This window comes from Callorhinus ursinus, unplaced genomic scaffold (assembly GCF_003265705.2).
Source record: "Callorhinus ursinus isolate GAN/ISIS: 27379988/994484 unplaced genomic scaffold, GSC_fseal_2.0 scaffold65, whole genome shotgun sequence".
NCBI lineage: Eukaryota > Metazoa > Chordata > Mammalia > Carnivora > Otariidae > Callorhinus > Callorhinus ursinus.
This window is the reverse complement of record NW_027397127.1, coordinates 2,607,428-2,679,516: the sequence shown is the minus strand read 5'-3', so window position 1 is coordinate 2,679,516 and position 72,089 is coordinate 2,607,428. Positions and strand designations below refer to the sequence as shown.

The following is a 72,089-nucleotide window of genomic DNA, read 5'->3' as shown; positions in this document are numbered from 1 at the left end:
TCAGAGTATAGGGATAGAGTTTACATACCTCAATATCATAAAAGCCATCTATGAAAAACCCACAGCGAATATCATTCTCAATGGGGAAAAACTGAGAGCTTTCCCCCTGAGGACAGGAACGCGGCAGGGATGTCCACTATCACCACTGCTATTCAACATAGTATTAGAAGTCCTAGCCACAGCAATCAGACAACAAAAAGAAATAAAAGTCATCCAAATTGGCAAAGAAGAAGTCAAACTCTCACTGTTTGCAGATGATATGATATTTTATGTGGAAAACCCAAAAGACTCCACCCCAAAACTGCTAGAACTCATATAAGAATTCAGAAAAGTGGCAGGATATAAAATCAATGCACAGAAATCAATGGCATTCCTATACACCAACAACAGAACAGAAGAAAGAGAAATTAAGGAGTCGATCCCATTTACAATTGCTCCCCAAACCATAAGATACCTAGGAATAAATCTAAGCAAAGATGCAAAGAATCTGTTCTCAGAAAACTATAAAATACTCGTGAAAGAAATTGAGGAGGACACAAAGAAATGGAAAAACGTTCCATGCTCATGGATTGGAAGAACAAATATTGTGAAGATGTCAATGCTACCTAGAGCAATCTACACATTTAATGCAATCCCCATCAAAATACCATCCACTTTTTTCAAAGAAATGGAACAAATAATCCTAAAATTTGTATGGAACCAGAAAAGACCCCGAATAGCCAGAGGAATGTTGAAAAAGAAAAGCAAAGCTGGTGGCATCACCTTTCCAGACGTTAAGTTCTATTACAAAGCTGTCATCATCAAGACAGTATGGTAGTGGCACAAAAACAGAATGGATGGAACAGAATAGAGAGCCCAGAAATGGACCCTCAACTCTATGGTCAAGTAATCTTCGACAAAGCAGGGAAGAATGTCCAAAGGAAAGAAGACAGTCTCTTCAACAAATGGTGTTGGGAAAATTGGACAGCCACATGCAGAAGAATGAAACTGGACCATTTCCTTACACCACACACAAAAATAGACTCAAAACGGGTGAAAGACCTAAATGTGAGACAGGAATCCATCAAATCCTAAAGGAGATCACAGGCAGCAACCTCTTCGACCTCAGCCGCAGCAACTTCTTCCTAGAAACATCGCCAAAGGCAAGGGAAGCAAGGGCAAAAATGAACTATTGGGACTTCATCATTATCTTTTGCACAGCAAAAGAAACAGTCAGCAAAACCAGAAGACAACTGACAGAATGGGAGAAGATATTTGCAAATGACACATCAGATAAAGGGCTAGTATCCAAAATCTATAAAGAACCTCTTAAACTCAACACCCAAAGAACAAATGATCCAATCAAGAAATGGGCAGAAGACATGAACAGACATTTTTCCAAAGAAGACATCCAAATGGCCAACAGACACACGAGAAAGTGCTCAACATCACTCGGCATCAGGGAAATCCAAATCAGAACCTCAATGAGATACCACCTCACACCAGTCAGAGTGGCTAAAATGAACAAGTCAGGGAACGACAGATGTTGGCGGGGATGCGGAGAAAGGGGAACCCTCCTGTACTGTTGGTGGGATTGCAAGCTGGTGCAGCCACTCTGGAAAACAGTATGGAGGTTCCTCAAAGAGTTGAAAATAAAGCTACCATATGATCCAGCAATTGCATTACTGGGTATTTACCCCAAAGATACAAGTGTAGGGATCCGAAGGGGTATGTGCACCCCGATGTTTATAGCAGCAATGTCCACAATAGCCAAACTATGGAAAGAGCCAAGATATCCATCGACAGATGAATGGATAAAAAAGAAGTGTGGATTAAATGGATAAAAAAAAGGATGGATAAAAAAAGAAGTGTATACACACACACACACACACACACACACACACACACACACACACAATGGAATATTATGCAGCCATCAAAAAGAATGAAATCTTGCCTTTTGCAATGACGTGGATGGAACTGGAGGGTATTATGCTGAGCGAAATAAGTCAATCAGAGAATGACATGTATCATATGATCTCACTGATATGAGGAGTTCTTAATCTCAGGAAACAAACTGAGGGTTGCTGGAGTGGTGGGGGGTGGGAGGGATGGGGTGGCTGGGTGATAAACATCGGGGAGGGTATGTGCTATGGTGAGCGCTGTGAAGTGTGCAAGACTGTTGAATCACAGATCTGTACCTCTGAAGCAAATAATACATTATATGTTAAAAGAAAAAGAAGACGAAGATAGCAGGAAGGGTAAAATGAAGGGGGGAAATCGGAGGGGGAGACGAACCATGAGAGACTATGGACTCTGAGAAACAAACTGAGGGTTCTAGAGGGGAGGGGGGCGGGAGGATGGGTTAGCCTGGTGATGGGTATTAAAGAGGGCACGTTCTGCATGGAGCACTGGGTGTTATATGCAAACAATGAATCATGGAATACTACATCAAAAACTCATGATGTAATGTATGGTGATTAATATAACATAAGAAAAAAACTAATGATGTAATGTATGGTGATTAACATAACATAATAAAAGAAGAACTAATGTGAATGTAATGTTTACAAAACAGACATTTAATAAAAAGGAATTACTTAATAATCTAATAGGAAATCTGAGATTTAATAAATCACAGTCTAAAGAGATACAGAGAAATTTCATTATTCAAAATTCATATAGTGATTTCCTCAAGTAGAGGAAAGAAGTGAACCAATTGTCCTGAGAGGGAACATGTATTACTTGGTTTGTTTTGAAACTCATGAATGCTTCCCCAAGACATAGAATTTAAGTTGAATGAAAAGTACCGTGGACCTGGAAAAGGATTTTTTTCTCTCAGTGAAGGTAAAATTACCCTGTAAGAAGGTGAGCTGAAACCCTGAAATTTCCATACCCCACCCTGCCAGCAAAGGAAAACAGCAGAAGTAATTTCACATATATGATTCTGGAACTGGTATCCACTGAGTTAATCCTTTCCAGGCTCCTCAGTTTCTTCCCTTCCTTTACCTGGATTAATGCAGTAACTTCTTACTCAGACTTGGGGACTCTCATCATTTCCATGTGTGTGTTCTCTAGGTCACAGCATATCGGCTCCTAAATTCTTCTGGCAGACTATAAAGACCACCATCATCTGACTCCAACTTGCTGCTTTGTAAATGCCACCCCTCCCAACACTCGCGTGTGCATGTGTGCGTGTGCGTGCGCACACACACACACACACACACACACGCCCTCTTTTACTTACATAGGCTTCTCCACTACCACTCCCCTTCTTCCATGCTGGTGCCAACTGCTATGCTCATTTCCACTCCTGTGCTTTTGCTTACGCTGTAGCCTCAATCTGGAGCACTTTCCACTCTTTCCGTAAACTGAAATCTTGCATTTATTTTAAGACCTAGCTTAAAGCCAAACTTTCCTGTGAAATCCAGCTCATTGTGATATTTTCTTTCCTCACGGTTCCCTGGTTCTCTCATGTATATTTAATGCATACATTTTATTGTCCATCTTAAACTCTGTCTTCTCCATGATAAAGCTTTCTACTCCTTTGAAACCCTTCAGAATGCATATGGGGGTGGGCAAACCATAGATACTTAATGAAGCCTTGCTGAGGGAATCTTAACATTCTCGACTCTTTCCCATAGGATATAGTGAAGGAGGGCTGAGAGACATAGCTCTGCTACTCCCATCCCCCTCAACACCAGTATAATCAGAGTGGTTTTCCTTCTATCTATTTAGAGTAAGATTATATTTGCAAGAAAGTGTTATGATTTTTTAAAGTATGAAAGCCATCAATATGGATCATTAATTCAACACTTAATACATACTTATAATGTGGCCAGCACTGGGCTAAACGTTCCTATGGGAAGCTAGAAAAGGGTTAGAGTTATAAAGAATTCTACACACCAAGGATTTGAAAGTGTAGAGACAGTGGGGAAGGGTTTTCTGGAACTCAGAGTAACTATTCCCCTAGTGTGTGACCCACTGAAGATGCAGGTGTTGGCTCTCCTTTGCTGTTCTCTGAGGGAGGGGCACAAAGAGGAAGGCATCCCTTCCCTAATGCATTTTGCCAGCCCCTCTCTCATTGCCCAGTCCCTTGCCAGTCTTGTCACATCAGAATGATAGAGACCTCAGTTTCTCAGAACTCTAAATCAGACCAGACATATTATGGTTTGGGGTTGATTGTTTTTTGTTTTAAGTACCAGGCTCCCCTGTGGGCACTGGCATCTGCATCTGCTTACATAGCAGGCTGCCTACCTGAAATCTTCCTCCTGACCCTCTAGGTCTACTGGGAGACTGAGCTGGCATCAGGAAACCTCTTTTCCCATAATTCATTTCTGCAATACTGAATGCTAAGCACCTGAAGCAAAGTGTCCTGCTGCTACCACCACCAGGCAAAACTGAATCATGTGCAGACACCAACGCCCCAGGCTGCTGGCTAAGAATAAGATAAGCTCAAAATAACCATCACTATCCCCAGTGGACCTTGTTGCCTGCCAGCCCTCTCTTTACCAGTGCCTATGATTGGCTGAAGAACCAGGTAGACAACTACTTCCCGAGCCCTAAAATAACACTGACAACAGAAATAAATCTCCTGCCTGGGTTAGAGGCTCATCAAAGCCAAAGGAAGAGATGTTCAATCATTCTGCCACTTACTCAGATGTACTCAGAATTTCTAGTATGGGCTTCAGGGGCTTCTTGACCTCCTCAGTTCAGGTGGGTAGTGTGTGTATTTGCATAGTGGAAGTTGGGAGCAGGTTAGGAGAAGGAACTAGACTTAGCATCAGGGGAGAACCAGGAAGTCGGTGTCTGTGAGCTCAAAATTCCATTCTTGTACCCAGGCCCCTGGTCTCTATGAGCAGACCTGTGTTGAAGCTATCTGAATGGACAGTTATAGCCAAGATATGCCTAGTAAATGAAAAGCAAAGGGAGCTAAAGATGGGAACTCCTCTCTGACAATGAGAAATCAGACTACTCCACACACCTCCTCCAGAGCTGGGGACACCTTTTCTAAGAGTGAACACAAAGCAGGAGGAGAAGGCAGTAGTGTTTCCTAAACTGAACTCACCTGTTGAGCAATCTGATAGCCAAGAGATTCAGGAGCCCCTACTCATCACTCTCATGGTTCACCTCAACTTTGACCTCGGAAGAGGCATTTTCCTCTCACCTAGCACCTAATGGTGGTACCATAGGATGAATTGTGTTCTTGACTCTACCCAGCCAAAAGGCAGAAGGTGCTGATTCTTTAGGGACTAGAAGTCTTATCAAGAGCAAGAAGTGGGTTCATAAGACTGCAGACCTTAATGATCTGAAATGACCTGTAATATCAAAACTGGGGACTCTTAATAGGGACAGGAAGCAAAGCAGTGGAGCATTAGTGTTTTGAAAAATATGCCAAGGTTATTATGAGCCTCACCTTGAGCTTCATATCCATGCATTAGCAAGTTATTCTTATTAATTTCCTAATTCACTGAAGAGACAAAAATGCCCCAGATAAGTAACGTGACCTACAAAAGGTCATCTAGCTGAAAATGATGCCAGAACCTGCCTGTATTCTCCAGTGCTGATACACCCACCACTGTTAGCCCACGTAAACCTTTCAGGATGAGAGTAAGTGACTTTAGGGCAATCCTCATCCAGCATTGAGAACCAGGGCTTGAGGCTTAAGAACAATCTTCCTTCACATGTGTGTTAATCTGCTAGGGTTACCATCACAAAATACCACAAACTAGGTGGCTTAAACAATAAAAATTTATTTTTTTATACTTCTGGAGGCTGGAAGTCCAAGATCAAGGTGTCAGCAGAATTGGTTTCTTCTGATGCCTCTCTCTTTAGCAGGCAGATGACCACCATCTTTTCATGTCCTTACATGGCCTTTTCCTCTGTGCACACACCTCCTGGTGTCTCTTCTTGTTATTATAAGGTCACTAGTCCTTTTGGGTTAGCTCCCCACCCTTATGACCTCATTTATCCTTAATTACATCTCTAAAGGCCCTTCTCCAAGTATAGTCACATTGGGAGTCAAGGCTTCAACAGATGAATTTTAGGGGGACACAATTCAGTTCATAACAATATGAGAACTCTGTGACAACTGGGCATAAGAATGTTCATCTGTACCTCATCCTGCATCCATGAAATTATATTTCAATCATCCTTCCTAACCACATGCTGCAAAGAAACTTTCTCTGCACCTTGGAAACCATGACTGTTGCTTTTACTAAGTCACATTACTTCCACTCTTCTCCTCTAGCCCCATAACATCCTGTCCCCTCAGTTTTTCTGCATGATCCTGGGACTGCCTGTTTTTTTCATATATGGGTTCTCTGCTCTATGGCAACCTTATTAAGTTCTTAAGGGCAGGGACCAAATCCTCTGTTTCCTTTGAAGACCTAGAACAGACAGCAAATATCTGGGCACACAGTGGGCACTTGTACTACAACCACTTTGTACCCTGTTTAGTGACATGACATGAAATGACAGTAAATGTCATTGCACTCCAGAAATGTTGACTGTGTGACTGCCGAGGGACAGGAACAGGGTCACCTCATCCTCCTTTCTGCCCCCTATTTTAGTCTTTTCCAAACACCACCATGGAAAAGGTCTTGCTCTCCACTTCTGTTAGACTGTTCTATTTTCTACCCTTACACTCTAGGCAGTGAGAAACTCAAATAAGAATAAAGGGCATTTATCTCACTCTGAGAGGCTGAGGTTTTTTCTGCCACTTCTCTGAGGCTCTCACTCTCCCAGCCAAACAGCTCAATAGGAAGAAAATGAAATTAGAAATTGGGCCCAAGGGAAGGGAAGAAAGGAGGAAGAAAAGGAAGAGATGGAGGCGGGAGGGAAAGTAAGCCAACATTACAGTCGCCACTGCTGCCCTCCCTGCTGAGAACAGGAAGGGAACTTCATTTTGCAAAGCACCTGTAAATATAGGCTTTCTCTGGACAAAGACTCTAATGAGAACCAAAGGAGGAGTGAGCCCGTTTCCATTCTCATGATCACGTTAAAAGTGCAACTTCATCATCTGGCTCATCAGCCCAAGAACCAGGGCAGCAAGTGCCTAGTGGTTTATTTTTATCCCTGATATCATCTCCCTGGTCCCAGAGGAAGCCCAGCCTGGCTTATTTAAGACCACACGATGTTGCTGTTAAGCTCGTGTGTGCCTGAGGGACCCTTCCTATCTGTTGTACAGGAAGAGAGAACCTAAGCTGAACCCCTTGGCTCTCTCGCCCTTGTTTTCCAACCAGCAGTTTAATAGTAGCAGTGAGCCAAAGAAGCAGCTCAATGACACTCCAAGTGCAATGAACACATTGAGCAATTGCACCTGGCCCAGTGAGCTTACTTGTCACCAGCTAACAGTTCTGGAGTATGCACTGGATGGAAGACTGCATTACGGATAGTGTGCCTTTTCCATAGAGATGACATGATCCACACTTCAGGAGTCCCACAGTCTTGGGACAAGATGAATTCAGTAATATATTAGTTTTTTATTGCTGCCTAACGAATTACTATGAACTTTTGTGGCTTAAAATAACACCCATTTATTAGTTCATAGTTCTGTAGGCCAAAAGTACAGCACGATGTGACTGGAATCTCTGTTTAGGGTCTTACAAGCCTGAAAATAAGTTGTCAGCTGAGCTGCATTCACATCTGAAAGCCTAGGACTCTCTTCCAAGTTCATGTGGTTATGGCAGAATTCAACTTCTTGCAGTTATAGGACTAAGGTCTGGGGACCTCTTCTTGCTGACTATCGTCAGGCACACACTCTGCTCCCAGTGGCCACTTGTATTCTTTCTGACATGGTCCCCTCCATATTTTAATCTGCAATAGGACTTCACATCATTCTCATGCTTTGAATCTGACTTCCCCGTCTGCCTTATCTTTCTGCCACCAGCCAGAAAAAGTTTTCTGTCTCGGAGAGCTCATACGGCTAGATTATGCCCACTGAGATAATCTCCCTCTCTAAAGGTCAACTGTGCCATATAACATAATATAATCATAGCAGTGATCATCATATCAGGGGGCACAACCTGGTCAGGAAGGGGGGATGTATTTTAGAATTCCTCCTACAACAGCAATAAAAGGACACTTGTATATGTGTGTGTACCCGCATATACTCTTTACCCCTCCTTCTTCCCCATGCACAGGTTTGCAGAGCTGTGAGTCCATAAATCAGTACACATCCAAGAGCTAGCAATACTCAGACTTTTCCCCAACCTCTCCTTTTCTTGTCATGATTCTGGAAACAAAACAGAACCTACTATTCCCATCATTTCAGGTACCTGTGTAATCTTTGGGTTTCTACCACAAAGAGTGACTGAATTTACAGTTGTGGTAGAACACCACTTTGAGAAAGAATTGTCCCTCATGGCTGGCCAGAAGAATGGAAACCAATTTTTGTTGGTTTTATAAAAGTGCTCAATAGTGTATAGCAGTGAAGGGTAGCCATTTACATTTCATAACGGAAACTTAAATGTCTTTGAGTTGCTGATTTTTAAAATACTTAAATTTATCTGAATGTTCATGATTGTTTTATCATTTAGAAATAAAATGGGTTTCTGACTGCTGTCACATCTGATAGTCTAAAATATAAATTAAGAGAGAAGATAGTGCATGAGTGAAGACACGAAAGCAGGATACATTTCAGTTAGTGGTGCAGCTGGATATCAGGTTCAGTAGAGGTTAATGTCCATGCATTGCTATGATTTACAGAAGGAAAGAGATATGCATTATTCTTCAGAACCCAATAGGGATGAAAAATAGATATGATTATATCTGAATGGTAGTATGCCGGCCATACAAATAATAAAAGTCCTTGAAACTTAAGATGTATGAAGATTCTAGCTTTTTTCTTTCTAAAAGCAACCAGGGAAAGATAAATTATAGAGGATGGTCCCCATATAAACCTCCACTCTGTATCTGAGTTTGCTCCATACTTATAATATAGATATATGCCATTTATATTCATATGGATTCCTTTGAGCTTCCCAGCTACCCTGTACACAGAATGGCTATGCAAGAAAAGGGAGAAGAAAAACCGTTCCCTCTCCCAGTTTGCTAATTGAAAACAACCTTAGTCTGGCAATAGTTTAGAGTAAGAAAAGACTATTTTTTTTTGTTAATGAGTTAATGTCCTACACTACCCCTGACTGAGACCTAAAAGTATGGTGTGGAGATGTGCTGGTCCTGGCTGCTAGAGCAGGAGTGTGAAAGAATCACATCTGATAGTGGGGATGTGTCAGGCGAGCGTGATAACCACTACACTACAGAAACTAATAGTGGGGGATGTGTAGTGTCAGAGGGAAAGCTTGCATAACAATGAGAAAGGTCATTTTTCCTAGGTTGTATGCCAAAGAGTTTGGAGTTTGGTTCTGGATCCTGGAATGCTACTGAGTCAGAATTTTGTATAAATAATGAGAGCACGTCCGACCTAGAAGAAGAGATGAAGTGTATAAAGTTCAGTCAAAAAGGACTTTGCATTTTGGGGGAGTGAGGGAGCTGAGACAGAGATGTGGCACTATATTAGGGGTATAGAAATATAAGGAATTTTAATGAACCAACAAAAACTTTAAAAACACAATTTATATTTCAATCTATAATAATTGGAGAGAAGCACCACAAAAATTGAGGGAGGGACTGGGACTCCAGGAGCAAGGCTCTCAGAGAAGAAGAAACCCCTAGAACACAAGCAGGGAGAAATAGCTTGCAACAGCAACTACAAGGCTGCTTTTTTGAGGTCACCCCGACCACTCATTTATCATTGGCAGATCTTATGATATTTTTTTCAGATACGGAAGACAACTCAGAGTGGTTAAAAGACTCACCCAAAGTCATATAGTTAATTAGTAGCAGGAGCCAGGGCTAGATTCCATGTGTCTTGACCCTTTTGGCAGCTTTCATTTTTAGGCTCCTGACCTTGAGTATGTCATTGTACGATGTTATTGAGCATGACAAGGATTGAGGAAGCAGAAATTAGAAAATAGGGAAAGACACCCCTTTGTGACATTTATCATAAGCACTAAATAAGGATAATCAGTGACCAAAATCATTGGTGATTTATTGAGCTAGTTAAGTAATGGATGCAATCTAAAGATTCTTTTTTTTTAAGGATTTTATTTATTTATTTGAGAGAGAGAGAATGGGAAAGAGAGAGAGCATGAGGAGGGGGGAGGATCAGAAGGAGAAGCAGACTCCCTGCTGAGCAGGGAGCCCAATGTGGGACTCGATCCTGGGACTCCAGGATCATGACCTGAGCTGAAGGCAGTCGCTTAACTGACTGAGACACCCAGGCACCCGCAATCTAAAGATTCTTAAATACACACACACACACACACACACACACACACACACACACACACTGGTAATAATGTGAAGTGATGGATATGTTAATTAACTTGATAGTGGTAATAATTTCATAATGTATATGTATATTAAATCACCACATTGTACACCTTAAAATGTTGTATTATCTAAATATATACAATACTTGTTTGTCAATCAAATCTCAATAAAACTGGAAACAAAGATTCATAAAAACATGGATATTTATTGGTACAGATGTATGAATTTTACAAAGAATTAATCTTGCTGAATTGATGAAATAAAACAGTTTGCTGTACAGAACTGACAATCTTAGAGGAGGCTTTTGCAGGCTGAAGACAGGTATGTTCACTTGTGTTACTTCTTGGTGAACATGGTATTGCAATCTAGCTGACTGCACATTTTAAATGACCAAGAGTGCATCTAGTTTCTAGAAGCAAAAAATGTGGACTCAGAAGGTTGTGAGACGTTAGCCATTCTGAGAGCTTAAGGAAGGGGCATAAGGAGGAGAAAAAAAGCACCAAAGGCTTGGCCACTATAGCTTGATCATATAATTATCTAAGTGTTAACCTACTTTCCTAAACTCCCTTGCAGTCAGGTTGGGGCCATGTAGCTAATTCTGACCAATGGACTAAACAGAAGTCATGTGTACCACTTTTAGGCCCAAGGGATTAAGAGCTAGTGTTTCTTCTCCATCTTTCTCTTCTCCTCTTATGATCTCAGAAGCTATATGTTGAGATGGTGATGTCACAAAATGGGTGGAACCTGAATCCTGAGACACTGCTTGGAGGAAAATCCCCACCAACTTGCATTAGACCTGGTGAAATAAACTTTTGCTGTGTTGAGATACTGGAATTTTTGTCTTCTGAGGCAATTAGTGATTACTAGTCCTAATGCAATCCTGCCCTCATAAGAATATCCAAATCAGTCAGTCTTTTGCGTGATTTCCATATTTCTCCCACACATGTCACTAAATACATTTTTACTTGTATGAGAAGTATAAAGCTTTTGGTCATTTAAAATTGTATTAATTCTACAGAAATTTGTTTTGTAACACTTTGTTGGAAGGGACCTCTTCCATAAAACTATGTAGCTAAAGCTTAGATATTTTCTAGGATTCCCATCAAGAATACTAGGTAATGGTACGGGGAATACATTCAGAAGGCAACCATAAATGTTCTAGAACTGTATTATAGTGATGGTTGCAGAACTCTATAAATGTAATAAGAATCGATGAATTGTATACTTAAAACAGGTGAATTTTGTGATGTTTAAATTAGACTTTAATAAGGTTGTTTAAAAAAAGAGGTCAAATAAGTATAGGTATTTGCACAAACCATTGCAAGTATTTGCACACCCATTATAATCATTCCAGAATTCACTTCAAAGAGTCCAAAGCACATGTCCAAGAAATAAGATATGAGCAAAACAGTGTAGCCTTATAATCAGAAGAGCTAAGGATAATATTCACAGGCCCAGGAAGAAGTCAGGCCAATAGCACCTGTTTAGTGAGTTTGGGGTTGGTTTCTCTTGGCAGGTCTACAACAGTTAAAGAGATGATAGGACATAAAACAGCTAGCAGTAGTCTTCAGAACATGGAACACTTGGAAACCCTAATAGAAGAAACATGCCTCACAGATTTCCAACCTCTCACCCACATTATAAGTAACCGACCGTAGAGAGTTGGTTCCTGCTGAGAAAGAGAATGATGAACTAGAAGCAGTTTTGAACAAGACCATCCCTAAAATGGAGGAGCAAGTAACCCAAGGTTGCCTTTGGAATTTGTCCCTTTGCTTCTTTTCCCAAGCTTGTACTCAAGACCCTCATGTTCCCCATCTTCCCAGGAATGGAGGAAAACAAGATATCACATAAAGCTAATGATGCAAAACTGTTGGCAGCATATTTCCAATGAAGTTTATAAGAGGCAGCTGGAATGGACAAGACATAAACCAAAAGAGTAGTTCTATATGGTAAAATTTAATATATAAATGGCAGGCTGGTGTAGAAGATATTATTTTATTAAAGGAACCTTCCAAATACTCTTGAACTTATACCACACAAGCAACTGCCTATTTTGTAGTAGAGGTGGTGGTGGTGGTGGTGGTGGTGGTGGTGGTGGTGGTGGTGGTAGTAGTGATAGGAAAACAGCTAATATTTACTGAACATTTACTATGTGTCATGTCCTGTGTTTAGTGTTTAATGTCTTTATATCATTTAATACCCTCAAACAACCTATAAAGTGAGTATTACTGTCCCCAGCCCAGAGATGAGGAAACTATGACATGGAGTGGTTAACAACTTAGGATTGTACAGCTAAGAAGAAGTGGAACCTACACCTTGAGTGCTACATACATTATTGAGATAGTTAACAGAGAAACTGCAGATTCAGAATAGAACAAGACAGAAGACTGACATAACCAAGTACCTAGATGATAGGCTCAACACTGTGCTCACAGACCTACGCTCCTTTAACCCTCAATATAAGTTCGCAAGGCCAGTAGTATTGTCCCTACTTATGGATGTGTAAACAACTCTATTTTTTCAACAAGTGTTTATTGAGCTCCTATTGTGTGCTAGGCAATATACTGGATGCTTGGGTCACAGCAGTCAACAAGTAAGAAAAGTTAGTTGCTTTTGTGGAATTTACATTTTAGTGGGAGGTAGAGGGGAACAATTAACTAACACAGGCTACGAGGGAAAATGAAGCAGAATATAGGAAAATAAGGATTCCTTGTTCGCTTCCTGAAAAATAACCACTCTTTTAAATTTAGTGCTTATTATTCCTGTTTTTATTACACATACACACATATTACATATATACATAGACTTGGTGATATGTATATGTGCATATGTGTTTATATAATGTATGTGTGTGTGTATATATATATGTTACGCTATATATATATATGTATATACATAAACAACATTATACCTTTCAGTTTTTGCTGTGTATCAAATCTAGTATCATACAACAACAAGCTTGCTTCTCTTGCTCCCCTGGTCTGTTGTACCAGCTGGGGCGGCTTTTCTCTGTGCATTTGCACTCTGAGGCTGATATTGAAGGGGTAGTCTCAGGGTACATGATGTGTTCTCACAAGATGGAGAGAGAGAGAGCAAACTCTCTGGTATCTCTTCTTATAAGGGCACTAATCCTATCATGAGTGCCCTACCCTCATTACCTCATCAAAACCTAATTACTTCCCAAAGGTCCACCTCCAAATACAGTCACATTCTCAGTTAGAGCTTCAGCATATGAATCTGGGGGAGGGGGGGACACAATTCAGTCTATAGCAATCCTCTATTCCTCTATAGCAATTCCTCTATTCTGTTCCATCAGTCTATTTGTTGATCCCTGTGTCAATATTATACTTATCAATCACTATAGCTTTGCATGAAGTCTTGATATCTGAATCCAAATGTGAAAATCAACAAGTTACACTAAAAAAAAAAAAAAAAAAACCAGATGGAATATTTATTGGAACTGCATGGAATTTACAGATTCATTTAGAAAGAACTGACACACTGAGATATCAAGTTTTTTTTAATTCATGAAACATATTTATCTCTCCTTTTAGTCTTTTCCTGTGCCCTTCAGTAATGTTTTGTAACTTCCTCTGCATCTTTTGTTAGATTTAGTCTTAACTACATTATATTTTTGGTTGCTGTTGTGGACTGAAATATTTTTCATTGACTTTTTACTGACTTAAATTAGAATGTTTCTAAAAATTCATTATTTGGTATGATTTTTGTTGAAGGCTGGATATCTGTTATCAGGTTAGGATATCCTCCTTTTAGTCCCAGTTTGCTAATATCTTTTTATCATTAATGTCTTAGGATGGTACCAGTAAATATAGGAGAAATGAACAGATAGGGAATGTTGTCTGTAGGTATAACTGATAGAACTTGCACCTGGATTGGAGGTAGGCACCAAGGGAAGAAAAGGGCTCGGAGATTACTTCCAAATTTTTGGCAGGAGCAATGGTTAGAGAAGGGATAAAGAAAACTAGGAATTTTCTTTTGCATAGGTTAGATTTGAGCAACCTAACCATGTTTAAGTCATCATCATATAGATAAGACCATCTGGGGAGATTCTGCATCTTGAAAGGAGCAACGTGCCCTAGAGCATTTACAAAGTAAGAGATAGAACAGAGGCAGGAGAGCCAAAAAAGGATGAGAAGGGCCACCAAAGGAGGTGGGGTGGGGGGGTAACCAAATAAGTATGGTGCCACTTACTAAGATGGTGATAATTACAAAAAGCAGGTTTAAGGAGGAAGATTTGGATCTTGGTTGTGGATATGTATAATTTGCAAAGCCTATTAGACATCCAAGTAGATATGTGGAGTATGTAGTTGGACTTATGAGCCTGGAATTCATGGGAGAAGTTTGGCCTAGAAGATACTAATTGGGGAGCTGTCAATATTTAAGTCAGTTGTTTTCAACCATGGCTGCACATTACAATCACATAGTGGCTTACAAAATTTATGCATGCACAGGCCCTACCCTAGACCACTTAAATTAGAACCTCTGAAAGTGGGCCGGGGCAATAGCAAAGGTTTAACTTTCCACCTGACTCCAGTTTGCAATCAGAGCTGAGGACCACTGGTATAGATCAGAGCCTTTCAAATTTTAATGCACCCGGGAATCTAGTTAAAATGCAGATTATGATTCAGTGGGTCTGGGGTGGGGCCCGAGATTCTAAATTTCTCAGGCACTCCTATGTTTTTGAACGGTAACTCACACTCTGAGTAGCAAGGGTAGGGATATTTAAAGCCATGAGATTAGATGAACTCATCAAGGGAGTGGGTGTAGACAGAGAAAAGGTGCAAGAACAGTTACTGTTTTTCTCTCTCAATGGTTGGGTAATTGGTACAAGCACAGACCAGGAAGATTACTAAATTTAAGCAGGATTAAGGCTTTGTGGGACAAATATATGAAAGGCGCAAAAGAATGGAACATTTATTCAAGAGGTGGTTACATTAATGAACTAGGACTCTAGATTGGGTAAGCAAGATGGGATCAAAGAGTTGATAGAGTGGAGATATTAAGAACATAAACTGAAAGGATAAGAGGTGTTGGTCAGGAATGGGAGGCTTAAAATCAAGATTTCGGTGCTGGTGACTTTCTTGCTGATTTCAAGAGTGGGAGCCGCAGAGATTAAGTAAAAGAAAATATACTTGGAGGCGAGGAAGCCAAAGAACTTGGAGGCCAAGAAGTTGACACAGAAGTTCACATGAACGTTGAAATTTCCAAAAGGATGGCAGACAAGAAGTAAGCCACGTGCTGAAGTACTCAATTGAATGAAGTACCAAATGAAAATGGGATGGGATAGTCTAGTGGCCCCCAGAGACTGTGACTCAGTTAAACTGGGGTGGGACCTAGGCATCAAACTTTTTTCAAAGTTTCTCAGAGGATTCTAATGTGAGCCAGAATTACAAATCACTGTGTTAGAATAATCAGTGTGAAGTGAAAGGTATGGAGCTGCTGAATGGTACATACCTACCATAGCTCCTGGGAATGTGAAGGCCAAAGCAAATAGGAGATGCTGTCTTAGAAAGTTCGGTAAACAAAGAGAAGTTAAGTAATTTGCCCAAGGAGACACAGCTTGGAAATGTTTGGGCTGGGACTCAAACCTCCATCTGCCTGACTCCAAAGCCTAGACAGTCTTCATTCTACCATGTTGTCTAGGGGTCAGTATTTTAGCTCAGAAGATACAAAGAGATGTTTTGGAAAGAAGTGCAAAATTGCAAAATTCCCCAAATGAGATTCTTTTTTTAAGATTTTATCTATTTATTTGACGGGGTGGGGGAGGGAGCGATATTGAGCACAAGCAGGGGGAGCGGCAGGCAGAGGGAGAAAGAGAAGCAGACTCCCCATTGAGCAGGAAGCCAGACGTGGGCCTTGATCCCAGGACTCTGGGATCATGATTTAAGGCGAAGGCAGACGTTTAACTGACTAAGGCACCCAGGCACCCCCACCAAATGAGATTCTAATAGGCCACAGTGGGAAGGGGCAAATATTCCCAACATTCCAATATTTACCTCTTTATCTATCCCCCTTTTATTCCCCTTGACCTTCCTACCAGCTTTGTTTCCTTTTCTGTAGTTGCCACCATCTCTCCAGTAAGTGGAGGCACTACATGAAAAGGAGCCAACATTGTGGGCTGCCCTCATGGATGCCAGCTGGCCTCAATGCCCCCTTTTCCCAAGTACTGTTCTCTGGGGCCTCCTTCCTAGAGAGGGAGGAAGGAACAAGATACGGTGCTGCAGTCAAAACCAAGCATTTTGTCTCCCCCTACTTCTGCCTCCTGACATATCAGCAGCGCTGTATAATGAAAATCTAAATCATTTGTGTGCACACATAGCAAATGTTTATTTCGCTGTTAGCTTTGAGGGCTCAGTGGGGGTTTGATGCATTCAGAGAAGAGATCAACCCTGGGAGAGCCTAATCTCATAAGTAGACAAAATGAAAATTGAAGCTGAAAAGACACATCTCTACATCTGAAAGAGAGGCCAGTAATAAGTATCTTAAGCTCAGGAAATGCTTTTAAACCAAGGACATGGAGCGGAGATGACTCCTTGAAAGGGTCCTGCTTCCTGTCAGCTAAGAAAGCTTTACTGGGCCCGGTAAGAGATTGATTGTGCGTTCTAGAAATAGCACACCTTTCCCCTCAAACCACCAAGTGGGATCCTTCCATCTTTTACAAAATGCATTCACTAATTTTCTTGGAACTGCCCCCCCCCCTCGCCCCCGCCGCCAACAGGCTGCCTTGGGACCAAACACCACCCTGAAGTTTCTCCACATTACTACCTCTGCCAAAAGTGAAAGCCAGACTGAAGAAAGTGTCTTTGTCACACTTGAAGGGGCCAGGCTCTCCCTCTCAGTGCACCTTGTTTGACAGTTTATGAAGCCTGTGCCTCTCAGCAGCTGCCCCACCCCCTCCTCTTCCTAGGGTTTCCCCTCATCCAGCAAAACCCCCATATTGCCACTAATTCTTGCAGAAACCGGAAACCTCTTACCCAGAGGTCAGAGCCTTTCCATCTTCGTTTCCTTTCCATCTTGGCAAGGCAGGGTATCAGTGCCTGGCAGTCACGAGTAGCTGCAAGGGAACGGAAGCAGCTACTCCCTTGGGACCAGGGATAATGAGGGACAACATTAGGGAGAGGACATCGTCTAAGACACACCTGAGTGACTTAACACTTGCAGTATACCAAGGGCCACCCCAGGTGTAGAAACTATAACCTTATAGACAAGAAGGCATGTGAATTGGGCAGTTACTGCCAATCTGTCATTCTTTCCTGAAAGAATGTCCTGCTAAATGAGCTCTTATGAAATACCCAGCGGATTGTGAGCTTGTCCAGGTGACTAGCCTCCCTCCTGTCACCCCTCCAAGAAGATCTATGTGTTTCCAGGAGTCGTAAAGGACCCATGGTTCGTCACTCCATCTGTGTACACAGGTGGGGAGCATGTCAGCCAGCCAGGCATGGGACAAACCACTGTCTCTAAGGTCCTCACTTGACTCATTTGACCCTCCACTTGAACCATGGGCTCTACTTCCTCTCTGTTCAACAGCAGCCAGAGGAGGCGGGCTTAGCTTTCAAGAGACTACTCCAGGCCAGGGGGGGGGGGGGGGGGGGAAACAGGCTAGTCAGACATCTACGCAAAAACATGGCTTAACAGCAAAGAAACCAGACACAGGCAGAAAGGAATTTAAATTCAAATTGAACAAGGGGCTGGACCCCTCTGTTAGTATAAGCCCCTGAAGGCCTGGTTTCCTCACAGGAAAAAAAAAAAATCCTTTTAAATCCTATCTCCTTTCCCTGGAAAAAGAGAGGAAACATTCCAACTAACTAGTACCTTATACAAGGTGACAGTCATTTAAAATGGTTCTTAAAATGGAATTAACTCCTTCCTGCTCAGTCCCCTCTTTAGGGTGTAACTACTTCCCAGTGTGTTCAGGTGTCTGGGCCATGTTGGGCAGCAAATTAAGGCTTCCTGGAGAGCAATGTGTAAGGGAATGACAGTGTCAAGGGCCAAGTACACTCACTGAGCTGTTATTTTCCGTTTGCCCCTCACACCCCCCAAGGTTATTTCTCTGCCCTTCTCTGCCATGTTCTGTGCCAAAGCTGACCTCCGTGGACTGTAGCAACAGGCTTCCTTACCAGCTGGCATCTGGCTGGGTCTGGATAATGGTGGACACTGGCAGGAGATCAGAGTGGCAAGAGAGTGAGACATGCAGATTTTCTGCCCCTGTCTCCCTCCCGGCTGTGTTGCATTTAAGCAGAGTCCACATTGTGCTACCTAAAGCCATAGCTCTTTAGGCAGCTCCCCCGCTTGCACCCGTATAGCTCTTGCTGGGTTCCAATAACACACTTTCTTCCCCTTGCCCTTTCAGGCTTATAGGTGATAACAGCTCCCCGTTGTTCATAGTATCTGTTTGTCTCACCAGCACTGGCAGGTTCCTTTAATCCTACACATACCACCATAAACGGTCCCTGCATTAAGCTCATCTCAGCTAAGTATACCTTACTGAATATGCCATCTGTTTCTTGCCAAGACCTTGGCTTAAAGATTCATACCACTCACACAAATTCCATCCCACAGAATTTCAGGAGGTTCCCTATCCTGAGAAGAGAGATCACCTGATCTGTCTTTTCTAAGGAGAGTAGTCTGCCTTTTCTCAAATGCTTGACATACTCTCCGTATCTTGGGGTTTCCTAAATTAAAGTTGCCTTATTATTTCTACATAATAAAAACGAGGCTTGAGCTGGTTCCATTTTTGTTTTACCTGTTCTTAGTCATCTTTCTTACAATTGCAAACCCAAGTACACGTCTTCCCTTCCAATGAGATGTGTTCAACTTGCCTTACCTTAAACACGTAATCCAGTTCCACGAGGAAGATAATTCTTGACATGAATTCAGTCATCAGTTCCTCACTATGTTATTCCTCTTGTATTCCCCATCTTGGTAATAAGAACCACCCATATCCCAAAGTGGTCATCCCCAAACTTTCACTCACCCTCAACTACACATATCCATTAGACTAAGTACTGTGGGACCTAATCTAATTCCTAAATAGCTTCTTTCAAATTCATCCATCTGCTCGAGCCCCACAGTTACTACGTTAGTCAGGACTGGATCGTTTTACACTTGGTTTTACTGAAATATCTCTCATTTCTCCCTATTCTCTTTCATTCTCCTCACTGTTGTCAAACTGATTTTTGAAAAAACACAAATATGTTCATGTCACTTCCCTTTCGGGGTGATCCTTTAGGATAAAATCCAAACTCTTTATCCTGGTGTAGAAAGCCTCATGGAATCTGGGTAGTATCTCCCTTTTCAGCTTCATTTTTACCACCTCCCTTTTTACAACCCTATTCATTGCTTTCATGATGGTGCCATACTCTTTCATGTCTTCGTGCTCCTGCTCCTTCTTCTAGTACACTCTTGCCTTTGCTGACTAATTGCCCCTACTCAGTTCTCAGACTTATCTTAGGCATCATCTTTTCTATGAAGTTTTCTCATGCATCCCTTTACCCCAAGTTGGTTTAATAGCCTCTCTGCGTGATCCTTTAGGCCCCTCTTCTTCACTTACTAGCACTTAACACACTGGCAATTATTTATCTACATGTCTGTCAACGCCCACCACTCTCTCTTTGAGGGTAAGCGTTTCTTCTTCCTTTTATCCACAGCAGTTAGCACAGAATGTGGCATATAGTAGGATACCCAAGGGATGTGTCCTGAATGAGTGACTAGACGAATGAATGAGCTCATGAAGTATATGCTTGAATTCACTTACCTACATAAGGTCAATATCAGGACCCTGACCCTTCTTGAAATGGCATGTAACTAATGAGGCCAGTTTTGGCCATTTCTCCCCTTCTAGGTAGGGCTGTACCCAAACCACTCTGGAGCGATTAAGAATAGAAACAGATGAGCTGGCCTTTTGAGTCACAGGCTCTCCCTAATCCCTAAAGCGATAGTTATGGAACAATAGAGCTGGCCTGAATTAATTGGGGTGGGGGAGACAAATTCTGTCCCCGGGAGACACCAAGTTCTTCTACACCATCCATCAGACTTGAGCACAGATGGGATGGAGGCCAGCCCTAAAAATACATCAGCCCTAGGTGACACCAAAGCTGTGTTCTCTCATGTCTAATTCTCCCCAGATGGAGGGGAAAGCATTTGATGAGCAGTCTTTGAAACAGGCAGAGAAACTTGTATCATGCTAGGAATGGCTATAGGGGCAAAAGACCACTGTGAATTTCCTAGTCAATAAAAATGAACTCTACTAGAAATTTTAATAAGGAGCCAGCAGAAACAACCTTGTCATCATCATTGTGAATTCATGTTTATTGAATGTACAAGAAATGCTAGTCTCTGCTCAGAACTTTGGATGAACACCATTTCTGTATCTATAAGGGACTAGGGAATACTTGCCACTATTTTGATGCCAGTCACCCAGCCAAAACACAAAATGAACTCTTACGACTATTCTAAGGCATAATAAGGAAGGGGTCTTAGACTATATGCAGTCATCCTTGATTAATATTTTCCCCATTGGGAGTCACCCTCCCCACAAGCTTCCACACAACTGGAAAGGAAGAGAAGCAGGAGAAAATAGGAAGAGTCAAGGTATAGTCCTGAGAAAGTCACAAAATTTTGAGCAATGGCACTCCATAGATGTTTGGAGATGGCAATAAATATCAGGGGGAGGGCCATATGCATGGAGTGGTAGGAACCAGCCCTGTCCGTCTCCTGGTCCTTCCTTGCACATGTGTTCTTACACAACATTTAAGTGATAGACAGGAGCTGTAGATCTCTGAAGATCTGCTTGATTGTGAAGTTACGTTTCAGGTGAGGTCTTCTCCTTACTTTGCACAAAGGAACACTTTGGGACTTGAGGGCTAGTGGGTACTCACCAGCTGGGTAAATGTTTGAGAGAATCATTGCTCTTGATGAATTTTGTAAATAGCCACTGACCCAATGGCTTAAGGGAAAGTGAAAATGAATGACTGGTGATTTAAAAAGCATGCAAACATGAGGCTACACTAGTAGCAGGCGGGTAGCAAGTGGCCTAGTCTTAGTGCCTCTTTTCAAGGCCCTCTTCCCTTCTCTTTCCCACCCTCTCCAATCTTCTGCCAAAACTCAAGGTTTGAGGCAGTGGTCAAGCTCCATGGTGTAAGAATTGGTGTTCCTCATGATGCTCTCCGCCAACATGACAGGCTTGGGGTTTCTTCCAGCAAAGCAAGAGAGCCAGGTGCAGATCAACATGGCTGCAGCTGCTCCACCTCCAGCACAGTAATAGGCCCAGCCAAGCCGACAGGTACCTGTAGAAATAGGGACAGAGACATGAGGGTTGGTTTGCCTTCTCACACGTTCTCCTTGGGGTGTTACACAACATGTAATGTGATACATTACAATCACATTAATGTAATGTGATTACAGTAATCACAGTTAATGTAAATGTGTGAGTGCAACTGGGCTTCCTGTTTCCTCCTTTCCTCTTTTGCTGATGGCTGGTATTTGCTTTAGCAAGAAGTTATAGAATTTTATTCTGTTACAGTAGGAACCTGGGGGTGGTGTGGGTGGTAGCGGTGGTGATGCTGCTAATGAAACTGATGACAAGAACAACTTGATCAAGTGTCAAGAACTATGCTAAACTCCTTACACATACATCCCATTGATCATTACAATAACTATGTGAGATATGCCCTCTTATTATCCCTGTTTTATATAAGATGAGGTAACTGAGGCACAGGTTAAATTAATTGTGAAAAATCACACAGCTAGACAGCAATAGAGTCAGGATATAAACCCTGGCTAATCTTGACTCTAAAGCTCTACCTTTTTCTCCACACAGATGTGCTGCCATGCATGGACTATTTCCAAAGAACTGTATTCTGCATCATCAGGAGATTTGACAGGCACAAAAACAAATAAAAATCCCTTGCCCCTTGCTACATGCCTTTATCTTAACCTACCCTTTCAGTATCCAGGGAAGAAATATGCACTGGAATCAAGGCCAAGCTTGTAAGGCGGCAGTTTCAATTTAAAGGGTAATAGGAAAGGTCACCTGCTCAAAAACATCCACTCCACCACCTGCCTTTCTATCAGAGGTAGATTCTGTCCTTTGAAGTATTTATGTTTTCTCAGAGAATTTTCCCTCAGAAAATGTCAATGCCCAAAGAAAGGAGAGCTATTAATTTTTAAGGGAACAGAGTAACAACTAATTGTTAAAATCAAGTGCCTAAGCAAACAAGACTCCAGAAATTGGAGTAGATGTCAGTGGTAGAAAATTGTAGAGAGGCCCCAAGAAAAGAGGTAGGCAGTGACCTTCACCTACCTCACAGTCTTGCAGAAAGCTAGTCTTGACTATAGTTGGTCAGCTGGAGATGTCAAGACTGATCTTGATAATTTACTTTTTAATAACCAATTGTCTTTGTTCACATGGTGCTCAGTGAACCTTAATTTTCCTTCTTTTAGCTGACTATTTGGCATGTCATATAAAGAGTATAACATGGCCCCAATTTAGGCTGCTTTGCTCCTCCATTCAGGCCAACCTAATTTATCCCAAATTTCTCACCTCAGAAATAGTGTTCCTACCACCACCAAATTATTATTCATACTGTTTCTCCTGCCAGAAACAGCTTCTTCCCTCTTATTCACCAATTCATATCTTCCTCAGAACACTATCCAGAACTTCCAGGAAGCTTTTCCAGATTAATCCCAGTAGGCTCAAGTCATCTCAACCAAGTAGCCCTCCAGGAGTTTGTCTATATATCCCTTACATGAGTGTACCTGTTGGACAAAATTTTGGGAGGAAAATTTGCATATGACATATTTTTATTTGCCCTTTACCCCCTTCCAGACTGTTGGCTCAACAGTGCAGATGTATTTGTTTTTTTCTTGATAATACCTCCCATGCTCTGTCAACAGTGGGTGCTCACTATGCATGTTTTAGCCTAACAATACTCCAAATATGGGTATACTTGCATTTTTAATCTTCAACATACAAATCTATGGCTTAAATTTTTTGTTAAAGTTATAAAAGCAGCTGCAGTATTATTCTATTTGTTTCTGGAATGTGCTACAGTCCTTCCCACCGTAAGGCCTATGCATATTCTGTTGCTTAAAATGCTTACTGCATATGCACATGTATACAAATATTTCCCACCACTCTCTTTGCCTAGTCAATATTCAGTCATTCTTCGAAGCTCAGCCCAATCATTAATTCCTTAGCGAAGCCTTCTCTGACCTCCGTAATTCAAATTCCTTCATCAAAGGCCCTTATTAGCACTGTGTATATTTCCTTCTATACTTAAATGAAAGAGTGAATCCCTTATCCCCTGCCATGACAAATGTCAAATTTTAGTTCTTCAGCAGAGATAGTACTTTACCAATAGATGGAGGCAGTCATATAACTACTCGAAATCCCATGGCCCCACCAAAAATTATACTGAGAGCCAGACTACAGTAGATATGGAAACAATGCAATCCTTAGATGGAGTGAATTTGAAAGAGAAAATAATTCAACTGTCTATAAAGTGGCCTCAACATGAAAAATAATGGCGGGACTCTGGAAAGAGTAAACTGAAGAATACCATATTGAGGCAAGCAGCCAATAAATTTGTAACCTCCCCCCAACTTGTCACACCTCCTTTTAGACATACACACATACTCACTAAAAGTAGGAGGTTTTATATAATGCTTTGGGTTTCGCAAGGTGAAAACTCTAGAGATGGGCAAACCTTCAACTTCTGCCATCCTTAGGAGGAAGGTTGAAGGTTTTATTGTACTCAGTTCACAGACAGGAATGTGAGGCTTAGTTGATAGCCCTAGGAACTCTCTCAGAAGCAGAGAGGTAGAGGCAGGGATCTAGACCATCTCTTTACTCTCAGTCTGGTACTCTGTCCTCTCTACTGGTTTCCTCATCCTCCCAAAAGTCATTTTTTTTTCTCTTACAGGACCCTTGACCTATAAGCCCTAAAGAGGGGGCTCCTAAGTTAATTTGTAATAGATTCACCTGAGCTACTCCCATAGCCCCTCTAACCAAAATCTCCTGTGCTCACATGGTAGAGTAGACAAGAGCCAGCTCTGGGGTAGACCCACTGTCAGGCAACTTCCTCCTCTCTGGCATGCTCCCAATCTAGTCTAGACAAGGCATCAGAAGTCTTATTCTATTTCTTCAGTTGCTTGTCAGGTCACCTCCCCCCCCCCCCCGCCATTAGAGTAGCAGGGATATTTTTATTAGATACATGCACCCTGGGACTAGGGAAAGACTTGTTTCTGTAAATGAAAGGAATAAATGCATAGCATGGCGTTACCCCAAAGCCCTAGGCAGGAAGAAAGCTGACAGACTGGGCAGCTCCAGAGTGAAGAGCTGGCTAGAAGGGCTTCAATAAACTTTATCGAAGTCATGTCAAAACCAGGTATCACAGGGTTAGGAGCCAGCACCAAAGTGCTCCCATGGCCGCACCAAAGTGCTCCCATGGCCACACCAAATGCAATCAGAGTTTCCTCTCACAGAGACTCCTATTAGGCCACTGAACAGCACCTAAGCTCCAGGCTGCTGCCATACGGGGAGCCAAGGAGAAATAGAGGAAACATATCTTCTATCCAACCCTTTCCCCACAATCCTACCTGTTATTTGCTTGAGGGAATAGAGAGGTTGCATCAGTAGCATTGCAAAAGGGGAGAAAAAAAGCAAACCTTTCAAGAACTACATCTTCAAGTTGAGAGCTGCTGTCAGTATTCACCTACTCCACAGAAAGCTTGGACACTGGTCTGATGGCCTACAGAGGAATTTGTGTTTTCTATGGAAGGGTGCAAAATAGGGAACAGTAACCACCCTTTATCTCCAATCACGTTTTAGTGAAGTCCCATTGACCATCACCAATCCTTAAATCTTACTCCCTAAAGCACTGTTGATTCTTCTATTCATCTAACAAATATTTATTAAGTACCTTCCATGTGCCACACATTTTGAATATACCATCTCATTTGATTCTCACAACAGCCATGATTATTTTCATAATAATCATATTTTCAGCTGAGAAAACAGAGTCTCAGAAAGAAAAATTACTCTGCCGACGTACAAGTGTCAGAGTTTAGATGTGAGTACCAAGACTGAAAGTCCATGGTCACCTATTTCAACCATGCCAGGAGAGTGGAGCCAAGGATACAAGTTACTATGGTCCAAGACTTATGGAAAAGTGTGCCTTCAACTAATCACTTCAGCTTTCTGGGTCTCGGTTTCCTTTTCTTTGAGTGAAGGGAATTTTGCTGGACAGATTTTTTTTTTTTAAGATTTTATTTATTTACTTGAGAGAGAGCAAGAAAGAGAGAGAGAGAACACAGAGGGAGAGGGAGAAGCAGACTCCACACTGAGTGGGGAGCCCAATGTGGGGCTCGATCCCAGGACCCTGAGATCAGGACCTGAGCCAAAGGCAGATGCTTAACTGACCTAGCCACCCAGGTGCCCCATTGCTGGACATATTTTTAAAATCCCCTTCCAACTCAAAATTTCCATTCTACTATGAACACGATAAATGCTTTAAGAGACATATAATGGAAATACTACAGGAACATCTAGGAAAAGAATTATTTGTATCTGGGAGAATTCAGGATCACGTAGTGTTTTACAGAGAAGATAGCATTTCAACTTGACTTTAGCAGTGGGAAGTGGGCATTCTAGGCAGTCGGAGTGGTTGGTGTGAGCAAAGTTATGTAAGTGATAAATTTGACCACATGTTTCAGAAACAGTACTCCATTCAGAGTTGCTTCAGATAAGGAGCTCTAGTTGGCAAATAATAAGCTGAATATAGACCAGGAGGACCCATGAAATCTGGCATCTTTCCCACAAGCAATGGGGAACAATGGAAATTTTCTGACTAGAGGATGACATGATAGAAGAAGGTTTCTCAGGCTTGGCACTATAGATATTTTGGGCCAAAAAAAAAAATCTTTGGTGTATGGGGGTGAGGTGAGGTGGAGTGGGAGGGTTGTCTTGTGTATTGTAGCACCCTGGCTCCTACCTACTAGATGTCTGCAACTTATCCACCCCCCACCCCGAGTTGTGGAAACTGAAAATATCAACAGACATTGTCAAGCATCCCTGGGAGTGGGGGTGGAGTGGATTGCTTCCCATTAAGAATGACTGAGTTAGAGGTATAGTTTGGGAAGATTAACTTAAAATCTCTATATAAAAGGGATTGGAGGCAGTTGTATACTGTAGTAAGAGACCAGTTAACCAGAGGGCAAGGATGCTGGTACACACCCAACAATGCATAAAACAGCCTCCCTCAACAACAACAAAAAAATGATCTGGCCAAAAATGTCAGTATTTTTGAGGTTAAGCAACCCTCATCTAGGCAAACACGATATATTTACACTTTGAATTACCTCCAAAATGAATCTTGATAACTGAACAATTAGGCCAACAGAATGGAATCTTTTTCCTTAAGAACAGCTGTGCATGCTTTCCTATTGACCTGGGAAGATGACTGGAACTGGGGCATGGTCAGCTTTGAGCATTCTAGTATGTTAGCCCAGGGGAAGCTGGGGAAGGTCAAGGAAAGATATCTCACAAGGTATGCAGGAGGAAGCACTGATTCCCTGGGAGTCAGGAGACAGGAGTCTTTGAAGAAATCTCTTAACCCCACAGGACTTCAGTTCTCTCACCTTTAAAATCAGAGAAAGTAGTTAAGTACCCATCTGAAGACAGAGCAGTAAAGACCAGATGAGTTCTTGAGGTCCCTTTCAGAAATAACCAGGCTCACTGCTGCTTCACCTTTCAGATTAACTGCACCAATTCTGAGCCTCCATGCTAGAATTGTTCTCGTGTCCTCAGAAAATAATGCAGTGAGCTGACATCACAGCTGGGGATTGTCTTTACATGCATGCATAGGTATCTGTGAAGAGAAAGACTGGGTGGTAGGATAGGAGGAGAAAAGAAGTCCTAACTGCAAATTAGCTTTATGCAAAAGTTTCTAGAGGAGCCCTAAGAGAAGCCTGTTCTTTTTTGTGCTCTTCTGTATAATTTCTAACACTCTATCTGTGAGTCATTCTAGTCCAGTGTTGAATTTGCTATGACAAGATCCCTCATAAAAGTTATTAAATCATCACTCAGCAGTGGGCCTGACATTTAAATCAAGACATGTTGCTTTTATTCCAAGTTGCAAATCAAATTGGTTTGGAGTTTGACTCTATTTTCTTTGATTCAGCATTAAGTTAGATTATTACATCTCTGCTGTTTAGAGAACAAATTGTCACTGGCTGCTACTTAAACTGAACCCCCTCCATAGAGCCCAAGTCCTATGTCCTTAGGGACATGGTATCTGGCCTACTGTAAATGGATCATTATGAACTACTGGGAGGAGTAAGCCACAGGCTGATGCTTTTGGTGGGGTCTAGTATTCGTGTGGGCATCAGGATTGGGAATCAGAGTAGGAAAGAGTCTAACAGAGAGGCTCTCTTTGCAGAGGGCATGCTCAGAATGCCAGCTTAGAAGCCAACACTGCTAGGGCGCCTGGGTGGCTCAGTTGGTTAAGCAACTGCCTTTGGCTCAGGTCATGATCCTGGAGTCCCAGGATCGGGCTCCCTGCTCAGCAGGGAGTCTGCTTCTCCCTCTGACCTTCTTCCCTCTTATGCTCTCTCTCCACCATTCTCTCTGTCTCTCAATAAATAAATAAAAATCTTAAAAAAAAAAAGGAGCCAACACTGCTAGAGAACTAATTCAAAGAAAGACAGTTTGACCATTTCTTATAAGACTAAAGATACTTATACCATATGATCCAGCAATCATGCTCTTTAGTATTTACCCAAAGGAGTTGAAAACTTATGTCCACACAAAAACCTGCACAACGATGTTTATAGCAACTTTATTCATAATTGCTAAAACTTGGAATCAACCAATATATCCTTCAATAGGTGAATGGATAAATTAACTATGGGCACAAGACAATGGAATATTATTAAACACTAAAAAGAAGTGAGCTATCAAGCCACAAAAGACAAGAAGGAAACTTAAATATGTATTACTAAGTGAAAAGCCAATCTGAAAAGGCTATATCTATATCTACCTATCTATCATCATCTATCTATATATTCCAACTATATGACATCTGAAAACAGAAAAAACTATGGAGATTGTAAAAGGATCAATGGTTGCCATGAGTTGGTAGGTTTTGGGAGGGATGAATAGGCAGGGCATGGAGGGTTGGTAGAGCAGTGAAAATACTCTGCAGGATAGTATAATGGTGGATACATGTCAATATATATGTGTGCAAATGTATAGAAGGTGCAGCACCAAGAGTGAACCATAATGGAAACTATGGACTTTAGGTGACTATGGTGTGTCAATATAGGTTCATCAACTGTGACAAGTGTACCACACTCTGGTGAAGGATGTTGATAGTGGGAGAGGCTATGCATGTGTGGGGACAGGGAGCATATGGAAAATCTCTGCACCTTCCCCTCAATTTTGCTATGAATCTTAAATTTCTTTTTTAAAGTCTTCATTTAAAAAGAGTGAGGTAAGTCTGTCTTTTGGGTTTCTCAAGTCTTCCCTTTTAGAAAAATCATCTGATGGAAATCTAGGGTCCCGAAAGTTTGGAGGAAGAGACAGGGAAGCAAGGACATAGCAAGTACATAATGACCACTAACAGTTCCAACACTGACTAGCGCTAGATGCAATGAAATGGAATCTTCAGATATATGAAGTTTTGATTTGACACAAATTTTTGCAAAAATCTAGTTCTGGGATCTAATACTCCAGGAAAAGGCATGCTTGTGACCCAGGATCAGAGGTAAGGAGCCCTGGACTTGTGGTAAGAAAGAGGCTAATGGAGGGGTTAAGAACTGTGAAGTAGCTTGGAGTTTGGGGTAGGATAACAAGGGATAAAGCTGTTTAACAATGTAAACAGCTCCAGGGTGTGGACTGGGGACTGTATTCCTACAAAGATGACATCCAAATTCTAGGAACTCATGGAGTCAGGATTTGGGGAGGTGGTTCAGGTAGAATGCAAGGGAACGATATTGACATCTGTTTTATCATCTAATATACTCCAATAACCGGGGAACTTGAGAGACACTGCTCTAGCCTTACAGACAAAATAAAGGAAAAAGTGACCCCAAGGATGGAGGAGGACCTGCAATGGGAACCAACATATTGCCCTCAACCTCACCTTCCAGAGCAGACAGAACAGATATGCAGAGATGTCTGTCTAGGAGCCACCTGGGGGAGCGGGGGCGGGGGGAGAGTCCTTCACAGCCTTCATCATATCAGACCAGGCTGCCTGCACTGGCCCTGAGAGCAATCACCTCAGTTACAGAGAGATACGTAAGTTCCTTTGGAATTCTCTGGAGGGAAAGGGGAAGAACTAGAGAGAGAGCAAAGAAAAGAAAGAGTCTAAAGGAGAGTCAATGGGATAGGTGGAAGAGGAAGAGAAGAGAGGCAGGGAGAGTTTGTTTAGAAAACAGTATAAGATTAGAACACTAGAAAACCTGGTACATAGGGACTGAGTGGATAAGCTGAGGGCTTCAACAGACCTATTCCTAATAAAGGTGGGGGCTTTGCAGAGCAGACCCAGCTCAGGAAGATCAGCTGCTCCTCCCATCACTGTAGCAACATCTGAGCTTATGAAACCAGGGCGGCAACCCACCTCCCAAACTGCTGTTTGGTGTGTGTGATGGGGGGAAGGATAGGGTTGATATTTGCTTATTCAACATATTTTTGCCACGGGGACTTGCATTTTGTGTTAAGCAGGCAGCAAGGGTTTGGAAGAAGCTGGTGGTCCCATCTGTTCAGAGAGATACTGCTAACCATAGGGTCTCCATAGGTATAGCAGCATAAAAACATTTTCATTGCAGCCAAGCTAAATGAGGAGAAACCTTCTCTGCTAGGTTCAGCCCAGGTGAGTAATTGTAAAAAATAAAGCAAAGCCATGAATTTAAGGGCAATTGCCAAACACCCTATCCATCCCCCACCCCACTATAGCCCCAGTAAAAAGATAGCCAAAGCCATGAGAAGAGCTTTCTTCTCACTCTCCAGGCTGGGCATGAGTCTCAGCAGGAACCCAGACTGGAGGTCCAGAACCTATTGAAGATTCCAGAAGCCTGTTAGGCTCCCTTGCCAGAGAAAAAGGCAAAACAAAAAATCCTTTGAAAACTTCAGCTATTCAGGTAAACATGTTTTTGTTAGTAGCCACTATTTCTAGCCACTTGCTAGAAAGTGAGGGTAGCACTCAGTAAAGAGTCAAATCCTCATGGTGAGAGAGATGACCTGATAGGGTTGATTTTTTTTTTTCTCTGATACTTCTGCCAAAAAAATTGAGTCCTTCCATTGAAATCTTCCCCGGCCCTATTAAGCATTTGCTTCTGACCCATCCCTGTATATGCTGCCAACCAGTCTTTCCTATTTATGTTATTTCCTGCATAGCTATCCTGAGTTTTAGCTACTCTGATGATCTTTTTCTTCAATGGGGGATAAAGGGGAGGAATTAAGTCTCAGGTCAACTTAAATTGTGCTTCTGGGTCTTTCTCAAGATTGCCCCCCCCTTTCCCTGAATAAACCTTCTTGTCACTCTGTGTTGTTCTTTATATAGCCCATCAAACTACACTTGAAGTGGCATTTCAGAAGAGCTTTGGGAATTGCTATAGACTGAATGTTTGTGTCCCCCAAAACTCATATGTTAAATCCTAATGCCCATTGTGATGGTATTTGGAGGTAGAGCCTTTGGGAGGTGATTAAGTCATGAGGGCGGAGCCTTAATAAATGGGATTAGTACCCTTATAGAAGAGACCCCAATGATCTCCCTTGCCCCCTTCTGCCATGTAAGGGTACAGCGAGGAGACTGCCACATATAAATCAGGAAGAAAGAATTCACCAGATGCTTAATCTGCTGGCACCCTGATCTTGGACTTCTTAGCCTCCAGAACTGTGAGAAAAATATTTCTGTTGTTTATAAGCCATCTGGTCTTTGGCATCTCTCACAGCAGTGCAAATGAACTAAGACAGGTACTCTCCCCAAAGGACTAGTCAAAAACCAAGTACTGGACCTGCTTGACTCCGCATGAGCTCTGTAAGATACTTGGCCTCTAAGAAATTGGCCCCTCTCCTCTAGCATCTGCTCAATAGATTTCTGATTGCATCCACTTGAACTTTTTCAGCTAATAAAGTCACTGTGGTAAGCTCTTTAAATATGTTGTTCTCGCATAGGTAAGATCAACAAACTAGATTGAGTGAAAGGGAGCCAGAGGCAGAAGTGGAACAAGTTAACAGACTATTTAGTGTGACAAGTGCTACGACATAGAGCAATACAACGATATAGATGAGGGACAGCAAGTGCAGTTCAAAGTGGGCAGGGAGTTTTCAAGAAAAAGTAGGGAGTTACCTAGCTGAGGAAGGGGAGAAGGGTATTCCTAACTATGGGAAGAACACATGCAAGGTTGCCAAGGTTTGAAGGAACATGGTATTTCAGGGTGGCTGAGCAGGAGGAGGAGCTTGAGTGTTGATGGAAGTGATGGCCAAGGTCCCTATAGGCCATGCTTAAGGAATCTTTATCCTGCAGGCAATGGGGAACTATTGTTAAAGAATGGGGATAACATCAGATTTGCATTTTTGAAATATCACTTTAGCCATAGAATGTGAGACAGATCAAGAGAGTGGTGTGCAGTATCTTTAGGAATATGGAGAGAGTCACGGATTGTTTTCTATAATACAGATGAAAATTGATACTAAGAGAAAGAAGATAGGTTCTGGAGTTCTCATGTGCCTTAGCAGTATTTATTCCTTCTGATGTTATCATTATGGTTTGGGATTGATATTATTATGTTGTATTTGATAGACATCTATATATGTATACATATATATATATATATATAATGTCTCCTCAAAGCTTCTTGAAGACTATGTACAGTGTCTCATTCAGTATCTCATATACAGTAAGTGTCTATCATATGCTTACTGAGTGACTGTTATATACTTTTCTTTCTGACTGGGCTAATTGGCTTTATTGGGGAAAGCCAGGGTTACAATGGATTTAAGAGTTGGCATTGAGGCCCTTCTTCTTGCCAAAGGTGGGCACAACATTGAAAAAGTGCCGGTTGTACTGCATCCACCACTTAGCTGGGCAGGTCTTCTGTTTCTCCTGTTTGGCCACCTTGGGAGTCTGCCCTCTTACTTTCCCAACATGGGCCAGGGAACCATGGACTTCACCTCCAAGCGTGCGGCCGGCTACTTCCAGGGCGATCAGAGCCGGACTGACCCAGAGTAGCCTCATCCTCTAGGGGTGTGCCTGCCAGGATCAAGACTTGATTTTCTGGGGCAATGCCCTCCAGCAAGACTGAACGGCAGCCAATGCAGCCTCTACCAAAAAGATGGAGTCCAGAAAGAGGAAGGAGCCATGGCACACACATCCTCACCACCTGCAGTGTGCCACATCACTGCTCTACTGTTATATACTTTTGACAGGATCTTCAAATACTTATGAATGCTAGAATGCCTGACCTAGAAAGCCTACAAAGCTCAGGGCTCAGAAGCACGTGCACCCTCATTCCAGCTGTTGACATAGCCCCATAACTGCAAGGCTAGGTTTGAACATCAGTTCTTTCTATCCATGCTCCACTGGCCAATAGATATAGAACTTAAAGGCTCTCCTTGGGCCCAGTATCTCTGGGTAACAACCAATGCCCCAATAATACCACCCAGTATGTGTATAGGACTTTACAATTTATAAGGCACTTTTTCTATCCATTATTTCATTTAATCCTCTTGTGTTTGTTTTATTCATTCATCAAGTCCCAGCTAGAGGCAGGAATGTCTTTATAGAGAAAGCCATTGAGCAGACAGATAAGTATTTAATCAAGTTTGCCACTTAGCCAGAGAGTAGAGACCGGGCCAGGCCCATGTGTGCTCAGGAACTCATGTGGTGCCTGAACAGGGTCCTAAATGAGGATGACAGAGAATAGTGTTTGTAACCATGACCTGTCATTTACAAACTGAACCTGTGGGCAAGTCATTTAACATTTCTGAGTTTCAGCTCTCCCATGGGCACAGTGGAAGTGACACCACAGAGCAGCTGTGAAGGTCAAATGATATGATACATATAAAGCCCTCAGAACGGCACCTAGAATGATCAGTTCTTCTGGGCCCCTTCTCTCAGCCTAACATTTTTCAACTGGTCCACTAGTTTCCACAAATGTCTGGAGAAAGCTTTAATGTACATATTTCTAGGCCCTGCTCCAGATCTATAGAATTGTGATCTCTGGGGAGAGGGCCCAGATGATTACAATGCACAGTCCAGTGGGGAACCACCCGAATGAGACCATATTATTAGCTCAAACTCGTCCAACTTGTAGATGAAAAGTCAAACTTGATTTAAGAACCTACAGTGGGGCAGGGGGAGCCTGGGTGGCTCAGTTGTTTAAATGACCAGCTGTTGGTTTCAGCTCAGGTCGTGATCTCAGGGTCCTGAGATCTAGCCGGCATTGGACTCTGCACTCAGCACAGAGTCTGCTTAGGACTCTCTGTCCCTCTGCCCCTGCCTTCTATGCTCTCTCTCTCTCAAATAAATAAATAAATCTTAAAAAAAAAAACCCAACAACCTACAATATGCTTGATGCAATGCTATGGGATTTCTCTTGAAAGACATATTTGTATGCAATTCCTCCCAACTCACCTGGGTGGGACTTGGTAAAGATGGTTTGAAAAAGTCATGCAACACAGCGGATGGACACATATGTCCACCCCTAATATGTAACTCTAACTTTGCCAGAGAATTGCCCCGAGAATGTGCAAGAACTGTCCCTGGTTTTCCCTCTGGTTCCTGCTTATATAATAAGTGAAAATAAATCTCACTTATTAAATAACCTGGGTCAGTCTAACCTATAAGAATAACAATAACAATAATGGCAGTTCTTGTTGACATTTATTGAGTTCAGGCCCTGTACTAAGTTTTAGGTACGTCACTTCATTCCATCCTCACAAGAGCCCCATGAAATGGGCACTACAGTACTAACACCTCTATTTAAAACTGGTTTCTGTTTTTAAACAAAGGCTTAGGATACTGTATCATTCCAGAGTAGCCAGGGAAAGACACTAAAAGTGAGGGGAACAAAGAAGACTGTTACTGAGGTTTATAGAAGGAAATTTGAGTGGAGGAAACGGAAGCAAGGAAATAAAGCATGAATCAGATTCTTTGACCTGAGGACCAGAGGCGGGACTGAGAAAGCAGCAAACAGAATGAATTCACCTGACTTTACCGCCATCTCGTGGTGGTCTGATGATCAGACAACCAGTTCACAATTCTGCCTTCACTGTTTCAGTCAGGGAGCCTGCTAGACCCTCTGCAAGGCGCTAAGCAGGGAAATAAGGCCAAGTAAAACAGAGAACCCGCCCTTTGAGGTCTTTTTCTAAGTCCTCTGGAGTCACCAGGCTGGAAGTCTAGGGATCGACTATTGCAGGGTAAACACCCTTTTTTTCATGCAGGCTATTTTCAGGAAAGGCAGAAATGTTTATACGCACCATCATTTTTTTTTTTCTATTCAAAATGAAAATAGCTTAGCATCCCATGGGATGTATCGAGTCTCATTACTTGATGTTCTTCACTATTCTTAAAAAAGATGGTCAGTGAGAAAACTGGCACTGAAGTTTAGTCGCTAAAATTATAGGGAGGAGAAATCTAACAGTAGATACGCTTTCTCATCTTCTACCCCTTACACCTTTAGGGCATTGTTTTCATAAAGCACATTTACATGCACTTTGTAATTTCATGGCCAAAACAATCCCTAAAGGTAGATAAAATAATCCTCACTGTAGTCTCCGGGAGCTAGGTTTAAGGAAGTGAAATGCCCGTGAGAAATCTTTAAAAAGCCAAAGTGGTCCAAAACAGAGAGTAAAAGGGTGGTTACCAGGGGCTGGAGGGGCGGGGGGAGATAGGACAGATGTTGTTTAAAGGTACAAACTTGCAACAAGTAGTCAATAAGCCTTAGAGGTCTAATGCACAGTACAGTGAATATAGATAGTAACATTGTATTATAATCGTCAAACTTGCTAAGAGACTAGAACTTAATTATTCTAACCTCTACAAAGAAATAATGATGTAATAAGATAGAGGTGCTAAATATCACTACAATGGCAATCATATTACCATATAGAAATCTATCATTTTAACATGTTGTATACCTTAAATTTACACAATGTTATAGGTCAAATATATTTCAATAAAAAGCACAAAAATATAAGGGGCTGAAATAACTTGGCTCCCTATGGTGACACAGTAAGATGGCAACAGCCACCTTGCAATTTGTTCATTCCACTCAGTGCAACCTTTAGAGAGTGCAAAGTGTGTACCAGGCACCAGGGATATGCTGTTGAATTACATTGCTCCCTGACTCACTGTTTCCTGCCTGATCCAGCTTAGTTAGCCCAGCTTCTCCGGGTGGAAACTCCTCTTTGTGTGAAGCAGGAGGGCAACTGAAAAACCTTAAGCAACACCTGAGTCATGAGTTTTCCAGAAGGACAGGCTCCACAGAGCATTCTATCTGTTGCTGCCCAATGAATGAGGTGCTTTTCCCAATCCCCTGGGTCAATCCTTGGCCCTCAATCCCATGGGTGAGTGATACTAAAAGGTTCCTCTCCTTTAGGATGGCTGCCTTAAGTAGACTGGTTTATCCTTCTGTTTTTTTTTTTTTTAATTTTTGTTTATTTACTTGAGAAAGAGAGAAAGAGAGACAGATTGCACATGAGTGGGACGGGGAGGGGCAGAGGAAAATGGAAAAGCAGACTCCCCGCTGAGCAGGGAGTCCTATGACCTTGGGCTAATTCCCAGGACCCTGAGATCATGACCTGAGCTGAAGGCAGACGCTTAACCATCTGAGCCACCCAGGCGCCCCTATCCTTCTGTTTTTTTAAGAACACAATAGATAAATATGAAATTTGATCAAAGGCCTCACCACAAAGGTAGGTCACAGCAGGGATCTAGGTAGGTGCCTGGGGCCTCTGGTTGCTCATCAGTCTAATTCAATGTTCTCTCTATTAAAACAGGGAAACCAAGGCTCAGGGTGGGGAAGTGACATGCCCAAGCAAATTTCGGAAAATTAAAACACAGCTGTCCTGATACCCAGGCCAGAACTGTTTCCACCACACTCTGCTGCCCCTCTATGGATATGAGAATGTATTAAGCTGCCTCATTGTGCTCTGGTGAGCACAAGAAAACAGACCGTCCACAAAGAAGGAAACTGATAGAGAGGAAAGGTAACAGGAAATGCCTGGAAACTAAACCCATAAAGTCCAAACCCCGAGTCACCATAAAAGGCTTTGAACTGGCAAGAATGAGAGGAAATGATGAGAGAGCAAAGGAAATGGGGCCTCTGAGAGAGGAAACACAGGGAGCACACACAAGGCCTTTGGGTAGCCCCTGTTGCAGGCCTTTGTCAAGTGGAGTGGGTCTCTCCCTCCTTCCCAGTAGCCAAGCCTGGGGCATCCTCCCTAAGGAGGCTCTTGAGAACTGGGCCGACCACCTACTAACACATGTTACATTTAGTGCAGCCTATTGCGCTAAATGCTTTGTACGCATCTATTACCTCACTTAATCTTCTCAATAACTTATGGGGAAAACTACTTTTATCAATCCCCATTAGTGGAGACACAGTGAGGTTAAATAGCATGCTCCCAAATGCACAACCAGTAAGAGGCAAGGCTCAGATTTGAATGCAGATCTTTCTACTATTAACCTGTGTTTTTGAGCTATATATCATGCTATTTATATCATGCTATAAATAATGGCTCCTTGCTGTAATAGGTCCTTTTTCTGAAAACTACTGAAAAGTACTGGGAACATTTCCATTTCAACAATTGGTATTATTATAATGATGATGATACCAGACAACACCTATTGACTGGTGACTGTATACCAAACCCTGTACTAGGTGTTTTGCATGTGTGATCTCATTTAATCCTTACAACGACCCCAGGAGGTAGCAATAAGCTCCCACATGCTGAAAAACTGGCCCAAGGTCACAGAGCTAAGGATGCTGCTGTGCTAAAGCCCACTCTTACCACTAGGCAATCTTCCCTTGGGTTTCTTCCCTGGCTCCCACTGTTGTTGATGCCAATTAGAGGCTTGATGAAGGACAACGAGAGGAGGAGTGAAATGCATTAATTTAATATTGGACTGAGGATTCATTTGTGTGGGATCAAGTTGTTGAAATCTCTATGTGATGGCCAGAGTTTAATTAACAACCATCAAAACACCTTTCTCAGCTTAAATCTTTCATTTACTTAATCGAATTAAGGTGTGGGAAAGTTTGCACTTAACAGGGCTGTTGCTAAGCGCCTTTGTCTGATTTTCCCCTTCTTACTGAATGAGTGATTCATTCAACAAACAGGTATGGGATTGCCATTGAGCGGCACCTACAATATGCCTGTCAGGAAGCTAGTCCCAAGTCCCTTGTTGTGGGCCTTGAAAAGGTCACCTGCCCCTATTGGGTCTCACTAACTATAAATAAGCCCACTGATTAATCTGCGAGGTCCCTCATTTTGTAGGTTTCAGTGCAAGCTCCTGACTAGGGCTTAGGGTTTTTTTTTTCCCTGTTTTAAATATTTGATTGTTATTTTCTTATTTATTTGTTATTGAGCTATAATTAACATATAATGTTATATTCATTTCAGGTGTACAACATAATGATTCAATATTTGCACATATTGTGAAATAATCATCACAGTAAGTCTAGTTAACATCCATCACCATACATAGTTACAATATTTTTCTAATGATAACTTTAAAAATCTACTCTTAGCAACTTTCAAATATATAATACAGTATTATTAACTATAGTCACCATGCTGTACATTAGATCCCCAAGACTTACTAATTTTATAATTGGAAATTTGAACCTTTTGACCCTCTTCACCCATTTCACCCACCCCCACCCCCTGCCTCTGGCAATAACCAATTAGTTCTCTGTATCCATGACTTTGGTTGGTTGGTTGGTTGGTTGGTTTGGTTGGCTTTATAGATCATACAGTATTTGTCTTTATCTGACTTATTTCACAGAGCAGAATGCCCTCAAGGTCCATCCAGGTTGTTGCAAATGTCGAGATTTCCTTCTTTTTTTATCCTTGAATAATATTTCATTGTATACATATTCCATATTTTCTTTATCCATTCATCCATCAATGGATACATAGTTTGCTTCCATATCTTGGTTACTGTAAATAATGCTGCAATCAACAGGGGAGTGAATATATCTTTTGGAGATAGTGTTTTCATTGCCTTCAGGTAAATACCAAGAAATGAAATTCCTGGATCATATAGTTTTTAATTTTTTGAAGAACTTCCACACTGTTTTCCACAGTGGCTGTACCAATTTACACTCCCACCAACAATGCACAAGAGTTCCCTTTTTTCCACATCCTCACCAACACTTGTTATTTTTTGTCTTTGTGATAGTAGCCATTCTAACAAGTGTGAGGGTATATCTCATTGTGATTTTGATGTGCATTTCCCTGGTGATTAGTGGTGTTGAGCACCTTTTCATGTACCTGTTGGCTGTCTGTATGTCTTCCTTGAAAAAATGCCTATTTAGATCCTCTGCCCATTTTTTAAATTGGATTGTTTGGGGGGGATTGCTATTGAGTTGTATATGTTCTTTATACACTTTGGAGATTAACCCCTTATCAGATATGTGATTTGCATATATTTTTTCCTATTTGGTAGGTTGCCTTTGCATTTTGTTGATGGTTTCCTTTGCTATGCAGAAGCTTTTTAGTTTTACATAGACCCACTTGTTTATTTTTGATTGTGTTGCCTTTGCTTTTCGTGTCAAATCCAAAAAATGATTGGCAAGACCAATGTAAAGGAGCTTACTTCCATACTTCCTATGTGTTCTTCTAGGAGGTTTTTGGTTTCAGGTCTTATGTTTAAGTCTTTAATCCATTTTGAGTAAATTTTTGTGTATGGTGTAAGATAGTGGCCCAGCTTCATTCTTTTGCATAGGATTGTTCAGTTTTCCAAACACCATTTATTGAAGAGAATTTTCCTTATTTTGTTTTAAAGATTTTATTTATTTTTGAGAGAGAGAGAGAGGTCGAGCAGAGGAGCAGAGGGAGAGGAAGAAGCAGACTCCCTGCTGAGCAGGGAGCCCAATGCGGGGCTCGATCCCAGGACCCTGAGATCATGACCTGAGCTGAAGGCAGATGCTTAACTGACTGAGCCACCCAGGTGCCCCTTGAAGAGAATTCCCTTTTCCCATTGTATAGTCTCAGTTCCTTTGTCATAAATTAATTGACATATTTGTGTGGGTTTATTTCTGAGCTCTCTAGTCCATTCCATTAATCTGTGTGTCTGCTTTTATGTCAATACCATACTGTTTTGACTACTGTAGACTTGTATTATAGCTTGAAATCAGAAAACATGATACCTCCAGCTTTGTTCTTCTTTCTCAAGACTGTTTTGGCTATTCGGGGGTCTCTTATGGTTTCATACAAGTTAATTTCTTCTTTAAATGGCAAAAAAGAAGAAAGGGAGTCAATTCCTTAAACTGCTCAATTGATGACTCTGGCAGGTGAGAGCCAGGTAAGGTATGTTTCCAGGGTGTTAGAACAGGCACTGAGGGAGGATAGGGACAACAGGGCACCTGGAAGATAGACTGGGAGACGTGAGAGAAGATCCTAGAAACAGAAAAGGCAGTGGGAGGAAGGTGGTCATGTAACCCAACCAACACGAGTTCACTCCTTAGTAAGTCAGAAACTACACTAGGTTGAGTTGTTGCACAAAGTAAACTTTATTTGCAGCAAATAAGGAGGTCACGGGCAATAGCTTCCAAAGCCATGCGTCCCCAAGCAAGGTTGGATGGGTTCCTTTTATTTAGGGTGAGGATGAATATTTAGATAGGGAAGTCTTGTCATTGTATGTAGAGGCAGGCATAAGGTCACAATGTGCCTTAAGGAACCATGCCTATACATACCGTTGTATGCTATATAAATGAGGCTGAGCCTCCAGCTTGGGTGGAGATTTTAGCATTATAATAAAGGTAGTCATCAGTCATTCTAGAGGTCATTTCATGGTCCATCTGTGCAGACTTGAGTGGGGGCTTAAGTTAAAACTTGTCTGGATAGTCTGGGCAGGCTGCAGGTCTTGTCAGGGCAGTCACTACTGCTTGAGGGGCAGTTTCACTTTCCATTTGCCTGAGTTAAGAGAAGCTGGAAAGAAGAGCTTAAGGAAAAATGTGGGACAAAGGTCAGTGAGTACAAGCAGGTGGGCAGTGAAGGCAAGGTCTTGGGGTCTAGCTGGTGATAGTCAAACTTTTGGGGTGCCAGAGTTTGGGGATTCCTTATACAACTGTGTTTTTGTCTGGAGAGCCTTGTCTTCTCCAATGCCCTCTGATCTTCTATTTTCCCTTTTTTGCCCCACCCAATCTCTTTCTTTCAAGAAGAGAGACTAAAGTAAGTAGGACTGTAAGGAGTAGATATGCTAGAAGACCAGAGAGTGGCCCTAGGAAGATTGTATATGATCTTAGAGCATATGAAACAAAAACTTTTGTATATCTTTCTCCTATGATCAAGTTTAGCAAGACGATCTAGGTGTCTTTATTAATGCAAGTCAAATCTAGAGGCACTTTAAAATTTCCTACACACGTCCATTCCACTTACAACCTCTTCCAGAATCCCATCAGTTTCAGCTGCCACCTTCTGTATTTGTACCCTGATTATACTAAAAGATCAACAGGGGACTTAGGCTGAGGGTGGAAGTGAAGGAGACAAGATGCAATACTAGGTACTTTCCACGATGTTTCAGACATTTGTTTTTGAAAACAATAGAGCTAAAGCATATCTTGAGAAATTCTCAAATGACTCAAGGCATACCCTCACCAGTGGAGAGGGGAAAAAAAAATCATTGTAGTCACACACAGAACAGTGAATTAGGAGATAAGCTCCATTCACGGTTCTGCCTTTCACTTGCTGTATGGCCTTACACAAATTACTTTACCTATTCCTACCTCCGGGTTTCCTCATTATAAAATGGGCATATTACCATCTGCTGTCCATGCACTTTTGAAAATCAGATTAGATAATATTCATGAGAACATCTTGCAAATGTGATCCATTGATAGGAGGTACAGTCCTTACCTTAGAATTAAGTGCTACTGTGTAGTTTTATAAGCTAGCTTGAAAACAGCTATGTCCCATTTAGCTTCTTGAAATTTTCAGTGGGGCTTCTTTGGGTGATAGGCCATTGGGTATGAAGGAATTCCCTAGTAGTTTTGTGGGTCTAAGAGGATTTTGAAAATCACAGTGAAGCTAAAATACATGTATTTGGAAACCAGCTGAAATGAAGTCTCCATTCAAGGGTCCTCTTCATTGTACCCTCATATTCTCAAGGACTTTGCTTTTCTGCATCAATCTGTCTCACTACAGAATCATTATCATCATGACTCAAGTATTTGGCCAATTTAGAAAAAGCCTCTCTTAATCCTACATTCTCCTCCAGCTACTGCTCAGTTTCTCTGCTTTCCCTTGTAGCAAAACTTTTTGAAAGAATTGCTTATACATGCTGCTTTCATTTGCTTCAACTCAAAATTACTCCAGTATCTATAACTGCAAAACTGCTCCTCTAGGTCACCTTTGTCTGGCAGACTCCAGTGGTCACTTCTCTATCCTCATCTAGCAACTTCAATCAGTATTAAACACAATTGCCTGGTTGTGACCCTGAATTCTTATTTTTCTTTTATATGTCTCTCTGGGTATTCTTTCTGAGTCTCCTTAGTAGTCTCTTTCTTCTCTGTAGAGGAGCATAACAGTTTAAGAACACAGATTCTCAAGCCGTGCTTTCCAATATGGTAGCCACTAGTCACATTGTAGCTATTACATTTAAATTAATAAAATTAAATAAATTAAATTTAATTAATTAACAAGATTAAATATTTATTAAATTAAATTAAGCATTCAGTCCCATCAACCTAACATTTCAATTGTTCAACAATGGCATGTGGCTAAAGGCTAACACATTGGATAGCAAGACACAGAACATTTCCATCATTGCAGGAACTTCTATTGGATGGTGCTAGCTAGAACCAGACGTCTAGAATTCAAATCCCAGCTCTGCCGATTTATCAGCTGAGTGACCTTAGGCAAGTTACTTAATCTCACAGAAAACAATATCCCTGCCTTCATAGAGTTTATGCTATCCCTATACTGGGAAAATATGGCATGCCTAAAATGTAGCAGGGAGATCTATAAACATTGACAGCTCTCCAAGAGATATTGGTAAGTGAAAAGTGCAAGGTTCAGAATGGTATAGTTAGTTATATAGCTAGATAGATACATAATATGATCTTGGTTGAACAAAATATATACTCATATTTTTATATTTATTAAAAATTCTGGAGAGATACAAAAAAACTTAATGGTCCCTTTGGGGAATGGAGTCGGGGTTAGGAGAAAGACTTTGACTTTGCATTTTATACATTTATGTACTGTTTTATCGCATACATAAATTACTTTTGATTAAAAATAATAATCTTAAATTTATATGTATATGATTTGGCATTCAATAATGGTTGTATAACAAACTAACCCCAGGGCATAGTAGCTTAAAACAACATCCATTTTATTATATCTCATGAATCTATTGGTCAAAATTTGGTCAGGGCTCAGCTGAGCGCTACCTCCACTGCAATTGGCTTTAACTAGAGTCATTCAGTGGTATTCAGGTGGCTTGAATGGAAGACCTAGGACTGCTTTACTCACACGTCTGGTGCCTTGGAAGGAATGGCTAGAAGTTTGGACTCAGGTGGGCCTCTGTTTCTAAGCATCTCTGGGACTTTCCATTTGGTCCCTCCAGCATAGTAGTCAAATATTTCATATGATGGCTCAGAGATCCAAGAAACCAACATGGAAATTATAAGTTCTTTAGAGGCTCGGCCCAGAATGAGCTTTATGTCACTATGCCACACTCCATTGGTTAAAGCAGTTATAGGCCAACCCAGATTTAGGGGATAAGTGGTAGAGATAAACCCAGGCTTGCTATGGGAAGAGCATCAAAGAATTTGTGGCCATCTTTAATCCAACACAGACATCAAGATTGCTGCCTTAATACAAGTTATATCTTTGATGATTCAGGTTAGGACTAAAAATCATAACTGTGGATGGTTCAGGATAACTTGAATGGAAACTCGGGTAAAGAAGAGCTAAAGACGCGAGTATGACTCCTTCTACTGGAAAATGAAGGAGGCCATTCAGAGTCTCAGAGTAGAATTTCTATTTTACTTACTCTCAGAATCACTTTGGCAGACTAATAATGCCTGCTTCCATTGTCCTCCATATTCCCTTCATCTCTCTCAAGTAAGTCAGGGTAAGAAGCTCTGTTCCTTGGTTAGGGCTCATGTCTTTCTTGACTTTGTGAAACTTCCTATCCAAAATACGGAGTGCATAGTAGAGTATAGAGCCTACAGCAGAATCAAAGTAATGCCACTGATTGATAATCTACCCTCCAGCACATTCTGCTCTGCTATCTTTTAAAGGCCACCATCCACTTTAAGTCAAATGCTGCGCTAGGTACTTTAATATATCTTTTATTATTTCATTGTAACAACACTGGGACAGGTTTTTTAAATGGAAAAGATTTATGTTTTATTATTATAATTATTAAATTTTGTTCTTCAAAATACACAAGCAGGAGAGTAGAAAAACCACTGGGTAAAGTGTGAAAATTCTCATTTGGAGAAGATTTCTTGGGACAGGTATTATTATTATCCCCCATTTTACAGAGAAGGAAGGTGAGACACAGATGTTAAGTGACTTTACCCCCATAACAAATACATAGGTGGCAGAGCCTGGATAGCAACTGAGATCTTTGACTCAAAAGCCTATAATCTTTCAATCTACCATCTGCCTCTCAAGGAAAAAGAAACAAAAGTCTGTATACTGGATACCAAGGGTACTTTTCTCCTATTTCATTCATCCATCCACACAATATCTAATGTGTGCCGAGGGTGTTTCCACACTACCAGAATCTCCAGAGTATTAAAGAAAGGTCTAAAGAGAAAGGCAGTACTTCTAGCATTGGTATTTCCAAACCTTGGTAGTCACAACATATCATAAAATATATTTTTTAATTCTACTACATGTTTTCCTGCTGCTCCTGGCACCTCTATATTACAAGGGAACAGCTGCTAATACAGTTGGCACTGTCATGTATGTTTGGGCAGCTGACCAGAAGAGGATCAAGGATGGCACAGGTTGTCTCTTCTCTTCAGCATTAGTCAGAAAAGTGCTAATACAGAGGCCTGTATTGAAGAATATGGCAAGAAATGTGGCTCATGGATGACAGACACTTAGGCAGTTGGAAGAATTTGAAAGAGTGATTCAAAAAAGGAACTGGGAGGGCTTGACTCGAGCAGGGTTCAGCAATCCCTTCATCCCTAAGGATTCACAGAACAACACTATTCAGTGCACTGAGGAGAGGGGAGCCAGAGCCCTTGGGAAGACATATGGTGCAGGAGAGAAAGGTAAATAAAGGAGGAGAATGGAATGGAGAAAGAAACAATAAAAAATATTGCGTGAAAAGAAAGAGAAAAATAATGATCCTGTGGTAAACACGATTGATGGCCATCAACTTGAAACAAAGACAACCGCACACAAAATTGCCCATTTGTGAACTAGTCCCTTGGGTGTGGTGATTAGTGCAGAAAACTGCCAGATGACTATGTACAAGTCATGTCTCCAATTTTTTACTTTGACTTTTTTTTTTTTATTAATCAAAGTAGCAACTCATTCTATGAGGCCAATGTTACCTTCATACCAAAATCCAACAAACACATCACAAGAAAGAAGTCTATAGATGAATATTCCTAGTGAATATAGATGCAAAAATCCTCAATAAAATGCTAACAAACCAAACCAAGCAAAATATAAAATGGATTATACACCATGGCTAACTATGGTTTATCCCTGAAATGCAAAGTTGGTTTAACATACGGAGAGCAATCAATAAAATGCATGTGATCATCTCAGTAGTTGAAGAAAAAGTATTTGACAAAATCCATCACCCTTTCATGATGAATGCACTTAACACATTAGAAATAGATAAAAGGGAACTTTCTCAACCTAATGAAAGCCACATATTAAAAAAACCAAACAAACAAAACCATGGTTAGCATCAATACTTAATGGTGAAAAACTGGATGCTTTACTCCTAAGATCAGGGATAAGGTAAGGATGTTTGCCCTCACCAGTTCTATTCAACATTGTTGTGGAGGTTCTAGCCAGGGCAATGAGATAATGAAAAGAAATAAAAGATATCTAGATTGGAAATGAAGAAGTAAAACTCTCTATTCCCAGATGACATGACCTTGTATATAGAAAATCTTAAGAAATCTACCTAAAAATATCATTAGAATTAATAAAGGAGTTCAGCAAGCTTGCAGGATACGAGGTCAATATAGAAAAATCATTTGTATTTCTATACACTAACAATGAACAATCAAAACATAAAATTAAGAAAACAATTCCATTTATAATATTGTCAAAAACAATACAGGGGCCTAGGTGGCTCAGTCGTTTAAGCATCTGACTCTTGATTTCGGCTCAGGTCATGATCTCATGGGTTGTGGGATCAAGCCCCACATTGGGCTCCGTGCTCAGTGGGGAGTCGGCTTGAAGATTCTCTCCCTCTGCGCCTCCTCCACTCTCTCTCTCGTAAATATATAAATCTTAAAAAAACAATACTTAGGAATATATTTCACAAAAGAAGTGTGAGACTTGTATACTGAAAACTACAAAATATCATTGAAAGAAATTAAAGACGATCTAACTCAGTGGAATGTCATCTTGTGTTCTTGGATTGGAAAACTTAATATTGTGAAAGTAGCAATACTTTCCAAGCTTATGTACAGATTCAACACAATCTCTATCAAAATCCCAGCTGGCTTTCATGCAGAAATTGACAAGTTGAACCTAAAATTTACATGGAAATGCAAGAGATCCAGAATAGCTAAACAATCTTCATGACCTTGGGCTTGGCAATATATTCTTAGATATGACACCAAAGGCACAAGAAACAAAAGCAAAATAGACAAAATTGGATTTCATCAAAATGAAATAAGTTCGTGCTTCAAAGGATACCACCAAGAAAGTAAAATATGACCCACAGGATGGGAAAAAACTACATGCAAATCATAGGTCTGAAAAGGGTCTAGTATCCAGAATACATAAAGAATTCTTACAACTCAACAACAATAACAAAAAAAGGCAAATAATCCAGTTAAAAATAGATAAAGAATTTGAATAAATATTTCTCCAAGGAAGATATAGGAAGGGTATGTCCACTAAGTAGATGAAAAGAAGCTCAACATCATCAGTTATCAGAGAAATGCAAATTAAAATCACATTGAGATACCACTTCATACCTCGGGGATGGCTATAATTTTAAAAAATGAAAAATAACTATTGGTAAAGATGTTGGGAAATTGGAACCTTTGCACATTGCTGGTTGAAATGTAAAATGATGCAGTCACTTTGGAAGACAGCCTGGCAGTTCCTCAAAAGGCTTAAACATAGATTCACATTTGACCTAGCAACCCTGCTTCTAGAAATACACCCAAGAGAAATGAAAATACATGTCCATACAAGAGTGTGTACACAAATATTCATAGCAGTATTATTCATAATAGCCTAAAAGTGGAAAAACCCAAGTATGCATCAACTGGTGAGTAGATAAACAAAATATGTTATAGCCATAAAATGGAATATTATTCAGCCATGAAAAGCAGAAGTACTGATGCATGCTACAAATGGATGAACTTTGAAAACAATATGCTAAGTAAAAGAAGCAGACATAAAAACCACATATTATTTGATTCCATTTATGTGAAATTTCTAGAATAGGCAAATCTATATTGACAGTGGTTGCTGGGACCTGGATGCAGAGGGGAATAGGGAGTGACTGCTTATGGGTAAGGGGTTTCTTTTGGAATATTCGGAATTGCATAGTAGTGATGATTGCACAACTTTGTGAATCTACTGAAAACCACTAATTGTACACTTTAAAAGGGCAGCTTTTATGGTATGTGAATTTATATCAATAAAGCTGTTGTTTTAAAAAGGAGAATTATATGTCTCACAGCCAAATAGGAGAGATGTGCTAAATCTTCAATTTTCTCTATCCTGACTGGCTGGACCAGTGGCCTGCTTCCTTTTTCTTCAGAACCTGCCCCCAAATATTTACTCATTCCTTCACCTATGGCAGAAGGTGCCAGTCAGCTATGCCCTGAGCCAGTGACACTGGACATTCTAGGGTCCATATTTGTCACATCTTCTATATAGCCCTTCCCTCATGTTATATTTGTATAGTGAACAACTCCTTTCTCTCAACATGAGTCAAGTGAGACTCAAAAAAACAGTCTGAGGCAACAGAGAGAAAGGGAAGTATTGGGGCATAAGCTATAGGGAACAGGTGGCCTCATTGTTCCAAAATCCCCTCCTACAATTGAGAATACTCAAGGAAACCTAGACATTTCCCCTTCTACTCCCTTCCATCATAGTATGTTGGGAAAATATTTTGAAGTCTTTCAGTCAGAGACTAATCTATTCCCAGTTCACACCAGTGAACTTAAGCCATTCTCAGTGAGGATTGGCAACCATAGGAGAGTCCAGAGCTACTTCTGTCACCCATTCTAATATTTGACAGCTCTTGCCATTAACATACCAGTAACCATGTAACAATGCCAGTAACAATTCCCCATATTTAATCTAGGTTCCTAATGTGTGGTGTAAACCAAATGACCTCTTGTTACATCCTTGGTAGAGAGTGAGAAAAGATACTGTCGATTTATAGTTGAAAAACAGTGCCTTGGAAAGAAATAGTAATAGGAACTAGGAGTTTTTTGGAGAATGACCGATCATCAGTCTCTAAGCATTTGAAATCCCCCTGTAGATAGCGTTTCCCCAAACTGGTCACAGGACTCTGGGTAAAAGTGTGTAAAGGATGTGGAGAGACATAATGTAAAAAGAGGAGTTTAAGTCCTTCGTGAGTTAGCAAGGCCAAATGAATCTGGACAAGCGACCACTTCCCACAAGCCAACATAATGACAGAGACTCAGACAAGCACCACTAGCAAGCAGAGTCCCCTCCAAGAGGTAAAGCACTTCGAAAACTAGATTCCCCCCAAAAACATCCCTGCCATCCTGCCCAGGCCACCTTACCTAACCGAAATTGATTGGAGACATTCCCACATGTTTGCATTATCTCCGGGCTATTCCATCCTAAGGGGTATAATGCACAGCCTGAGCTTATCAGCAGCCCTGGAAAGAAAAGCATACACATAGGTAGAAAAAAAAATAACAGGTCTTCTGTCACCTAAAATTTCTCTCTGGATTAGCTTGACTCAACTTCTGCCTCTTCTGTTCAGAGTTTACCTTTCCCCTTTAAACCCTAAATGTCTATGACACTACCAACTCAACAGGATTTCTTTGCCATGCCATAGGCAGTGAGTTGAGGTAGATAGTAGAGGTAACAACTTAGAAAGAAAGGGCAGTGTTAGGAATTGAGACAGGCCAGTGTACTTTTTACAGCCCAAATGTTTTTGACAATGACTTACAACACTAAGTTGGCCTCCCCAGTCAGACTCCTTTTCTACCTTGGTCTGATTTTCAAAGAATAATAATGTAGAGACTGCTACTCTTTCCTAAAATTCAGCCCTTTCTAAGAGTCAAATAGGTCCCTGTTAGTTGAAGGTAGGTCATGATTTCTCTCACGTGGACTCAGCTGCCAGACTGAGATCTAGAGAAAGCATATATACGTTGGATAGGCTTCTCCTGTTGAGGACGGCACCACACTCCCTCTTCCAGAAATACTTTCTTATTCTGAGAAACCATTCCAGTTTTATGATAAGAATTTCTCCTTTATTTGGCTTCCAATACCTTCCACTGTGCCCCTTGTCTTCATGTCCATTTTATTTAGGTTATTTGGTCACTACAAAGTAACTGTGGGACCTTAGTGATAACCTTACTCTTCCAACAAGAGGTACAAATCTGGGTCTGCTTGCTGACACTGCACATAACACAGAACCTCCACAGAGCAGGTGTTTGATCGATGATGAAGGAATGGCATAGTTAGAGGTTCCAGAGCTCCAGGGCTCAGCTGGACAGTGAAAGGCAGACTACTCCAGGGACTACTGGCCTCACCTACACCTCTCTTTCCCCACTGAGGAAGATTCCAGATACACTCTGAGAAGCTAATAAGCCCAGTTTGTCTTAAGATGAATCCTTTTGGAAGAGATCACAAAGTACTCTAAGCTTGTCTGCAACATGGCAACCAGCTTTTCTCAATATTCAGTGAGTCCAGAGAAAAAGACGAAGGCCTTAAGAAATAGCCAGAAAGGTTTAAATAGGGGTGCCTGGGTGGCTCAGTTGGTTAAGTGTCTGCCTTCAGCTCAGGTCATGATGGTGGGGTCCTGCGATCAAGCCTGCTTCTCTCTCTCCCTCTGCCCCCTCCCCCGCTTGTGCTCTCTTCCTCTCTCTCTCAAATAAATAAATAAAAATCTTTTTTTAAAAAAGAAAGGTTTAAATAGGAAAACAGTGATAACTTTCTGACAGTGAGAGAGGGTTTAGAAACTAAAAGAATGACCAATTAAGGCTAGAAATTCCCTTCAGTGGAATGCTTAAAATTAGAAGGCATTCTTATCTGTCTCATAGTCTTAAAGGAAATGAAACTGGTCACTCAAAGACTTTTCTAGGCTCTGGAATTTATCCAGTGGCAATGGAACAACACTCTTATTTGTTTAGGGGTTCCTCTGTTTTGTTTGTTTGTTTGTACCACAGATAAACTGAAATCCTACGAGATGAGGAAGTATGAGCCAGAATATGGAGCCCAGAGTATGCACAATGGGTTAAGGACAAAATTGGAAATGAAATCCTAGCCTTTTCCTGCTTCTAGTATATATATCCTTTGAGGGAAGAGTTACTAAAAAGTGAGCTTTTCCACACAAACTAAGAAGAAAAGAACATAAGTTCATAAAAGAACAGCAGTTCTGCTTTCAAACCTCCACATTCAGAACCCTGGGACTGGCATGAACTCTGATTTCTCAAGCAGGTATCAGTGCTGGCCAAGTGTGTGTCTCAACACTCAGCCCTCTCTCGTTCCTCAAACCTTACCATGTTGAGGAGCTCAGGTCAGGAATCACCTCCTCCAGGAAGCCTTTCTCACTATCCCCAAGGTCACACCCCCAGGCTAAGTTACATATTCCTCCTCTGTGTTCCCACAGCACCCTGTGCTTATTCCTGTGATTAAAATATCCTGTGGTAATATATGCTTCACAACTGATTGAGGTCAGCTTCCCTCACTAAAGTGGGTGTTCCTGGAAGGGAGGAACCCTTGGTACCTGGTACATAATAAGTGCCCAATAAATGCATCTGTTTCAGAGTATACTCTGGGTACTTGACAGACAGCTTCCTTTGCCCATGCTACCCAGTGGGGAAGCCTTCTGAAGGGATCTTCATAGCAGGGATGGGAGATCATCCTAGACACCTGATACAGCCATAGAATGTTAGAGAGGGAAAGGCCTCTGGAGATTATCTACTCCAATCCATCCCCATTACAGATGTGGATATGGAGACTCAGAGAGGGAAAGCTATTTACCTATGGTCACATAGCCAGTTACTGGCAACACTTTTCCCACTAATCAGAGCAATCATCAACCCCTTAGAAGCTCTGCTGTTCTAGAGACAGGTATCCAGAAATGACCACCTTTTGATAACATCTCTAGCAAGTATTAGGAATCTTATAGGCATTAGATCCAGACAGACAGCACAACACAATGGCTTCAGAGAACAATACTATATTATATATTTGAAAGTTGATCTTAAATGTTCTCACCACACACACAAAAAAAACCAGAATGATGTGAGGTGATGGATGTGTTATCTAACCTTATTATGGTTAACATTTCACAATATATATGTGTATCCAATCATCACATTGTACACCTTAAACTCACAGTGTTATATGTCAATTATATTTTAATAATAAGGGAAAAAAGAGAGAAAGTGTTCTGTAGTCAGTCTAGATCTAAGTTCAAATTCCAGCTCTGCCACCTGGAGTCTGTGTGACTTTAGGCAAGTCACTTAATCTCTCTGTGCTTCAGTTACCTTGCCTTTAAAATGAGAATAATAGTACTCCATCCTATAGGGTTGTTTCAAGAAATAATGCTTATAGAGTGCCTAGCATATAGAAAGTATTCAACACCCCAATGTTTATAGCAGCAATGTCCACAATAGCCAAACTGTGGAAAGAGCCAAGATGTCCATCGACAGATGAATGGATACAGAAGATGTGGTATATATACACCATGGAATATTATGCAGCCATCAAAAGGAATGAGATCTTGCCATTTGCAACGACGTGGATGGAACTGGAGGGTGTTATGCTTAGTGAAATAAGTCAATCAGAGAAAGACATGTATCATATGACCTCACTGATATGAGGAATTCTTAATCTCAGGAACAAACTGAGGGTTGCTGGAGTGGTCGGGGGTGGGAGGGATGGGGTGGCTGGGTGATAGACATTGGGGAAGATATGTGCTACGGTGAGCGCTGTGAATTGTGCAAGACTGTTGAATCACAGATCTGTACTTCTGAAACAAATAACGCAACATATTTTAAGAAAAAAGAAAAAGAAGAAGATAGTAGGAGAGGAAGAATGAAGGGGAGTAAGTCAGAGGGGGAGACGAACCAGGAGAGATGATGGACTCTGAAAAACAAACTGAGGTTTCTGGAGGGGAGGAGGGTGGGGGGATGGGTTAGCCTGGTGATGGGTATTAAAGAGGGCACGTTCTGCGTGGAGCACTGGGTGTTATGCACAAACAATGAATCATGGAACACTACACCAAAACAAATGATGTAATATATGGTGATTAACATAACAATAAAAAAGTCTAAAAAAATATTTTTATTAAACAACAGCCTCTCCCTATGACTCCTCTCTCATTTTCCCCCTATATTCTCCATGCTAATTTCTTCCTCACCTCTTTGTTCTTATAAAAAATACAGCTGAAAAGTCAAATTGTTCAACAGGGCTCGATTCAAATCTTCCTGGTTGGAGTTGTTATCTTGCAATTTTTTGTAGGCACCAAGCCAGAGCCTAGAAATCTCGGCCAGGCATGGGTTCTGCCCCAGTGCCTGTGGCCGCACGCTCTACCCAACCAGCCCTCCCGCTCCTCCTATCCCTCATCCTCCCTCCTGCCTTTTAGACAGATGAGCACAGTAGGCTGTACACATGCTTCATGGAGATGTTTGACTTGTAACTGACAGCTGATCCCATCACATTTGCTCATAGCTGGAGAAAGATGTGTCCTGGGAGACTTATTTTAAACATGAAGTCATAGGGTAATTTATCCTCAATTATATTTGTTTCCAACAGTTCTCATCAATTTAGGATTTTGAAGACGACCTTCAAATAGAAATGCAGAAGTCATTTGCCAGTGTCAGGTCTTGCCACCTTCTGGAAGAGTTGGGGCTTATTAATAAATGTAGATTCTTGGGATATTGGATTCATTAACTGTGGCCTAGGAATATGCATTCCCCCTTCTCTAGTCGCTATAGCTAACTCCTGGTTTTATTACCCCTCCAACCACATATGTCCCTTGGTTCAGCTGGGTACTTTCTTATTCTCATCTGCCTCTGGAAAGGGGAACAAAAAGCTCTTTAGAATATGTTACTCTCCTTACTTCCCTACTATACAGTGACCAGTGGGGCTGCCATCTTGTTTCCCTTCCTCAGCTTTTCTTTCCACAAGAATCCCCTAATGCAAAATGTACCAAATGTCCTCCCCAAACGTGCTTGCCATGGTTTGAATTCACTTCACTGACCAAGCAGAGGGCTGGGGTTAAACACTTTACTCTGTTTCAGCCCTTGTGGCAGGCAACCTCAACTCCCATACAAACCCTCAGACTCACCTTCTTGGACAGAACTTGGAACCCTCCTTACAGCTACTTCCCAGCTACAGTCAACTTTCCCCTGATGCCAGAATTACTACTTCCCTATATCCCAACAGTTGTATAGCCTCCTCCTAACTGCACATTCTCCATTAGGCAGATGCCAAATCTTTGTCTCTGGGCAGAGAAAGCCCCCTCCCTGGGTGTTAACCAACCCCCTTTGCTTCCTCCACAGCCATTCACAAGTACAAATATTGAGTGTGCAGGGCACCTGGGTGGCTCAGTTGTTAAGCAACTGCCTTCGGCTCAGGTCATGATCCTGGAGTCCCGGGATCGAGTCCCGCATCGGGCTCCCTGCTCGGCAGGGAGTCTGCTTCTCCCTCTGACCCTCTTCCCTCTCGTGCTCTCTATCTCTCTCATTCTCTCTCTCTCTCAAATAAATAAATAAATCTTAAAAAAAAAACAAATATTGAGTGTGCAATCATTTTATTACACACCCAATCCAATCCCCAAATATCTGTCCAAATATGGTTATTAGGTAGTTTGGATTTACTACCTGAGCAGAAGTCTAGTATGGGTTAATTTGTTATTTGCTCATTTATTGCTCTTAGAACAACTTCAACTCAAGCACAGTAGAAAATTTATAAGCCTGCCCTCCAGCTATAATCTCAGCTTTCCCTTCTCAGGGAGCTCCCCACTCAACTGTCCCATTCATTTGACCCCATATTCTCTCTCAGAGTTAAAAGACAATTTACTTCGGTGAGAGACATTTAAAATAGATCAGGGGAGACTTCACACAGAGGCTGCATTTGACATGAACTTTGAGAAATAGGCAGATGTTTACAGAGATGGAAAAAAAGGGAATTCTAGAAAAAAGCAACACTATGAATGAAACTGAGCAGAGGTTCTCAAATTTTAGCGTGTACTGGAATCATGCTGGAGAATGATAAAAACAAATCAAAGACAATAGTTACCTTTCCTATAGGAACAAGGGCATATGATCATGATATGAAGGACATTGTAACTCTATTGGTAATATTCTATTTCTTAAGCTGAGTGGTGCATACATCTGAACTATTTTATACTATATTTAAAAAAAATAAATCAGTCTAAGAGGCTGTGTAAAATATAGAGTGGAGGACATCAGTTCTGATTCAGTAGGCTTAGAATGGCCCTAACAAGCACCCCAGGTAATTCTTATACAAGTGGTTCATGGGCCACTCTGAAAAACATTGTGATAGCATTTTATCTTCAAGGGGAAAAGGAAAAATCAATAGCACCAGTGCATAAAGCCCAGGGGTGAGAGTCAGGAGCCTTGACCCATATTCTCTGCTCTGCTCCAATTTGCTACATAAGTGTTAACTTCTTTAAATATTATTTTCCCAAACAGAAAGCCACTTTTATCCTTGGTCAGCATGGTAAGGATAAATTAAATGATGCCAGTGAAACTCTGAAGGATTTTCCAGGAAATGCATGGTTTCCAGAGAAGATAATGGTTTTTAGAAAAGTAGCTCTCTTTCCTTGATTCAGGTTCTCAGGGATCTGCCTCCAGTGGCAATTTTCATTGAGCTTGAAGCATGTAGCATTAGGACCTTACATGAAAAAAAAAAAAAAAACACTGGTGCCTGTCTGGGTATGTTGAATTATATCTCCTTAAAGGACAAAAAAATGTCCAGGGTGATGGTTCTCACTTGAGTTGGGGAAAGGGAACACAGCATACACATCAGAGTCACTGGGGAGATTTTTCAAAACACCAGACTTCCACCTGTTGCTATGTATCTCAGAATGGGAAAGAGGATGGGAGAGATGGGGAGTCCACATTTTTTAAGTGCTCCAGGTGATCCTGATACATTCCCTGCTCTAGAAAGATTCTTGGCCTCCCTCAAGTAACCCGATCCAAGATCTTACACTTTTTCCTGCCAAGAAGTTCCTTATATTTACTTCTCAACTATTTCTTCTTTGTTTAGCTCTCACTGAAGATAGAGAACAATTCACAAGCATCTTGCATATGTATACACAGGGGAATGTGAATAATGACCTTGTTCTCAGGGACTGGGGGCCAGCTGGTTGGAAACCTCAGGATCCCCAGGGTTGAAATAATCTCCTGGCCAGATGTTTCCTTCACCGGTTGGAGCAGGGCATGAAGGTCCCAGTGGAAGGCTCTCTGGACCCTAGGCTTGTCCAGCTGGATCAGTTGCAGGTGGAGCAAATGGGACCCAAGGGCCCCATCAGGTCACCTTGCTAAGTCTGACTCAGGCCAGCAGCTCTTTATTCCTTCCTGTCTCTCCCACTTCCCACCGTTCATCTCTGTGGGCAGCTGCCAAACTGGGGAACAAGAGTCAAGAGGGGGAGGGGTTGTTCTTAATGGATACTCCATCTCTTCAGTGGTTTGGGGTCTGGCAGAGATAAACCAGACCTAAAACAAATTGGCTCCACCCTCTGATGTATTTCAGTTAATGCACTAGCTGCCGAGAAGCCAGGCCTGGAGCAACAAAATCAATTCCCCTCAGCTGAACAACAAGCTTAAACTTAACCCCCACACCTCTTTCTCTTGTGTCTTTTATCCATGCTGCTAAACATGCTGTTCAGGTTGGGCTTCCTGACACTGGAAAGTGTATCTCTAAGAGGTCAGATCCAAGGTCTCTGAAGACCCTTGGGTAATGGTCATGTGCCAAAGGGCTCCTAGAAAATATGATACATCCAAGCAGTCTTCACCATTCTCTCACATCTGATGTAACCTTGACAGGCACCAGTTCCTAAAAAGGTGGTAGGAATGACCCTTATTTGGCTGGTGTTACAGATGGGGAAGCTGTTGAAATTTAGCAACCTATCCAATATCTTTCACATATCCAGGGATAAACCTTGTACTACCATGCCTTGGGTCTTGACTCCTTCCATGCCTACTGTCAAATGGTGTTTTATTCTTGAACTTTTAAAATCCCTCCTCTAAGTATAAATACTGTGACCCTGTTCCTATGAGCATGGGTCAGTGGGGAATCATTCTATATGGGGAATCATATGAGATGGAAAGGGTACTGATGTTTTGACTTCCTCTGTATGACACCCGCCACTCAGCCAAAGTTCTTCCCCACTCAGTCTATGAGGGTCTAAAGCTCCATGATCTACTCACATATCTCAAGAATTTCTTTTGAGTTTCTCGACCTAGGAGGTAGGATCAACTAAAATGTATCACATGGAGAACCACAAGGGTTTCTTAAAGTCTCAGTCAAGCCCAAGCAAGCTGGGAACAGGAGCCACTGTTAATGGCTGGAGTCTGATAGAAGCTGTTGCTACTGGCCTTCTGATTCCTACCCATTAGCCCCTCCTCACTCCCTGCTGGCAACTCTTAGAAATTCAAGTGAAGCTAAGTTGCCACTCTCAAATCAGAAGAGAAAAGGACTCAGGGTGCTAACTCCCCTGAATGGAAGGCTGGTAAAAAAGGATAGAATGTGAATGAACCCAGCTCTCACATGTCCAACTTATCCCAACATACACTAAATATTGCCTTAGCTGTGCATTCATTCCTTTACAGTTACTGAACACCTGCTCTGTGCCAGGCAATGAACTGGGACCTGAGACTATAAATATGGGTTGAAAAGGCCACCTCTTTCTTCTGCCAGCTAAGTGTCATTTCCTGAAATAATGTGTCCATAAAAGTGCTGAGCTATCTATAGCATGCCCAAGAATTCAGGTGAAAAGTGAGCCTGTGTAAGGTTCATTTGTGATATCCACAGAGCCCCCAAAGGGAGACAAAGTCATTGGCTTAGACCAGCCTTAGTAATTGGTTCTGTACCATGGTTCTCAAGGGGGAAGAAAGAAGCTAATCAAATGACTTTCCAATGTGGCCAGGAAACCATTAGTAGCTAAAGAGTGGAAAAATTCAGAGATAAGGGAGGCTAGAATGTTCATTCATATTTAAAACTTTTACACTGAGTCTGAGGAAAGAGGGGACCAGAAACTATCACCTTAACTGGCACAACCAAAAGAATCAGCGCTTTTTAATAAGCAGGTCAGGAAACCATGATACCTTAGCTCAGGGTTTCTCGACCTTGGCCCTATTGACATTTTGTGCTGGATATTTCTTTGTCATTGGAAGTGGGAAGCTGTCTTGTTCTTGTTCCCTCACCTTTACCCACTGGATGTCAATAGCATACTTCTCAAGTTGTGATAATCAAAAGTGTCTCAAAGAGATTACCAAATGTCCAGGGTGGGGTGGGAATCAGCCCCTGTTGAGAACCGCTGTCTTTGTTCACCACTACCACCTCACTCTATGGCCACCTGAATAGTCATTAGAGAGAAGAAAGAAAATTAGGATCTGCACTATCTTGCCAGTGAACAAATTCAAGGAAGGAAGGGAGATGAGCACCAGGAAAGGTCACTGTCATTTGCCCATGACCACAGGGCAACTCAGGGCAAGAGCCAGAAGTGGGATCCAAGTTTCCTGTCTCTGGTCACCCACACTGTACTGCTAATGGAGATGATAATGATAATGAATTGAGTAATGATTCTAAAACTTCACGAGCAACAACCACCACTTCAGCAATAGGTTCTACCAGCACTTTTTCCCAGTGTGCCATCTAGGTATAAAATATAATTCACATATTCACCCACAGATTTGCCTGTCTAAACTTGCTTTTTCTTCTCATAAAGTTCCAATTAAACTGCCCCCGTTGCCTTCCTGCAGTCTGCCATTTTTGCATTTGGCCCTTTCCTGGCCCTTCTATGCATCACCAGCCTCCCAGGTGTTCTGCACTAAACTTAGAGGGAGACTGAATGAGGGAAAAATAAGTAGGGTGGGTCAGGGCCCTAAGAAATGGGGATAGACTGCTAAGGGCTACCAGACAGGACTAGCTTTAGATAAAGGCCAAATAAGCAGTCACCTACAGTCTGTCTGGTACCTAGCATTTCCCTTTTAGAGGTGTATTTCTTTGGTGAGGGTTGTACATCAAAGTTGTTAGTGATGAGGACTTGTGCCTATATGTTTATCAGATCACTGTCCTCTGAGATAACTACCAGAGATCAAGGCTCTTAGAGATCAAGTGTATTTAGAGTATACGTTGCTGTCCCTAGAAAGTGGACCTGGATAATATCATTAAATGAGCACTGTTCAGGCAGAAGAAGGTGATGAAAATGGAGGGCTAACAAACCAGATATCAACTTTGCTGCTAGCCAATTTTGCTGCAAATAAAGCCCTGGTACAGATGGCACTTTTGGGAAGACCTAGGCTGGGGGTTTCAAGGGAGTCTCCATTCGTAGCCTTTGGGTTGGATAAAGGGAAGGGGCTGAGAGTGGATTTCTCCATGAAGAAACACTTTCCACCCCCACCCCCACCACCAAGCTCCAAGACCTACCCAACCCCAGCAACAGTCTTACCTCCCACGAACTGTGCTGCTCCCATGCAACGTCCTGTCATTCTGGAGATGAGCTCCTCCATGCAGCAGCCCAGGACAGCAGCTAGTGCCACAAGGAGCAGCAGAGCACAGCCGGCACCTGTCACCACCGTGCACATCTGCCAGGCCAGGCTTGGAATGGCACTGAAGCTGGCATAGCGCCCACACTCTTCCACCATGATCAGACTGTGCCCCTCTCCCCGCACAGGGTAGTTGCACCTCCGGAATGTGCTGAATGACACAGGCTTCCCCAGCTGGGATCCAAAGAGCCAGTAGGGCAGGAAGTAACTGGTAGAACTGGCCACAGCAGTAACAAGAGACAGGAAGGCCCAGAGGGTCCCCACCAGTGTCAGGCTGCTCCTCATGGTCCCAGGTTTCTCTGTAGGAATGGGGAGATGAGTTGGGTCATAGCACCAAATGCAGAAAGTTAGCATGTAAGCTCCATTGGCCTGTTTTTCATCTGGCTGGCCAGTCCTAGGGCTCGTTTATGGACAACTTGGCCCTTGCCTTTAGATAAGATTATTCTATTGAGGCCCATTTAGGTCCTTCTGGGATTCTGCTTTCCAGCACTTTTCCCATCTTCCCTTCCTCCCACCTGATTCAGAGTTCTAGGGTCTCTAGGCTGCAATGGAAGAACCACAGAACTGAATTAGTGACTGTTCTGCCAACTCAAATGCAGCCTAATCAGACAGCTTTCAATTCTTGACATCTAGCATGAAACAAGTGGCTGGAGCTGAAGCCGGAATGAAACCAAGGCGACCCAGAGAATCCTCAGCTTCCAGTGGAATGGCCTTGCTGGCCTGGGGGCCTGGAAGGAGATGATATCTCAAGAGGTTCAGAAACCAAGTCATTTTCAGAGAATGAAGAAAGAGGAAGGAAGAAGGAAGACAACTCAGGGGGCTGCCCCTTCTACAAGGGAGAAGAGGGAAGGAGAGCTCACTGTGGAATTACAGGATGTGCCCATGTGACCTATGCAAGATGTCCAATAGTGCCTCAGTATGAGCTGTTCACAGGGTTGAGATGTGTAGAATAAAACAAGGGGTGCCTGACTTACACCCCTTGCTTGTCACTGAGTGAGCACTCTTTAGTCACTTTTTCCCAAAAACAATATGGGAGGCAACTTTCCAACCAGTGAAGGTTGTTTAACTCTAGACAGGCTACTGAGAAAACCTGCCTCATCCTTTGCTCGATATAGTCAGAAAAGATTCTCCTCTCTCTGAAATGGATCAGGTACCCCCTGCCTGGCAGTAGGAACGTGCATATATAGCTGTAAGGACCTTTCAAGGTGCCTTCTGTAACAAGTAATCTCAGATTCAAGACACTGAGAGTTTTTTTCAGATCTAATCTCACCCCAGCTCACAAATGGCTTTCACAGACCCCTCTGTCAAAAATCAACCGCTTCCCTCCCAACTCCATTAATCTGCCATTGCTTTCTGGCCTCAATTAGGGCAGAGACCACACTGCAGCTTGATGACCGCACTGTGAATGTCTCCAGCAGGCAGATGGTGGAGTATATTTCAGAAACTTCTCCATGATTCATCACCATTCCTTAAAGCTACAGGTGGTGGGAGAGGAGAGGGGTCCAGCAATGGGGGACCGAAAGTAAGGGGAGTGCAGGCACTGGCTATATGGGGCTACCATACCGCCAATTTGGGACATTGTCAGGAACAAGCAGCAGTTGTACTCAGGGTCTCAGGGAGTAGGCCCAGCTGTGGGTCTTTTCACAAGCACCATTAATCAGTGCCTGGCACAGAGTAGACACTCCAACTCATGTTTGTCTAACGAAACCCATTTCATAGAAGCAGCCAATTTCCAGGCTGGCAGGGACCTTAATGAATCACCTAATTCAGCCTTTTTGTTTTACATATGGGGGAGCATGGCGCGGTAATGGGGGGGAGTCATTTCCCCCAAGTCACAGAATAAGTTAGCAAGTAGCAACACCGGAATAAGAAAGCCGATCTGCAGATTCCTGGGCCAGTACTTTTCTACCACATAGTACTAACACCCCTCCCCCCATCACTTTGCAGACTGGAATCCGAAGAGGAAGTGATTTTACCCAAGGGTAAAGGGCTAGTGAGGTACACTGGCCAGACCAGAGCCCAGTTATTTGATTCTTAGCATAACGCTGTTTTCAGTCCACCACAATTCCCCTCCTGAAACATATGTATTGTGTGCTATGTGTTTTGTGCAGGAAGGGAGAAGAGATCATAAATTGCAGGTGCTTACTTTGGAATGCTAGGGCTTGGGAAGAAAGTGCCCTTAGCTGGGCCCCTGGGAGTGAGGATTTATGCCTGAGGGGGGAGGGGGGGGACGAAGATGTGATGAGGGATGGAAAGCCAACGGGAGGAGAAGTGGAACTAGTTTTAAGTAATTGCTGTTAGGAAACAGGTACGCTTGGCTGCAATGAGGTAATGTCTCTGCTTGTGATATTAGAGTTCGTAAGACTATGAAAAGCGCAAAGCAGCTCTCTGTTACGGTCTCACTTCCTGGTGAAGAAGCCCAGGCAGGAGGATGAGAGGAAACCAGCTGACAAATGCTTAGGGCTGCATCATCATATTCCCTTCCAAAGCCATTATGTCATGACCTCTGCCCAACAACCTTCTCTGTTTGGTAAGAAAGGTGTCACCTCCAATTTACAAATGAGCACAGCGAGGGTCGGAAAGCTAAGTGACTCATCCAAGGTTGCACAGTAATTTATTGGCACAGCCATGACTTCTCCCTTCTCATTCACCCACCACCTTCCCCGCCACCATGATCTCCGTTATCACCCCAGTAGTATTACAGTTAAAAGCCTCCATGGTTTCCCAGCCAGGATTTCAGAAAATGTTTAAGAATGGAGAAAGACTTAGAGAGGCAGACTGGGAAGGTAAGAGGAAGGCCACTTTCTCTAAGCAGTGTGTAAACCAGCGGGACAAGAGCATTAGCTGTCTCAAGCTCAGCAGCTCTAGTCAGAACCAATCCCATAAGGGGCGCCTGGGTGGCTCAGTTGTTGGGCATCTGCCTTCGGCTCAGGTCCTGATTCCGGGGTCCTGGGATCGAGCCCCGCATCGGGCTCCCTGCCCCGCAGGAAGCCTGCTTCTCCCTCTCCCACTCCCCCTGCTTGTGTCCCCTCTCTCGCTGTGTCTCTCTCTGTCAAATAAACAAATATAATCTTTAAAAAAAGAAAAGAACCAGCCCCCTATGTTGCCCATAAACATCATCGCATTGAGATCAAAATTCCCGGTATGACAACCAGTAGAAGGGCAGAGAATTTAAGGCAGAGAAAGAAATTGTATCAGTGAGTGGTACCTAGATTATACTAGAAATAAGAGGTGAGATTCTGACATAAGATTATCATCATCTGGGGGGGGTGCCTGGGTGGCTCATTCAGTTGAGTATCAGACTCTTGATTTTGGCTCAGGTCGTGATCTCAGGGTGGTGAGATCAAACCCCACACCCAGCTCCATGCTCAGTGCACAGTCTGCTGGAGATTCTCTCTCCAACCCCCGCCCCTCCCCCACTCACGTGTGTACATGTGTGCGTGCGCACTCTCTCTCTCTCTGTCAAAATAAAATGAAAGGAAGAGAGAGTGCGCAAGCATGGCAGGGGCCGCATGAGTGGCAGAGGAAGAGGGAGAGAGAATCTCAAGCAGACTCCATGCTGCGCGTGGAGCTGGATGCAGGGCTCAATCTCTCGACCCCAAGATCAGGACCTCAGCTGAAACCAAGAGTCGGATGCGTAACTGACTGAGCCACTGAGGCGCCCCAGTAAATAAAATCTTTTATTTATTTTTTTAAATTGTTAAAAAAAAGATTATCATCATCTTTGACAAATCAGGCTGTTTAAAAAACTACAATACTACCAACCACTGTCACCATAATTTTATTTTTAAAGTGGAATTTTGAAGCCAAGGCAGAATCACAAAATCCAGTTTAAATTACATATGCTTAGCTTTAGGGAAACTCATTGGCTTTCAGAATTTAAATACTTTTAACTTCAGGAAAAACTCGTTGTCCTTATTTCACTGAGGACTAGGATGACCAATCAGGCCAGTTCTCTGGGGCTGAGGGATTTCCTGGATTGTGGGACTTACAGTGACAAAACTAGCAAAGTTAGTCACCCTCTTTAGGACTAGAGGTGTGGTGAGCCAGCACTGTCTGTGGACAGCAAGCTGAAAATCACTGCCACAGATAATTCTCTAATGTTCTCTCTCCAGGACTCAAACAATGTGAAGTTGAAAGTGAGTATGGCATTACACAATGGAGAAATGAAGCCTATGTATTTTGAACGTAAACCTTTCTGAATCATAGATGTGACCTCATGCAGTCAAGGAAGAGAGCTCAGAGATCCAATTGCTCAATGTTTTCTGAGCATAGAATAAACCCCAACCCAGCTTCGCCTGTGGCTGGACAGGGAGGCACTGGCTTTGGTGTCTACGTAGGCACATTGCCACGTGTTCACATGTGCCAGACGGGGAAGTGCATTCAGGCAAATGCTTTTAGTTCCTGTATGGCCTGCAGTGGATGTCCCTCCATGACAGTCCTCCAAAGCAATCCAAGTTCATTTCCAGGAACTTGCCAAGTCTCTTTGCACTCACATAAATAAAAATCATGCACAGTGCTATACTTCCTTCTATCTTTGTCCTTCCTGCATATGTCATGTATGCAATGGCTCTGTTTCCCTGACCTGGAATTCTAGCCACACGGCTACACTGGATTTCAGAAACCAAGAACTCAACCCCAGCATACCTGCTAATTTGTCCAATAACAAGACATTGATAGGATTCTTACTGACACTCTCCCTTTAGTTGTCACATGGTCCCTCATCCCTTAGTTTCTCCATCTCCTAAATGGGTCACGTGCCTGTTTCTGAGAGTGGTTGTGTAAGATGCAGTGAGTGTGGCCAGAAAGTTGTGACAACCAGGGTGGAAGCACAAAGTGTGTTCTGCATTTACTGTCCTTACTAAAGGCTAATGCTCACTAATCTTTAAGAGATATGGTCATGATTCTAATGCAGACTCATGGGTAGGAATCACTTCAACCTTTTGAGGCAGGAAACCCACCTAAGCCATACACATCAAATGGTTATCTAGATTACTTTTAAAGAACTCTAGAGAAGGGGACTCTCTGATTTTTCTCAGTAGCTTAACAACTCTCACTGTCAATAAATCATTCATTATGTCTCATTTGAAACCTTTTCTGCTGTAACATAAGGCCGATTTCTTTGGTCGCATCCTCAGAGGGAAAGGAGAAGAGCTTGGCTGGTCTTCCAGAGGAGAACCCTTAATCAACTCAGATTGCTGGGAGCTTAGCTTTAGCCCCCTTCCCCCCAAAATGAGTACTCTACCTTTCTCTGTGGTGTCTCATTGCCAAGTCTTTAATTATTTGTTCTCACCTTTTCACTCTCCTGTGTACATACTCGTACATAAGCACTTAGTATCGATGAAACTGGAAAAACTGCTCTTATTTTTTTCTGGGTGGAAGGAAAAGAAACCAAATCCTTCCTTTACCTCACTTTCTCCCCAGTCCTCACAGACAAAGACTCAAATACTTTTGTCCCCACTTGAGCTTGTCATACAACTTTGTAGTTAAGGAAAGCACTACCTTACCAAAGGTAACAGGATCCAGGCAAAGCCCCCAGTGAGTTAATGACCAGATCATGAAGTGGTCAGAAAGGGCGTCTCTGACTTACAGCTGCTAAGGAAAACATGGCTGCAAGACTACTGGTTTCAGACTGGTCTGTGAGGAGCAGCTTTGTTGGCACTGGTGTTGGCAAAGGAATGTGAACAGGCCTTTCTCCTCATGGCCCCCAGATGGTGTGCGTTGCCTACCTGCCAACCCTGTTACAAATACATCATACTCAGTGTTGAAACTTTCGTAGGAAATGAGCAAGATACACAGGCATATGTTTCCAGTGGTAAATAGAGCGACGCTCCAGAGAAATGTCTTTGCCCAATGTGATTCCTTGTATCAAGTTGGGTATATAAGCAGCCTGAACATTCTAGATCTTTCTACTTCAGACACAGCCCCAAGCATTTCTCTCCTCATTTTCTGCCACCTGAGTCCTTCAGGAGTTATTCCTCCTCTGCATATCTCTGCAATGGGAGTTACTCCAAGTTCTCCTATGCCTGAAATCATCACAGGATGTGGTTACTCCAAGGGCTTTATTTCCCATTTGTGTAATTGATATACAAAAAATGCGCACATTTAGTGCATACATCTCAATGAGTTTGGACATATGCTTATATTTGTACCACCATCACCACAATCAAGGTACTAAAACATATTCATAAACTTCAAAAAGTTCCTTGTATTGGGTTTGTGTGTGTGTGCATGTGTGTGTTAAGAATATAATGTGAGATCTATCCTCTTAATTTATTTTAAAGTGCACAACACCGTACTGTTAACTTTAGGCACAAAGTTATATGGAAGATCTCTAGAATTTACTCATCTAGCATCTGAAACTTTATACACATTGAGCAACAAGTCCCTATACCCCGCTCCCCACCAGCCCCTGGCACCACTATTCTACTCTGCTTAATATCTCACTTTTGACCTAAGTCTTGTCTTTCAAATTCTTCAGCTGCCATACTTGCTGATCCTCTTTCTAAGCCTTCTCTCTTCTTCCCTCCTCTTTTATTCTGGAATAGAAAGATTAGCAAAATTAGCTGTGTTGGCTTTACTTATTCATTTGCGTCTGAGATGTTCACAGGCAGGTAAGACAGTTGGAGGCTGGAAGTTAGAGAGTACGTGGAGACGGATAACCAACTGAGTCACTGACAACCATTTCTAAATAATCAAGTTGGCCATGCAGAGATAGCAAGAGCTCTTACAAAGAAACTCCATGTCAGGTCCTGGTCCCTTTCTCCAGAGTTTGAGGCTGGAAAGGTGGGAATTGGAAAATGATTTCCCTAAATTTCATATGAACTTCTCCCTTCCCTGCAAAAAAATGGTGCTCACTGAGCTCCCCATTTGTCTTCTGCTTTGAAAACTGAGGTGCCAGTTAGAGCTCTTCATCACAGTTCTTATTCTGGCTGGACAGATGCCACCACCTTCAGTGATCAGTTGGTCAGCTAGGAGTCCCAATCACCAGTTAGAAACCATTCCTACCAGCCTGCTCTGGCAAGACACTGTTAAGCCCTATCAACAGTGGGCTAACTGGGACTGCATCTCTCCACACCCTTAAGTTCATGGTCCCAGCCCTGCTACTGTTGCCCAGTAGACCCTCCACCTGTGGCCTCAAAAGGGAATAGAATACCACCACAGCTGATCACCTCCATTCAGTGAACCTGGCCAGTATAGGAAGAAGGTGGGCTGGGTGCGTCACCAACAACTTCGGCAGACATGAGAGGCAGTGTGGCATATTAAGAGCATTTCTCAAAATGGTGGCCCCAACCCGTCTGCATTAGAATCACCCTCAGTGCTTGTTTGAAATGCAGACTGAAGAAGTCCCTATACCCCCCTCCCCACCAGTCCCTGGCACCACTATTCTACTCTGCTTAATAGCTCACTTTTGACCTAAGCCTTGTCTTTCAAATTCTTGAAACACTGAGAAGACTCCTTCTCAGAGCCACTGAATTACAATTTATGAGATTTGCATTTTTAAAAAATCCTCAATTGATTCTGTTGGAAACTAATGATTGAGAAATACCATTTTAGTGGAAAAGGGTCCAGATTTTGGAATCAGATCTGAGATAGGGTCCTGAGGTCTTCCTGTTATGGGTTATATGAACTTGAGAGGATCACTTAAAACCTCACAGTTTCAGTTTTATCTATAAAATGAAGATGATTAGGGGCACCTGGGTGGCTCAGTTGGTTAAGCGACTCCCTTCGGCTCAGGTCATGATCTCAGGACTCTGGGATCCAGCCCCACGTCGACTCCCTGCTCAGCGGGAAGCCTGCTTCTCCCTCTCCCTCTGCCTGCCGCTGCCCCTGCTTGTGTTCTCTCTCTCTCTCTCTCTCTCTCTCTCTCTCTTTCTGTCAAATAAATACAATCTTTAGAAAAAATGAAGATGATTCAACATAATTCAAGTGAAATGATATCTGTGGTAAACCTAACACCGGGATAGGTGCCCATTATTCTCCCCTCTACTGGAAAAGATAACATTCCACCATAAGTAATAGAGAAGACTTGAAGTCTCTCAAGAAGTAGAACATCCCTCCTCTCCCCTCTCTCTCTCCTCCAGCCACTCTTCCAGTGACGTCTTATCTCTCGGCTTCTTTCTGTGTTCAGTTTCTCACCACAAAGTGGAACCACTGGGCCCCATGTTCTTTTCAAGAATGGATTTATAGTCAAACTATTTCAGGTTTTTCTGTAAATCATCATGTTTGGCACATAGTAGGAACTTATAAATATTTACAGAGTGAATACAATCTTTTGTTTCCAGCCGGACTGAATGACTTCAACATCTGCATTTCAGTTTAACCCCATCACCTTATTTCGGTCCCGTAGTCCCAATTTAGGCACTTCTAAGAGATCAACCCAGCACACCAGCAAACTGGATCCACTCTTCCTTCTATAGACAGGTCCAAGCAAAAGCCCTCCCTCCACTCCCAGAGACATGTACTTCCTCTCCTCAAGTTACCAACTCTCCTAGGAAAACCAGCTAACCATTAACCCTTAGGTCCTCAAGCCCTGTCAATATGAAATAGGAATCCAGCCAGGATTCCTCTTACCCTCTGTGCAAACAACAGGCTATGAGGAAGTAAAAGTGCACGAGGCCCTCTTTGGGAAGAAAACAGCTTCTCTGAGCTGTGAGATGAAAGTACAGGAAGCCTGAGAAAGGAAAGGGAGAAGAGGGGCTGAGCACGGGGAGAGCAAAAGCAGCTTCTTATCCAGCTGTTTCCAGTGCATTTGGCCCAAGTTGCAAATTTACCTTCTGACCACGAAAGCTGATTGACTTGTTCCCTCTCTTCAGACTCAGATCTGAGAAACAACTTCTCCTCACAGCTTGTCAGAAGGGGATGGGAATCCCAGCTGCTCTTTGCAGTGATGCCTGAAAACCTTGCTTTACCTTTGGGAGAGAGGGGCGGAGTCCAACCTAATGGGAATTAACTCCAAACACGCTGGAGCCTTCAAATCCAGCCTCAGACATGCAGGCACTTGAAGTAGCTTAGCTGGCACAGAGTTCCCCACCTCCATCCTCACAGCTGCCAAGTCAGCTGTGTGTGTGTGTGTGTGTGTGCGTGTGTGTGTGCGTGTGTGTCGCTGCAACTGTGTATCTGTCTCAATTCCTCATCTGCTGCTCACATGTCTGCCAAGGAATAGAGGTTCTCCCTAACTTTCCTCAAAAGCCCTAAATAATCTCCACCACATATATTAGGTAGCAGACCTAAGTGGCTGGAAACGACAGAAAACACATGCCTGAATGAAGTAAGACAGAATAACCTTTTTCCCCCAAATTGATTTCCATTGTCTGATGCTCCAACAGCTTAATCTATGGCTCCAAGATGTAATGACTACATTTAAGAGACTTGAAATCACACATTGAAAAAGCTTAATAATGCCTCTTTAAAAATAACAGTACTACCAAAAGCCCGTGTCTAACTTATCCCAAAGCACCAAAAACTGCTTTTGTGCTTGGGAAGATAACTGAGAAGTCTGGAGATTAATGGAGTTCTGCCTGATGCTTTGCTCCAACCTGATGTCATCTCTCCCACCTGTGAATGTCCCTGGCACTCCATACTTATTTTGGGAAACTTATCACCTTCTATCTTGTGTTAGTTTTTCGCATATGTGTCTCATTTCCCCTCCCAGATGCCTTGTGAATAGGGAGCTTTGCTAAACAAAATGAGTTAGAAGGAGGAATGGTAACCAGCTTAACTTAATAGAGCATACTAGACTGGTCCAAAGTATCTTTACTTCTATAATGTCCTATTTGCCTGCCTAGAATGCTATAGAAGTTATCAGGCCTATTTTCTACCATTCTGCGGCAATAATTTAAAAGAGGAGAGTAAACAAACTAGCAGTTTGACAGATTTATTGTACCCCAATTATTTAATGAAGTTAAAAGTTTTTCCTGCCTGCTGTGGATACAAGTGGGCATCCTGTCTTTTATCAGTGATATAACCTTGCTACTTTCCATCAGCAGTTTTCAATCATTTTTTTTCCTGTCCCAACACACTGATAAACCACATTCCCATCTGGAATACTATTACTAAGGCAGTTTCTAGGGGAGGGACAGATGACCTAGTAGGTGAAATGTCAGATTTTTGGCAGTGTGAGTTCTGAGATAAGTTTTATAATCTCCCAGCTGGTGTCCCTTTAAGAATCACTGCTTCAGATATAAGGCTGTATAAAGGGAAGTGCTAGACCCTCTGTCATTAAAAATAAGTCAATATTAGCATATACATAATAACTGGGTATGATATGGCTGATTTTGACATAAGAAAAATAGTTGATTCCACTCTATGCACCAATAAATATTACCCTTTGCTTAATGGCTACACCTATCATTTGGAGAACTGATCATCATTTGCAACTCTAAGTAGAGATCATTTTTACTTAGCTCTTTTTTCCTTTTTCCCCTATGTTCCCAGTTCCCTTAAGTGGAATAATATGAAAACTTAAATGTATACTAAATAATGATCTAATTTATTGGGTAAAGTTTTGCTTCCTGTTCTTAGTTTAACGGTTAATAATTCTCTCAGGGAAAAATAATCGTTTGTATCTTGTGACTCTAGATAATTTTTCATTTAAAATGTGCTCTTCACAAAACCAGAGAGGGAGACAAACCATAAGAGACTCTTAATCATAGGAAACAAACTGAGGGTGGCTGGAGGGGAAGCGGGGTAGAGGGATGGGGTAACTGGGTGATGGACCTTAAGGAGGGCACATGATGTAATGAGCACTGCGTGTTATATAAGACTGATGAATCATTGACCTCTACCTCTGAAACCAATAATATGTTATATGTTAATTAATTGAATTTAAATTTTAAAAAGTACAAAAAAATAAAAATAAAAAATAAGTGAAATGTGCTCTTCAGCCCTACTTTCATAAGATCGTGGGGGAAGGATTGAGAAGGGAACACTTGTAATTTATTTAGAGGCTAAGATGGTATATAGTATTTTTAATAATGTGAAAACGGGTATTGGTCAGGAACCCAGGGGACACCTAAATTTTGCCTTTGGTCAGTGTGGGATAAGAGATCCTGCAAAGACAAGATATGGTGATAGATGATTCTGATACATATCCTGCCCCCCTCCCTAGTTTGCAAACCATTGCTCTATGCAATAGAATTCCCAAGCAAAATCAATACCCCCACAACATTTTGCAGTCTAGACAAGGGGGCAGCAAACCAGAGACTGTGTTATGCACCAAATCTAATAGGCTGCCTGTTTCTGTAGTTTTATTGGCACACAGCCACAACTTATTCATTTATGTATCATCTATGGCTGTTTTCATGCTACAACTGCAGATTTGAGTTGTGACAAGGGTCTTATGGCCCACAAAGCCTAGAATGTTTACTATCCGGCTCCTTATAGGAAACAAAAAAGGATGCTGACCCCTGGTTAAACCCACAATGATAAAGACATTATAGGACAAAGGGGTTGAAAAGGAAGGGGAGTGGAGTGAAATTTTTTTAAAAAATGCTGCTTGCTTTCATCTTTGTTAAGGTGCCAACCAACCCTCACCAGATTTTTAGAATCTGTGATGTTAACAACACATTAGAGATCAGTATAAGCCAAATATTCGGTAAGCTCATGAAAATGTATTTCTCTGTTAACTATCCTTTGAACCTGTATTTATGTTGTTCGCCAATATACCTTAACTTTTTTTTTTTTTTTTTTTTTTTTTTTACTGACAACTTCATTGAGATCTAAGTCACATACCATAATAGTCAACCTTTTAAAGTGTGGAAATCAGGTTTTTTTAGTATATTCCCAAAACTGTGCAACCCATCACCACAATCTAATTCTAGAACATTTTCATTAACCCCAAGACAAACCTCATACTCATTAGCATATACTTCAAGTTCTTTTTGCTCTTTTGTCAGAGCTGCTGCTTCTTTGGGGACTACTTGTTTTTTTTAAAACAAAGTTTCTTTTTACTATGGGGTGCATATTCTTTTCTAGTCTATAAGAAAGGGCCATTTATTTCTAGAGGCATTTCTAGAGCACCATTACCGTTGAACTTTGGAGAGTTTACATATAAGTGTTTGCAAATTTAAAGCCGCATAGACTCCATGGCCTGTCACCCATGCAGGTTGAATATGAAAGGTACACCTTGCCTATGCTGTAGTTTCAGTTCTAGACTGAAAACCTAGAGATGAAACTTATATTTATTTTTCTATAAAAATCAGAACTGACAACTATTTTGTTGAGTTTTTTTATTGTCCTCAGAAGATGAACCGGCAGTGTTAACTAATGATGTGGTATGCTCATAAATATTTAATAACTGGATTTGGGTGGCAAGGGAGCAAGAGAGCCCTGATTTGTGGCATTTGCTTATTCCCATGGTGTAAATGCTCTTACCATGGTCAATTGCAAGCTACCAACTTGAAGTCAATAAAAGTGGAGTTAGGAGGATGCAATATGAACCAAAATAGGATAGTTTGCATAGTTGTTTCATACATTACGCATAGATGTCTACCCACTATACACTGTTAACTGGCACTAAAACATTCCAAAATTTTTTTTGCTGTACCAACCTTTAAGCTTTTAGAATATAATTTGTATATTACACAGAAGTAAACCAAAGATAAATTGTTTGTGACTATAGAATGACTAGAATTTCATCCCTAGGGCAATGTCCTAAAAGATTCATTGCTGCCTGCTTTAACAACTTTTGAGAGAGGCTCTTTATTAAATATAACAGATGAAAAATAAACCAGGTTGCAAATTCCCCCCTTTTTAACTTAAATTTACCATATTTTCAGTACACGTTCAGTGGAAGTTAAGCTACATTGCATTATATTAACAACTATGAGTATCTTTCTGTAAGCATATTTATATTGAATATGAATAAACTTTTGAAAAAAATAGAGAAAGTTTTCATTAACATGTTAAATAAAACTCTTGAAAAGTCTGATATACCAGATGAGGAGGATTCATCACCCACGCTGATTGTTGCCCTTTTGGAGAAAGGCAACCTGCCAACAATTACAAATTGCCAACATGCATCAGACACTGTGTTAGGTACAAGAAGCACAAGGGTTAAGAAGATAGACAGTGTCCTTACCCTTATGAAGTTTACATTCTAGTTCAGCCTAAGTCATAGCAACAGGAAGCCACTGCCGGGTTTAAAGCATTATCTGCTTCATATTTGAAAACTGTCCTCTTGTAAAATATAGAAATTTGAAACATTGGTATTTCCAGGTCCCAGGTTATTCTCAAATCTTTCTTATTCTTTCAGGAATTATCTTCCATTTATAACCCCCAAACTTCACTTCTCATTTCCCTTTTGGCCCCTGCATTCAAGGTACCCTGGTGCTGAACTAATTATGAGACTGATTTGCCTAGGAACAGAAGATTCACTCTCTCATACTCCAGTT

General features: G+C 41.9%; 1 protein-coding gene across 2 annotated transcripts; it reads right to left on the bottom strand.

Moving 5' to 3' along the window:
• Positions 1–20,660: 20,660 nt before the first annotated feature.
• LHFPL1 (LHFPL tetraspan subfamily member 1) lies at positions 20,661–67,572 on the bottom strand. 2 transcript variants are annotated; one of them, XM_025853719.2, is made up of 4 exons: positions 67,470–67,572; positions 58,599–58,994; positions 48,499–48,597; positions 20,661–21,623 (listed from the first exon to the last, which is right to left on the bottom strand). In XM_025853719.2, exons 2-4 carry the CDS (start codon positions 58,978–58,980, stop codon positions 21,442–21,444), a joined length of 663 nt encoding a protein of 220 aa, XP_025709504.1. In that variant the 5' UTR covers positions 58,981–58,994; positions 67,470–67,572; the 3' UTR covers positions 20,661–21,441. The 2 variants fall into 2 exon arrangements, with proteins under 2 accessions (XP_025709504.1, XP_073741872.1); XM_073885771.1 differs by lacking the exon at positions 48,499–48,597.
• Between the last annotated feature and the right edge of the window lie 4,517 nt (positions 67,573–72,089).

Excerpts from the sequence above, each read along its gene's own strand:
- LHFPL1 (XM_025853719.2), bottom strand. The coding sequence starts at position 58,980 with ATGAGGAGCAGCCTGACACTGGTGGGGACCCTCTGGGCCTTCCTGTCT. Across the intron at positions 48,598-58,598 it reads AGCAGCACAGTTCGTGGGAG|GGCTGCTGATAAGCTCAGGC; the intron begins GTAAGACTGTTG and ends TTTTCTTTCCAG. Across the intron at positions 21,624-48,498 it reads CTCCAATCAATTTCGGTTAG|GTACCTGTCGGCTTGGCTGG; the intron begins GTAAGGTGGCCT and ends CTATTTCTACAG.